The sequence below is a fragment of the Rutidosis leptorrhynchoides genome, chromosome 2 (genome assembly GCF_046630445.1).
Source record: "Rutidosis leptorrhynchoides isolate AG116_Rl617_1_P2 chromosome 2, CSIRO_AGI_Rlap_v1, whole genome shotgun sequence".
Taxonomy (NCBI): Eukaryota; Viridiplantae; Streptophyta; class Magnoliopsida; order Asterales; family Asteraceae; genus Rutidosis; species Rutidosis leptorrhynchoides.
The window spans coordinates 390811599-390883687 of NC_092334.1; the positions used below are offsets into that span (position 1 = coordinate 390811599).

At 32.5% G+C, this 72089-nt stretch overlaps 1 protein-coding gene and 1 non-coding gene across 2 annotated transcripts; one reads left to right on the forward strand and one right to left on the reverse strand.

Annotated features, from left to right (window-relative positions):
* Positions 1-36465: 36465 nt before the first annotated feature.
* LOC139889058 (uncharacterized) lies at positions 36466-37068 on the reverse strand. The gene has a single exon (XM_071872032.1). The coding sequence runs from the start codon at positions 37066-37068 to the stop codon at positions 36466-36468; it is 603 nt and encodes a 200-aa protein (XP_071728133.1).
* An 18081-nt stretch (positions 37069-55149) lies between these two features.
* LOC139895203 (small nucleolar RNA R71) lies at positions 55150-55256 on the forward strand. The gene has a single exon (XR_011775665.1). It is a non-coding gene; the product is annotated as a small nucleolar RNA R71 (small nucleolar RNA).
* Positions 55257-72089: the final 16833 nt, after the last annotated feature.

Here is a 72089-nt window from a genome sequence, read left to right on the forward strand (position 1 = left end):
CGAATTCTGGACCATTATTCGCTTGACTTGAAGTAGGATGAGAGTGGTGACAATAAGAAAATAAAGAGGGTGTATTTATAGTGGGATATCCGACAAAAGTAATCAAAAAAGATCCTCGCATTTAATCAAAGAAGATTCTAATTTCCTTATTCGCCGAAGAATCAAATCTTATAGATTTCAAAGATTTTCTTTAAATCCCTTGAATTCCGGAATTCAAACTAGACAACGTCAACAGTTAAGACGAACCTTATTTATCTAAATTCAAACGTGACTACGTCAAAATCTATGGCGAATCTTTATTTACTTCATTTCACTCTTTTGTGATAGCTTCATCCGTACTCTTTGCCAAATCGAATTGTTCTATCTATATTACCCAACAATGATAAAACTTTATTTATCAACTCATATTCGTCATAAAAACATTTTTGTTGTTAGCCATGACGACCTCACTCAAATTTCGGGACGAAATTTCTTTAACGGGTAGGTACTGTGACGACCCGGAAATTTCCTACCAAATTTAAACTTGATCTTTATATGGTTCTGACACGATAAGCAAAGTCTATAATGTTGACTCATAAAAATTTTAGAACTGTTTCACATATTCAATTGACCTTCGACTGTTCCTGACGATTCACGAACAATTGTTATTAATAAATATGTATGTATGTATGTGTGTGTGTATATATATATATATATATATATATATATATATATATATATATAAGTTCATGTAGTAAATGGAAATAATAAAAATACAATTTAATTATTTGAATTAAATATGTAAAATAATATATAAAATAATTAAGTTGTTTCTAAAATAAAGATATATATAAATAGATATGAATTATGTACATAATATTTATATGTACAATGTATATGTATTAAAATGCATAAGAATTTAATAATCAATATAAGTTAGTACATAAAAGATATTATATAGTTATATTACATAATCAATAATATGTAATACCAATATATTAAATTTAATTATAAACATAGTTGTTATAATAATATTTTTATTACCAATTTTATAGTTATTATCATTACTAACATAACTACTAAAAATTATCATTTAAAAATTATTATTATCAATATTTTTGTAACTTTTATCTTTTTCTTATTATTAGTATTATTTTGTTATTAGTATTATTAATATTAATTCTAATATTTTTATTATTAGTATTTTTAATATAAATATAATTATTAAACATTAATATTAATAAGAGACCCATACAAGAAGATATATGGAATCCGTTTTCTTTCACACTCAAACTTTTATAGTTTTGTTTTCTGTCTACAAATCATTGTACTAATTTTGCTTTCTGTTAGCCATCTAATCTACCCATCTCATCTATTATACCTTCCTATCTCTATATACATTCAGAGGAGGAAATCCCTCTGCAACTCTCATCACTATCTTCTTCTTTTTCTTGAGTTTTTCTTCTTCTCCTTCACTCTCTTCCACCACCACCACAACTCTCACCACCCTATAACCATCCTTGTCCTCATATTGTAATAATAAATATACTCCACCATATGCATGCTATATATATATATATATATATATATATATATATATACTTCACATTCTTTTGTTTGGTCACCGTATCGACATATACTATTAGTCTGTTATTAAATGGAGCAATCATCAAATAAATATATATATGTTCACAGCAAAGTTAACAATTAGATGTATTAAAGTGTCATGATGAAAAGCATTATAAAATTTGAATGGGTCGTGCATGTGTGATAATACGTGATTCATGGCCTACACATTCATACTTAAATTCTACTTAAAGTTATTAAAAGATTTATATTGCAAGCTGTAAAGAAAAGATGATGGGGGAAAATGTCCGAAGATTTCAAATGGTTAAATTAATTGTGGCTTGTTCTTCTCTTGCTATTATGGGCGACAAACACCAACCATATAACCCCACAACCATGAATTATTTTGATACATGTTAAGATAACAAACTGTGAAAATAGTGATGATGAAATAAAGTTAGTAATGGTGTTGTATATGATGGAAGATGACGTGAGGTAGGGTTGCTATTCGATCGAAACAATTAGAAGGAGTCATGTACAGAGTGGTGAATAACATTATTATTTCCTTATGCTTTCTTTTCTCATGACCGAACCCCACAACTATAGTGATGTTCCACTTACTTTTGCTTTATCATCCAAATTCACGGACCTTTGATCAAAAAGTGTTAGGCACCGCATTAATTCACTTTGGTGGGATGAGATATGAATAAATCGAGGGGTTTATTTAATGGCTAAACTATTAAGTGAGTTGATTACTCGGTTTTGAGATTGGGCTGTTATGATTCCACTTTTCGTAATTGAGCTAACTAGTTGGGCCGAGTTTATGGGTAGGCTGTATTGCTATTGGGCCATGGGCATTAGGTACTAATTAATAAGTGATATTGAATCATTTGATTATGGTGATGATTCTGTAAGGATTGAGTGACGATGGCGATGAAAATTATAGTGATAATTATGTTATATGATAGTAATGATGATGACAAGAAGAAATTTAGTTGATATAGCGAGAACTTGCGATAACGATGATATAAAATGATGGTGATGACGGCTGCGTACATGATGATGAAGAGATCATGATGAATATGGCTAAGTAAGATGATGAGATGGGTTTTAAATTTAAGAAGAAAGAAAAAGAAATATAGTCCCGGGTTATGTATTATGGGAATGGAACTAAAACAGAAATTATCGGGTTAGCGGGAGGTCACGGGTTCAAACCCGGACATGGGCATGTTTTTAAGGGCTACTTCTTTGAGGTAGTATACTTATTACTCATTATTTGTATTATCATTATTATCATTAGTAGTAAATTTATTATTATAGTTATTATTATTATTAGTATTATTATTATTATCATTATTACTTTTAACATTAAAATTATTATTTTTAACATTATTATTATTATTATTATTATTATTATCAAAAATTATATTATTATTAGAATTATTAATTAGATTATTATTAGTATCAATATTACTATTGTTATTATCATTATTACTTTCATATTAACAATATTATTATAATAAATAAATATTTTCTATATAAGAGTATATTATTTACAACTTCGTCAATACATCAAGTTATATATATTAAGATTATTTATATAAATATTTACATATAACAAATTGTTGATTTTTGATATAATATTAATCATATGTATATATAAAACTATAAAACATTAACTATATTAAATATATACAAGTTAAATATATAAGATATATAATTTAAGATATAATATATAAATTTATTCGATTACGGTTATATGTATTAATATACATATAAATGATATATGTTCGTGAATCCAAGGCCAACCCTACATTGTTCAGTTGTTCAATGCCGTCATATGTATTTTTACTACAAAATACAGTATAGTGAGTTTCATTTGCTCCCTTTTTAAATGCTTTTGCAATATATATTTTGGGACTGAGAATACATGCACTGCTTTTATAAATGTTTTACGAAATAGACACAAGTACATGAAACTACATTCTATGGTTGAATTATAAACTGAATATGCCCCTTTTTAGTCTCGTAATCTAAGAATTAGGGAACAGACACCCTAATTGACGCGAATCCTAAAGATAGATCTATTGGGCCCAACAAGCCCCATCCAAAGTACCAGATGTTTTAGTACTTCGAATTTATCATGTCCGAAGGGAGTCCCGGAATGATAGGGGATATTCTATATGCATCTTGTTAAGGTCGATTACCAGGTGTTCAATCCATATGAATGATTTTTGTCTCTATGCATGGGACGTATATTTATGAGAAATGGAAATGAAATTCTTGTGGTCTATTAAAATGATGGAAATGATTATTTATGATAAATTAATGAACTCACCAACCTTTTGGTTGACACTTTAAAGCATGTTTATTCTCAGGTACGAAAGAAATCTTCCGCTGTGCATTTGCTCATTTTAGAGATATTACTTGGAGTCATTCATGACATATTTCAAAAGACGTTGCATTCGAGTCATTGAGTTCATCAAGATTATTATTAAGTCGATTATAGTTGGATATATTATGAAATGGTATGCATGCTGTCAACTTTCGATGAAATAAAAGTTTGTCTTTTAAAAATGAATGCAATGTTTGTAAAATGTATCATATAGAGGTCAAGTACCTCGCGATGTAACCAAATGTAATGTATTCATCCAGATGGATTAGGACGGGTCTCTACAGGTGGTATCAGAGCGGTGGTCTTAGCGAACCAGGTCATGCATTAGTGTGTCTAACTGATAGTTGTTTAGATGCATTAGTGAGTCTGGACTTCGACCGTGTCTGCAGGTCAAAAGTTTTGCTTATCATTTAGTGTCAAAAATTATTTGCTTATCATCCTTAAAGTCTAGACACATCTTACTGCTTCTATGTCATAGACAGTGTATAGATAAATTCATATCTTAGCGTATCTGCTAATTTATATCTTAGCGTATCTATTACGGTAAACTTTGCCTGATATCTTCCGTAAATTTCTCCGTAATTTAGGGGATCCTGGTACTATATATATCTATGCATATTATGCATTGAGAGTACCATCCAACTATCAACTGCTGTCACTAAACTTTTCATACCAAAAATCTTTTCTGTGATCGCGTAAGATGGCCTCTACGAATCGACTAAGTTCATCTGACTCCGAAGACAGCGTGACGGGAGCGCACCAACCGATCAACTACCGTGATTACTGGAGAAAATGGGGGTGGGTTCACGACATACTCACCTTATGGAGAAGGGAAGGAGGTACTCCATATCATGAGCCGAATCTACCTCTTAACATCGGAGTACTCGACCCGCTCACTGGCGAACCTGTTCGCAACACTGTTTATACCCTCTTTGCGAGAATTTTTCGTCTTGAGACTACCATTAACGGAACTAGAGAAGATATCCTACCTCTACCTCACACTGATAACCAGCCAGGGTTAGTAGAAGAAGTCAACGAGCTTCGCGCTAGAGTAGTGGCTTTGGAAATTATGGTGCAAAAATTACCAGCTTCAGCAACATCACCGACATCAACAACGCCACCAGCATCAGCACCAATAGCACCAATACCACCAACAACACAAGCCTCAACATCCACATCCCAAGCCTCAATTTCACAATCTTTCCCACGAACATCAACATCATACGCACCATAGATACCAAGGAGTACCAACAACAATGAACGATGAAGTATTGATCCATAACTTCATTGAAGAAATATTCTACGAAGAATATGTGGTTTCTAAAAGTTTTAGAGATTATGTATTCTAGTTCTAACCGAAAATCAAATGAGCTTAATATCATATTAACTCATTAAACTCATGATTTCATCTGAAGAAAATATATATGTATATATATTTTCATAAAGATTGTAATTAAAAGATTCTCTTGTACAAACTGTTATTGGTGAAAATATTTTAACGGGTAGGTAATACCCGAGGAATATTTAGTTTCACATTAATAAGTTACACTGTACATTCTTCGAATCTGATTCAACAGTCATTTACTATCCTACTTACAACCACCGATATACGTATCCGTTCACCAAAGAACAATTATCTCCATTCAAACTCAATTTCATATTCGGAATTTGACCGATCAGAATCCAAGTCAAGATTCGACAAGTGGCATAATGAAGAAAATAATGAACAAAATAAAATTGATTAGTAACTAATTAATTAACTACGTAAAACTTTAAACCTATACTAACAAAATCCTAGCTAACTGTTCCTAGATGACTATTTCCTTATAATATATTAGTTTTGGTTGAACTATTGGACTACTATCATTGGACAATTAAAAAGTATTAAAAGAGTAGGAAATATTAATTACAACACTTTTTGACTTAAAAGATCGTAAATAAATTTCATCTACTACAGTTAAATATTTCCACAAGTTTGCCACTTGATTTCATCTTAAACCTCATTTGTATCTTGACAATTTCAACCTGCGTTCAAACCTTTCATGATTCTTGAAAACACCTCAATCGAGAGGATGAACCAACCACACTTCATCTACGGAAGGAAAGGTTTATGTTTATAGTTATGCACCCAAAAAACTCTCGGAAACTGAGTAAACGTTTAACACGTAGTTGTGCTACTTCCTTTAGTGTTATTACTACCCAAAAATAACTTGGTAATCCCTTTCAAAATAGCAAATTTTGTCACAGCTCCAGCAAGTCAACTTCGACTTTTCGTTCGAAACAACCTTATTATAACCTTGATATATATGCGTGTTTTGTTTTATTGTTACTGGGGAACCTTTTATATTCCACCATATTACCATCAGCGTTTAATCATCTAAAAACACAATTCTCCTGAAACCACCTCGGATTGATAACCGACGATTCAGATATGGCTGCATTAAATACAAAGGAAACAGTAAAATTGTAGATAGTCTAAACGGCCAAGAGTTTGATGATAAAGAATGGAGTGTTGGGAACGCTCGATAGAAAATTTGGTACTGAAAAACAGATTAAGCTAACCATGAAGGAGACCAAGGATAAATAAAGGACCAAACCCTATATTCAAAGAATCCAGGTAATTCTGGATCCGATGAAATCTTTAGAGAATATCTTGCTCCGAAGTCATGTTAAAATCTTGCGAAAAATTTTTCTTCATCAACCTTCGAACTTAGAAATTCCCAAAATATCATCATAAATATCCTCGATATTTCTGAAGATATCTTCTTGAATATTCACGTCCGAAATTATATATCTCTTCATGCTATATGTACTACATCATATTGGAAACTGTTTTAGTTTCCAATATTCGGTAAAATCTAAGTATAAATTATGAATGAATTGTGGAGAAGTGTTGGGAATTGAAGCATGGGTTAGTATAATATAATGACGCCCAACCAACGTGATTATATTACAGTAAGTCATGCTAAGTTCTAATGGATCGTGATGATTCACAGATCATAACGTCATCATGTGCCATGTTACACGACTCTTACATTCTATCTAATCTGTAAACATATTAAGAACGTATCTTCTTGATAGTTCTACCCTTTCTCGTGACTTCTGCTAATTCGACAAGTCAGATCGAGCTATCATAATTTCTTTCTTAGAACATTAGTTATGTTCCTTCGAAACTTCATATCTACGAATTCTGGACCATTATTCGCTTGACTTGAAGTAGGATGAGAGTGGTGACAATAAGAAAATAAAGAGGGTGTATTTATAGTGGGATATCCGACAAAAGTAATCAAAACAGATCCTCACATTTAATCAAAGAAGATTCTAATTTCCTTATTCGCTGAAGAATCAAATCTTATAGATTTCAAAGATTTTCTTTAAATCCCTTGAATTCCGGAATTCAAACTAGACAACGTCAACAGTTAAGACGAACCTTATTTATCTAAATTCAAACGTGACTACGTCAAAAGCTAAGGCGAATCTTTATTTACTTCATTTCACTCTTTTGTGATAGCATCATCCGTACTCTTCGCCAAATCGAATTGTTCTATCTATATTACCCAACAGTGATAAAACTTTATTTATCAACTCATATTTGTCGTAAAAACATTTTTGTTGTTAGCCATGATGACCTCACTCAAATTTCGGGACGAAATTTCTTTAACGGGTAGGTACTGTGACGACCCGGAAATTTCCTACCAAATTTAAAATTGATCTTTATATGGTTCTGACATGATAAGCAAAGTCTATAATGTTGAGTCACAAAAATTTTGGAACTGTTTCACATGTTCAATTGACCTTCGACTGTTCCTGACGATTCACGAACAATTGTTATTAATATATATATATATATATATATATATATATATATATATATATATATATATATATATATATATATATATATATATATATATATATATATATATATATATATATATATATATATATATATATATATATATATATATATATATATATATATATATAAGTTCATGTAGTAAATGGAAATAATAAAAATACAATTTAATTATTTGAATTAAATATGTAAAATAATATATAAAATAATTAAGTTGTTTCTAAAATAAAATTATATATAAATAGATATGAATTATGTACATAATATTTATATGTACAATGTATATGTATTAAAATGTATAAGAATTTAATACTCAATATAAGTTAGTACATAAAAGATATTATATAGTTATATTACATAATCAATAATATGTAATACCAATATATTAAATTTAATTATAAACATAATTGTTATAATAATATTTTTATTACCAATTGTATAGTTATTATCATTACTAACATAACTTCTAAGAATTATCATTTAAAAATTATTATTATCAATATTTTTGTTACTTTTATCTTTTTCTTATTATTAGTATTATTTTGTTATTAGTATTATTAATATTATTTCTAATATTTTTATTATTAGTATTTTTATTATAAATATAATTATTAAACATTAATATTAATAAGAGACCCATACAAGAAGATATATGGAATCTGTTTTCATTCACACTCAAACTTTTATAGTTTTGTTTTCTGTCTACAAATCATTGTACTAATTTTGCTTTCTGTTAGCCATCTAATCTACCCATCTCATCTATTATACCTTCCTATCTCTATATACATTCAGAGGAGGAAATCCCTCTGCAACTCTCATCACTATCTTCTTCTTTTTCTTGAGTTTTTCTTCTCCTCCTTCACTCTCTTCCACCACCACCACAACTCTCACCACCCTACAACCATCCTTGTCCTCATATTGTAATAATAAATATACTCCACCATATGCATGATATATATATATATATATATATATATATATATATATATACTTCACATTCTTTTGTTTGGTCACCATATCGACATATACTATTAGTCTGTTATTAAATGGAGCAATCATCAAATAAATATATTTAACAATGAAGGAAGGAGCCTTGTAGGAATAAAACATGAGAGGAGGTTTCCATGTTTACTTCGTTCATAACTCAGTTTCGAATTGAAGGAAATCACGATCGTGAATTAGATTTCTAATATCTATTTAGTTTTATTACACCTCTAGTGTTCATATCTATGATCGGGGAAATCCACTTGATCATCACCTTCATCGAGCACCATCATCCTCATATCACGATCACTTGAACTACCACTACTACTACTCGTGTTTCATTACCATGAACCAAACCCTCATCGGGAAACCCCAAGGAATACAAACCCACATGAATTTTCATCCTTCCGTTTCCTAAATTCTTGTCAAAGTACCATCATCAAACCACCTCCTTCGAATCCCATATTCAATCACCACCACTTTTACTATACGTTGATCACCCTACATAACAATCACCATCAACATTCAAGAACCACCTCATCGTTTTCTTTGTTGCGAATCCACAACACCTCTCACACTCCCTCTCCCTCTTGCAATTCACGATATCTGCTGCACCTTTTATTTTTGTTTCAACCACCGTTGTACCTCCATTAAATCAACACTCGAACCCCATTAATCACGGTAACATCGAACTATTACTGCGGCAGTTAAACTATGCTGTTTGTATTCGACAAACAACACCATCGTGAAACTCATCTTCACTTATCTTCAACAAAACCGTCACTATATTTTTTTTCTTCATTTTCTTCTTTCTAACCAGTGTAGAGAAATCCTGCTGATTAGAAATAGGGGTCGAGCTATTTAAAGTAACAACACGATTTATATATGTTCACAGAAAAGTTAACAAATTGATGTATTAAAGTTTCATGATGAAAAGCATTATAAAATTTGAATGGGTCGTGCATGTGGGACAATACGTGATACATGGCCTACACATTCACACTTAGATTCCACTTATAGTTATTTAAAGATTTATATTACAAGCTGTAAAGAAAAGATTATGGGGGAAAATGTTCGAAGATTTCAAATGATTAAATTAATTGTGGCTTGTTCTTCTCTTGCTATTATGGGCGACAAACACCAACCATATAACCCCACAACCATGAATTATTTTGATACATGTTAAGATAACAAACTGTGAAAATAGTGATGATGAAATAAAGTTAGTAATGGTGTTGTATATGATGGAAGATGACGTGAGGTAGGGTTGCTATTCGATCGAAACAATTGGAAGGAGTTATGTACAGAGTGGTGAATAACATTATTATTTCCTTATGCTTTCTTTTCTCATGACTGAACCCCACAACTATAGTGATGTTCCACTTACTTTTGCTTTATCATCCAAATTCACAGACCTTTGATCAAAAAGTGTTAGGCACCGCATTAATTCACTTTGGTGGGATGAGATATGAATAAATCGTGGGGTTTATTTAATGGCTAAACTATTAAGTGAGTTGATTACTCGATTTTGAGATTGGGCTGTTATGATTCCACTTTTCGTAATTGGGCTAACTAGTTGGGCCGAGTTTATGGGTAGGCTGTATTGCTATTGGGCCATGGGCATTAGGTACTAATTAATAAGTGATATTGAATCATTTGATTATGGTGATGATTCTGTAAGGATTGAGTGACGATGGCGATGAAAATTATAGTGATAATTATGTTATATGATAGTAATGATGATGACAAGAAGAAATTTAGTTGATATAACGAGAACTTGTGATAATGATGATATAAAATGATGGTGATGACGGGTGCGTACATGATGATGAAGAGATCACGATGAATATGGCTAAGTAAGATGATGAGATGAGTTTTAAATTTAAGAAGAAAGAAAAAGAAATATAGTCAATGCGGGTTATGTATTATGGGAATCGAACTAAAACAAAAATTATCAGGTTAGCGGGAGGTCGCGGGTTCAAACCCGGACATGGGCATGTTTTTAAGGGCTACTTCTTTCATGTAGTATACTTATTACTCATTATTAATATTATCATTATTATCATTAGTAGTAAATTTATTATTATAGTTATTATTATTATCAGTATTATTATTATTATCATTATTACTTTTAACATTAAAATTATTATTTTTAACATTATTATTATTATTATTATTATTATTATTATCAAAAATTATATTATTATTAGAATTATTAATTAGATTATTATTAGTATCAATATTACTATTGTTATTATCATTATTACTTTCATATTAACAATATTATTATAATAAATAAATATTTTCTATATAAGAGTATATTATTTACAACTAACTCAATACATCAAGTTATATATATTAAGATTATTTATATAAATAGTTACATATAACAAATTGTTTATTTTTGATATAATATTAATCATATGTATATATATAACTATAAAACATTAACTATATTAAATATATACAAGTTAAATATATAAGATATATAATTTAAGATATAATATATAAATTTATTCGATTACGGTTATATGTATTAATATACATATAAATGATATAGGTCCGTGAATCCAAGGCCAACCCTACATTGTTCAGTTGTTCAATGCCGTCATATGTATTTTTTCTAAAAAATATAGTATAGTGAGTTTCATTTGCTCCCTTTTTAAATGCTTTTGCAATATATATTTTGGGACTGAGAATACATGCGCTGCTTTTATAAATGTTTTACGAAATAGACACAAGTACATGAAACTACATTCTATGGTTGAATTATTAAACCGAATATGCCCCTTTTTAGTCTGGTAATCTAAGAATTAGGGAACAGACACCCTAATTGACGCGAATCCTAAAGATAGATCTATTGGGCCCAATAAGCCCCATCCAAAGTACCGGATGCATTAGTACATCGAATTTATCATGTTCGAAGGGAGTCTCGGAATGATAGGGGATATTCTATATGCATCTTGTTAAGGTCGGTTACCAGGTGTTCAATCCATATGAATGATTTTTGTCTCTATGCATGGGACGTATATTTATGAGAAATGAAAATGAAATTCTCGTGGTCTATTAAAATGATGGAAATGATTATTTATGATAAACTAATGAACTCACCAACCATTTGGTTGACACTTTAAAGCATGTTTATTCTCAGGTACGAAAGAAATCTTCCGCTGTGCATTTGATCATTTTAGAGATATTACTTGGAGTCATTCATGACATATTTCAAAAGATGTTGTATTCGAGTCATTGAGTTCATCAAGATTATTATTAAGTCGATCATAGTTGGATATATTATGAAATGGTATGCATGCCGTCAACTTTCGATGAAATGAAAGTTTTTCTTTTAAAAATGAATGCAATGTTTGTAAAATGTATCATATAGAGGTCAAGTACCTCGCAATGTAACCAAATGTAATGTATTCGTCCAGATAGATTAGGACGGGTCTCTACATATAATATATTGATGTATAGATGTTATATTTGATAATATATATGTACTCTAAGACATTTTTGTAATTATGTTCATCTGTGCTCGTAAATGTAACGACCCGGATTTTTCCGATCATTTTACACTTATAAGATTAATATTTACATAAATTAAACCTTACTAACATGATAAGCAATCTAAATTGTTGAGATTTATGATTTTGAAAAGTGTTTTACATAACGTTTGACCGTCCAATTTGACCGATGATATCACGAACTATATAACATACGATAATTATACGTTTGTGTATATATATGTATATATACATATTTAACATGATTTATGGATGTTTTATATCTCATTTTGTATTAATAACAATAAGTTATAAGTATATTTTGAAACTACTAACTTAAGTTTTCAAAACGATAACCATACGTAACGTTATTTGACATAAATACTTATGACCTATAATGTTTATACATATATCGTATATATAATGTATTTAATCACTTTTTAAGGACTTAAATACATAAAACAATATAAGTATATTCACAAAAGATAGCTATATTTGAATTCTCATTCCATTTTCACAAGATTTCTATACGTATATCTAGAGTATATGTACTCGTATCATACCTAGCTTCTATACGTATTTACTATTGGTATATACACATCAAATCACCACCAACCAGCCCTTGTTCATGCCTTATGTATAAGGTAACTACTTTTGTTATCTAGTATGACAATTTCACATGATTAAAAGATTTTTTCACAAAATTACAAACTTATACACCTTTTACACCACCATTTATACTTCATTCCATTTTCATTTTACTACACATTTCCTCTAGCTAAAACACACTCTTTTAAGAAAGAAAAGAATCCCTTAAACACTCCAGCAAATTTTCATCATGAACTAGCTTCAAAAACAACATTTAAACATCATAAGAAAATCCTTTCAAGAACACTTCAAAAATTCTTCCAACTATACAAGTTTACTTCCAATCTTTCATCCAATTCCATCACTCTTTTGGTTCTAGGTTTTTACTCCTCTTTTACAGCAATCTTGTCCAAGTAACTTGAGGTAGTAACTTTGTTCATAACCTTATTCGATTCATATATATATAGCTATCTTATTTTGTGGTATAAAATTTTAACAACAAAAACATAGTTTGAATGTTTTCAAACTTGTTTGCAAACTAAATAGATACTTCTAACTTAACTTTTAAAATACTTCAAGACCTGTAATATAACATAAATATATGCTAATTTAATAAGGTATAACTTGGTTTTTCAAAGAACACCTTAAAAACTGATTTTACGACGTCGGAGTGCAACCGGGGGCTGTTTTGGGTTGGATAATTAAAAACCATCTTGAACTCTGAATTGGAGGTTTATATTCTGGAAAAATGATATTTCTTATGAATATGTTAACACATAAAAATTTCATGATTTAATTCAAAGTATAAGTGTTTTTAGAAAAATGGTCATTAAATGATATTTTTGTAACAAAAATGATTAACTTCATAAGTTTCACCAAAATTTGACCTATGACCTGTGATTTCGAATAAAAACTAAGGTATTTACAGTTCATATTCTTAAAGAGGGACTCGATCCAAGGAAGTGGCAAGTTGAACCAACGAAAACGGAGTTGTAACGAAGAAACTATGACCAAAACAAAATCGGATATCCAAGACTAGTTTAGCCACGAAAATAATTGGAGAAAAATTAAATAAATCACATCTTTTTAAAATAACATGATATTTTATATATATGTACTCATAATTTAATTTTATATGGTTCAGGATCACCCGTAAACAATACGAGAAGATTAATCATAAGATCCCATGATTGTACGCAACACGTCATTTGACAACACCGGTACTTTATGTACGCAACACGTCATTTGACAACACCGGTACCGTGGGTCAAGATTAATCTCGACCAATACATATACGATGGGGGTTTTATTTATTTCATTGGGGGTTTATTAAACACCTAAAAATGAACCATTAAAATTGAATTACTAACATCGGACTGCTAACTACGGACTAAGGAATTATTAAAAGTATTAAAAGTATTATAAGTATATATATGTGACGATTGTTTTAAAAAGAAAAAGTATTGATATATTATATATGTATAGGTTCGTGATATCAATCGGAGACCAAGTCGAAATTACATATCTTCAAGACGAAAGTGAGTATATAGTCCCACTTTTAAACTCTAAATATTTCGGGATGAGAATACATGTATTTTATGTTTTACGATATGGACACAAGTAACTGAAAAATATATTCTACGTTGAGTTGTACCACTGGCATACTTCCCTGTAGCTTGGTAACTATTATTTACAACGGTATTGTAAACGCGAATCCTGTTGATAGATCTATCGGGCCTGACAACCCCAACCGGACTGGACGACCAGTATTCAACGGTTGCACAGTACTTCGTTTCGTGACTACACTTGGTACGGTGTAGTAAGATTTCATAATAAAGGGAATATGCGACGTGATTAAATGTTAAGTATGGTTACCAAGTGCTCAACCACTTAGAATATTTTTATTAAAATGTTTATATATAAAATCTTGTGTTCCATTGTTATAACGCTGCTAGCATCAAACCTATATATCTCACCAACTTTATGTTGACGTTTTAAAGCATGTTATTCTCAGGTATGAATTAAGTCTTCCGCTGTGCATTAGCTTATGTTAAGGATACTACTTGGGACCTTTTAAGCCATGATACAAAGACGTTGCATTCGAGTCATTGGAGTTCAATAGAGAATATTAATAAGTAAATGACAGATTAGGTCATTTGGATATTATGAAATGTTAGACGAAAATGTCAAATATTGATGTAATGATAGTTTGCCTTTTAAGAATAAATGCAACGTTTGTAAAATGTATCATATAGAGGTCAAGTACCTCGCAATGTTATCATATGTTATTGTATTCGTCCCTATGGATTGGGTCGGGTCGTCTCATGTGGTATCAGAGCGTTGGTCTTAGCGAACCAGGCCTTGCATTAGTGTGTCTAACTGGTAGTTGTTAGGATGCATTAGTGAGTCTGGACTTTGACCGTGTCTACATGTCAAAAGTTTTGCTTATCATATCTAGTCGAAAAAGCATCTGCTTATCATCCTTAGGAATTGCCTGCTTAGTATTCTTAAGTCTAGACACGTCTTACTGCATTTAGTGCATCGATAGTGTATAGACAAAATTCGTATCCTAGCGTATCTGTTGCTATAGACATTTCCTGACGAATTTCAAAGATTCTCCGTAATTCACGGGATTTTGAGTATTATAAATACATATGTAAATTATGTATTGAAGAATACCAAACCCAACTCCTATAATCTATTCCAAACCAAAAATTCATTTCCCCGACTATACAAGATGAACTCCGCGTCCAGTTCGAATTCCTCCGACTCCGACAGCTACGCTGATATGGATTTCCATTCGGGCTCCGAAGGCAGCGTCACTGGAATGGATCAACCAATTTCTCATCGTCTATTCTGGATGAATTGGGGATGGGTTCGTAGTATACTAAATTATTGGAGACAAGAAGAAGGTGATCCCTTTCACCCACCGAATTGCCCCATTGGCGACGAACCTGAAGCACTTACCGGCGAACCTGTTCGAGAAACCATTTTCACTCTCATTTCTCGAGTATCTCGTCACGATTATATCCTATCCCATATTTCGGATCTTGTTCATTCGCTCACTCCAACCGCCAATCATCCTGGTGTACTAGCAGAAATTAACGAACTTCGCGCTCGTGTGACGGCTTTGGAGAACACGGTGCGAAGGTTACAAACACCAGCAGCAGCACCAGCAGCATAACCAGTACCGTTAACAACATCAACCTCGCAATCTTCAGTACCAGTAGCATCATCGACGTCAACGGCATCATCAGCATCAACACCAACCGTATCATTACCACCACCAACAATCACATCCGCACCACGTACCTCAACATCATCATCTGAACTTCGAATATGATCTTTGTTCTACATATCCTTCTACACCGATTACCTCTTCTTTACGTATCGTTCTTCGTTTGACATGATGATTATGTAATCTCTAATGTTCTGGAGATTATGTAATCTAGTAATAACGATAAATCAAATGAGTTGAATATTTTATTGACTCATTAAATTCATAGTTACATCCGAAGAAAATATATATGCAAATATATTTTCATAAAGATTGTAATTAAAAATTTCTTTCGTACAAACTGTTAATGATGAAAATATTTTAACGGGTGGGTAGTACCCAAGGAATATTTAGAATTCACATTAACAAGTTACACTGTACATTCTCCGAATCTGATTCAACGATCATTTATTATCCTACTTACAATTACCGATATACGTATCCGTTCACCCCAGATTAACCATTTCCATTTAAATTTCATATTTGGATTTTTACCTATCCGAATCCAACAAGTGGCATAATGAAGAAACATTGACAAAATAAAAATTGTTAGAAACAGATGAATTAATTAATTGAAATTGTGATAGGATTACACGCTAACTGTTCCGGCTAACTGTTCCCAGCTAACTGATTAATATTTAATTTATCGCAATTTACATTCTTGCAATTTTAATTTCTGTACTTTACATACCGTCGGAACACATGTACAACAACACGTCGGATTAATTCTGAAACAACACGTTGTATAATGGGTCATGATATATATTTATTTATTTTACGCATTTTAAATAACGGGACACGTATACAAGGTTTCGACTTATCATATTGACCCATCTATATATATATTTCGGAACAACCGCAGACACTCTATATGTGAAGGTGGGAGTTGGCTATACAGGGTCGGAGTTGATTCCAAAATATATATATACTTTGAGTTGTGATCGACACCGAGATCGGTACACGGGTCACGATACGTATTAAGTAATTCGAATATTATATATTTAGTTCATATATGAATTTACTGAACCATTGGACAATCGGACTGCTAACTTTGGACAATTAAAAATGAGTTAAAATGATGATTATTACATATGAAACTAAACAATCCTTCAAGTTTGCCACTTGATTCTATTTTAAACCTCATTTGTATCTTGACGATTACAATTCGCATTCACAACTTTTCATGATTCTTGAAAACATCTCGATCGAGAAGTTGAACCAGCCGCACCTCGTCTACGGAAGAAAGATTTATGCATACAGTTATGCACCTGAAAATTTTCGAACTCGAAGTTATAGTTAAAACGTATCTGCATTGAATTCCTTATCATCCATTAGCAAAAACAATCGCGCGATTCCTTTTCAATTAACTAATTTTGTCATAGCTCCACTTCGATATCTCAGTAAGACTACTCTTATTACAATCTCGATATATATATATATATATATATATATATATATATATATATATATATATATATATATATATATATATATATATATATATATATACGTTGTTCTTTCGCCATCGTTACCGGAGAACCTTTTATATTCCATCATATTACCATCAGCGTTTAATCATCTAAAAATACAATTCTCCTTAAACCATCTTGGTTTGATAACCAATGACCCAGATCCGATAACTTTGAAAATACTGACGAAGCAGCATGTTGTAGAAGGTCTTAATGACCAAAAGTTGATGATAAAAGAAGGAAGTGTTAGGAACGCTCGATAGAAAATTGGTACTGAAAACCGGATTGAGCAAACCATGAAGGAGACTCTGAACAAGTTACAAGGACTAAACTTGTACATAAAGAATTATGACGATTCTGTAGCAAACACCTTGCTTCTGAATCTAAACCCTTACGGGTCAATCTTCATCATCATCCTTCGACATTAGAAATTCCAAGATATTATCATATCTTTCATTATAAATATCCTCAATATTTCTGAAGATATTTTCACCACTATCCTTATCTGAAATCATTTATCTCTCTGTAATATCTGCGTTACAATATAAAGGAAACTGTGTTAGTTTCTAAATCCTTCAAGTTTAAAATAGGAATGTTCTGAAGCAGTGTTGGGAACTGATGCATGGATTAGTATAATATAATGAAACTTGATCAACTTCATTATATTACAGTAAGTCATGTTAAGTTTCTAATGAAATGTGATGATTCACAGTACCGTCATCATGTGCCATGTTACACGGCTTTTACATTCTATTCAATTCCGAAACGTATTAAGAACAAATCATCTTGATAGTTCTATTTTCCTGGATATTCTGGTAATTTGACAAATCAAAATCGTGCCATTACCATTCTTAGAGCATTAGCTATGTTCATTCCGAATTTTATACCTACGAATTCCGAACTATTGATCGCTTGACTCAAGGACGGGAAGAAGAAACGAAGGGACAAAGTCCCAAAATAGAAATTGGGGTATAGATCACAGCAAATAGGAGAGAGTATTAACTATGGATGACAATGATTATGGAAAACAGAAGCAGGAGCATCGAAATATAAGGAAAGATATCAAACCCAATAACCACCCAGAAACTACAAACCGTGTATATCAATACGTATGGCAACGTAAAGACACGGGAGAATTAGAAACATTATAATTCCAAGAAAATCATAAAAGTGAATAGATTCTTCTAGCGGTAGATGAAAGAGAAGAATGAAAGATATGAAAGTTAGAAGTATAACAAAAATCAGAACGGGGTGAAGCATTTTAAAGGATACCTTAAGGTATGAATTAGAGGAGGAAGAGTAGGAGATGTGAGGTATGGAAGTAAGAAAGGGAAGGAGGTGGATTTATAGTGAAATATCCGACAAAGAAATCGAAACAGATTATCGCATTAAATCAAAGGAGATCCTATTTTCTAAATCATCGAAGAACCAAATCTTATTACATAAGATTTTCTTTAAATCCCTTAAAATCTGGAAATCAATCCTAATCTCGACATCGGTTAAAACAATTCCATATTCACTCATTTCATTCTTTTGTGATAGCTTCACTCGTGCGCTTCACATGATCGAATCGTTTTATCCAAATCTTCCAATAATGATAAAACTCTATTAATACCTCATATTCGTCATGAAAACATTCCTATTGTTATTTATGACAACCTCTACCAAATTTCGGGACGAAATTTCTTTAACGGGTGGGTACTGTAACGACCCGGATTTTTCCGATCATTTTACACTTATAAGATTAATATTTACATAAATTAAACCTTACTAACATGATAAGCAATCTAAATTGTTGAGATTTATGATTTTGAAAAGAGTTTTACATAACGTTTGACCGTCCAATTTGACCGATGATATCACGAACTATATAACATACGATAATTATACGTTTGTGTATATATATGTATATATACATATTTAACATGATTTATGGATGTTTTATATCTCATTTTGTATTAATAACAATAAGTTATAAGTATATTTTGAAACTACTAACTTAAGTTTTCAAAACGATAACCATACGTAACGTTATTTGACATAAATACTTATGACCTATAATGTTTATACATATATCGTATATATAATGTATTTAATCACTTTTTAAGGACTTAAATACATAAAACAATATAAGTATATTCACAAAAGATAGCTATATTTGAATTCTCATTCCATTTTTCACAAGATTTCTATACGTATATCTAGAGTATATGTACTCGTATCATACCTAGCTTCTATACGTATTTACTATTGGTATATACACATCAAATCACCACCAACCAGCCCTTGTTCATGCCTTATGTATAAGGTAACTACTTTTGTTATCTAGTATGACAATTTCACATGATTAAAAGATTTTTTCACAAAATTACAAACTTATACACCTTTTACACCACCATTTATACTTCATTCCATTTTCATTTTACTACACATTTCCTCTAGCTAAAACACACTCTTTTAAGAAAGAAAAGAATCCCTTAAACACTCCAGCAAATTTTCATCATGAACTAGCTTCAAAAACAACATTTAAACATCATAAGAAAATCCTTTCAAGAACACTTCAAAAATTCTTCCAACTATACAAGTTTACTTCCAATCTTTCATCCAATTCCATCACTCTTTTGGTTCTAGGTTTTTACTCCTCTTTTACAGCAATCTTGTGTCCAAGTAACTTGAGGTAGTAACTTTGTTCATAACCTTATTCGATTCATATATATATAGCTATCTTATTTTGTGGTATAAAATTTTAACAACAAAAACATAGTTTGAATGTTTTCAAACTTGTTTGCAAACTAAATAGATCCTTCTAACTTAACTTTTAAAATACTTCAAGACCTGTAATATAACATAAATATATGCTAATTTAATAAGGTATAACTTGGTTTTTCAAAGAACACCTTAAAAACTGATTTTACGACGTCGGAGTGCAACCGGGGGCTGTTTTGGGTTGGATAATTAAAAACCATCTTGAACTCTGAATTGGAGGTTTATATTCTGGAAAAATGATATTTCTTATGAATATGTTAACACATAAAAATTTCATGATTTAATTCAAAGTATAAGTGTTTTTAGAAAAATGGTCATTAAATGATATTTTTGTAACAAAAATGATTAACTTCATAAGTTTCACCAAAATTTGACCTATGACCTGTGATTTCGAATACAAACTAAGGTATTTACAGTTCATATTCTTAAAGAGGGACTCGATCCAAGGAAGTGGCAAGTTGAACCAACGAAAACGGAGTTGTAACGAAGAAACTATGACCAAAACAAAATCGGATATCCAAGACTAGTTTAGCCACGAAAATAATTGGAGAAAAATTAAATAAATCACATCTTTTTAAAATAACATGATATTTTATATATATGTACTCATAATTTAATTTTATATGGTTCAGGATCACCCGTAAACAATACGAGAAGATTAATCATAAGATCCCATGATTGTACGCAACACGTCATTTGACAACACCGGTACTTTATGTACGCAACACGTCATTTGACAACACCGGTACCGTGGGTCAAGATTAATCTCGACCAATACATATACGATGGGGGTTTTATTTATTTCATTGGGGGTTTATTAAACACCTAAAAATGAACCATTAAAATTGAATTACTAACATCGGACTGCTAACTACGGACTAAGGAATTATTAAAAGTATTAAAAGTATTATAAGTATATATATGTGACGATTGTTTTAAAAAGAAAAAGTATTGATATATTATATATGGATAGGTTCGTGATATCAATCGGAGACCAAGTCGAAATTACATATCTTCAAGACGAAAGTGAGTATATAGTCCCACTTTTAAACTCTAAATATTTCGGGATGAGAATACATGTATTTTATGTTTTACGATATGGACACAAGTAACTGAAAAATATATTCTACGTTGAGTTGTACCACTGGCATACTTCCCTGTAGCTTGGTAACTATTATTTACAGCGGTATTGTAAACGCGAATCCTGTTGATAGATCTATCGGGCCTGACAACCCCAACCGGACTGGACGACCAGTATTCAACGGTTGCACAGTACTTCGTTTCGTGACTACACTTGGTACGGTGTAGTAAGATTTCATAATAAAGGGAATATGCGACGTGATTAAATGTTAAGTATGGTTACCAAGTGCTCAACCACTTAGAATATTTTTATTAAAATGTTTATATATAAAATCTTGTGTTCCATTGTTATAACGCTGCTAGCATCAAACCTATATATCTCACCAACTTTATGTTGACGTTTTAAAGCATGTTATTCTCAGGTATGAATTAAGTCTTCCGCTGTGCATTAGCTTATGTTAAGGATACTACTTGGGACCTTTTAAGCCATGATACAAAGACGTTGCATTCGAGTCATTGGAGTTCAATAGAGAATATTAATAAGTAAATGACAGATTAGGTCATTTGGATATTATGAAATGTTAGACGAAAATGTCAAATATTGATGTAATGATAGTTTGCCTTTTAAGAATAAATGCAACGTTTGTAAAATGTATCATATAGAGGTCAAGTACCTCGCAATGTTATCATATGTTATTGTATTCGTCCCTATGGATTGGGTCGGGTCGTCTCAGTAAACTCGATAAAATCTCAATTATATAAAAAATTTGTCCCAAATCCGTCCTAATACTCGGATTTACCGACGGATTAGGGATTGTTGTATATTTATATATTTTTTAAAATTACGATCTAGATAAAAACGCATAGACACTCATCCTTTAAATACATATATATTAGTTAACATACATTTTAAAAATACTAAGTAGCGCATAAATGCAAACACACGTACGAGTATGCATATATTCACTAACATCGATTATGGAACTTATATATAAAAACACTAGATCGGATATATACATCCGACAAACGTATAATATATTGATGTGTATATGTTATATTTGATAGCATAAGTGTATTCTAGGACATTTTGGTAATTATACGCGTTCTTTCGACCTCGTAAACTCGATAAAATCTCAATTTTAAAAAAACAGTCGTCCCAAATTCGCCCTAATACTTTGATTTGCCGACGGATTAGGGACGACCATATATTTATATATTTTTAGAAATTACTATATAGACAAAAACGCATAGGCACTCATTCTTAAATACATATACATCATTTAACATACATTTTAAAATTACTAAGTAGCGCATAAATGCAAACACACGTACGTTTATGCATATATTCACTAACAACGATTATATAACGTATATTTAAAATCACTAGATTAAAGGTATATATTCGACGAACGTATAATATATTGATGTATGTATGCTATATTGATAGTATAAATGTATTCTAAGACATTTTGGTACTTATACGTCTTCTTTCGACCTCATAATCTCGATAAAATCTCAATTATAAAAAACAACCATCCCAAATTCGTCTCTAATACTCTGATTTACCGAAAAATTAGGGATGACCATATATTTACATATTTTTAAAAATTACGATCTAGACAAAAATGCATAATCACTCATTCTTAAATACATATACATTAGTTAACATACATTTTAAAATTACTTGGTAGCGCATAAATGCAAAAACACGTACGTGTATGCATACATTCACTAACAACGTTTAGAGAACTTATATATAAAAACACTAGATCGAAGGTGTACATCCGACGAACGTATAATATATTGATATATATATATATATATATATATATATATATATATATATATATATATATATATATATATATATATATATATATATATATATAATTTACGATCTAGACGAAAACGCATATACACTCATTCCTAAATGCATCTATATTAGTTAACAAATTTAAAAATACTAAGTAGCGTATCAATGCAAATACACGTACGAGTATGCATATATTTACTATCAGCGATTATGGAACTTATATATAAAAACAGTAGATCGAAGGTATGCATCTAACGAACGTATAATATATTGATGTATATGTGTTATATTTGATAGTACAAGTCTATTGTAAGACATTTTGGTACTTATACGTATTCATTTGTGCCCGTAAACTCGATAAATCTCAATTATAAAAAAATAGTCTTCCCAAATATGTTCCTTAATACTCCAATTTACTGACGGATTAGGGATGACCATATCTTTATATATTTTTATAAATTACGATGTAGACGAAAACGCATAAACACTCATTCCTAAATACATCTATATTAGTTAACAAACATTTTGAAAATACTAAGTAGCGTAAATGCAAACACACGTACGGGCAAGCATATATTCACTAACAATGATTATGGGACTTATATATAAAAACATTAGATCGAAAGTAATCATCCGACGAACGTATAATTAATATATTGATGTATAAATGTTGTATTTGATAGTATAAGTGTATTCTAAGACATTTTGTTACTTATATGTGTTCATTCTTGCTCGTAAACTCGATAAAATCTAAATTATAAAAATAGCCGTTCCAAATCCGTCCCTAATACTCCGATTTATCGACAGATTAGGGACGGTCATATATTTATATATTTTTTAAAATTACGATTTAGATTAATACACATAGATACTCATTCCTAAACACATCTATATCAATTAACCAACATTTTAAAAACTACTAAAATACGTATAAATGGAAACACATGTACGTGTTCGCAAACATCGACTTTGAAACTTGTATGTAAAAACATTATTTGAAGGTATACATCCGATAAACGTTTAATATATTGATGTATAGATGTCACCTTTTATAACATGTGTGTATTGTAAGGCATTTTAACACTTATATGTGTGCATTTGTGCTTGTAAACACGATAAAATCTCAATTAAAAAAACAGTTGTCCCAAAATCCATCCCCTAATTCGCTCATTTACCGACAGATTAAGGACGGACATACAGTTATATATATATTTTTTAAATTACGAGTTAGACGAAAACGCCCGGCCATTGTAAATCCGTCGCAAAACATTATAGTTAGGGACGTATTATGGATGGGTTTTTAGACGTAGCTAATCCGTCGATAATATGTCGCAAAATCTATATTTAGGGATATATTACTGACGAACGAGTTACTGTAGTTAATATGCCGCTAAACCTTTGCAAATGTTTGTTAACTTTTTTTTTTATGAGTTCGTAGGAAAGTCGTCGAAAATCCGTCGGTATTTAGTGACGGGTTTATAGGCCGTCGCAAATTCGTCGCTAATTCCAGATTATCTAGTAGTGACTATAGTAATTGTTGCCTCTATATGTAAACCAATGAAATGAATAAATACAAATGAAATCAAATAGCGAGTTATTGTTTTGCGGATGGGGTCGGAAAATCACACTATTACGGTACTTCAAAGTCATCCATAAAGTTGAGGCCATAATAGCAGACGATCTCTATTGACCTCATAAGAGTTCCAATCCTGAAATCAACTATTAATTCAGACCACGGAGAAAAGGAGGGGAGGTATAAGCTTAACCAAACACAGACTTTACTCCAAAGAGCCATTGCAACTTGATTGCCGAAAAGTGAGTGATCAATGGACCCCATGTTAGAGTACAGAAACAAGAATAGTCAACTTACCCTTTATGGTAAGTTGACTTTAGGATCAGAAGATAGAGAAACTTCATCATTTCCTTTTATGGAAGATCACAAGACTACAAGTTCAGCCATACTCAACGGTTATAATCGGCATATTTCCATTATTGTAGGAGTGGTTCCAAAAGTGTAATGGAGCCATACACCAAAGTAGAATTAGCTATTGTATAGAGCAAGCATATAAGCTCATTTAGCCAGCAAAATAAGTATCAATCAAGATTGTATCAATTCAAGCTCAATAATATAAACTGATCAATACAAACTCTTATAATCTGTTAATTCTTATTAATTAACATGGTATCAGAGCTAACGGTGTAGATCGAGGATCAATACAACCATTTTTTAGCTTCATTCATTTACCAGAAAAGAAAAAACTTCAAGCTGCCATGTCAAAAGATGACGGTAGCTCAAGTCATAACGATTTTAGCATACAAAGTATGAAATCTGAGCAATCAAGGGTAATTAAACACAGTTACCTTAATGCCGATCTCTGTAATTCACCACCGGTCACCATCAAAACCGACGAATTCATAGCCAATCAAGAAGGTAAAAGGCTGAAGATGACGGTGATGGCGGCAACGGTGGCAACTGGAGCAACGGCGGGAGACAACCGTGTGGCAACCGGCATCTGCACTTCAGTAATCAGCCGAAAGAACCACAATTTTATAGCTCAGAGATCAACGAGAGGTAAATCGAATTCTAATCTCTCATATCAAATACATAGAATGAATGAAAGGGTGAGAAAAATACCCTCGAACCAGATTTATAGAGCCAAATCGGCCATAGCAAAAGTGTTAAACCTAAATTCTTCTTCTCAGATATCGATTGAAGATGATGCAGGGTTAAACCCAAATTGCTCATCTCAAGGAACGATCAGAGAGAGAGGGTTTAATTCCAATTTTAGCTCCAAATATATGAAAAATAAACCCTCAAATCCTGGTTTTTTTAGAAAAATCGAATAAACAGACCATAAGAGGGAATTCAAATCCCAATTGGTCTGATCAATTGCATGAAACGGTTAAGAGGTTGAGAAAGAAACCCTCAATAACGAATTTATCTCATTGTTCTCACATAGCGGCTGAAAATTGTGTTAACCCTAGGTTCACACAAATAATGAGACAAGAAAATAATACAGGGAATACATCGATGGAATCTTGTAATAAGCTGAAAAAAATAACAGCCCATGTAAAAAAGGTTCAAACTTACAACCCATTTAGCTTATTGGATCAAGATGAGCCCTTAATTGACTTTGATAAGGCCCACAGTCAAAAACATATTATAAATAAAAATATTAATAAAGCCCAAGACTCTATTATTTGTAAAAATATAAATAACTCTCGTTTTACCAGAAAAGCTAATATGGTTTCAAATAACATCAAAAATAACCAATGGATTTTTGACTGTGGTGCTACTCACACCATGACTTTTGAAAAATTCGATTTTTGTTCGGAATCAAAACCCCGTGTTAATAAAATTCAAACGGCTAACGGAGGGATTGTACACGTTGAAGGGGGTGGGATAATTGAAGTCACTCCGACTATGAAACTATCAATTTGTTTATACATTCCGACCCTATCTCATAAACTTCTATCCGTTAGCCACGTTACGAAAGAACTGAATTGTTCGGTTTTATTACACCCTACTTTTTGTATCCTTCAAGATATCAGGACTAGGATGATTATTGGGCGGGGCACTGAACGGGGTGGGTTATACTATGTAGACGAAGTAACCCAACAAGGTTCTGTGATGCTTACACACGGAACACCCAATAGAGAGACATGGTTATGTCATAGGAGATTGGGTCACCCTTCTGCCAGATACTTACATGCTTTATTTCCTAGCCTTTTAAAATCCAATGTTAATTTAAACTGTGAGACGTGTATTTTGGCCAAAAGTCATCGAAGTACATTCAAACCTAGTAATACTAGGAAAGATGTACCTTTTGCTCTAATTCACTCTGATGTGTGGGGTCCTGCGCCGGTTATTGGGGGGAGAAATTTCCGATACTTTGTCTTGTTTATTGATGACCATTCACGGATGACCTGGGTTTATTTTTTGACTCACAAATCTGAGGTGTTTGAAAAGTTTTCCCATTTTTATAAAATGATAAAAATCCAATTTAACAAGAATATACAAATTTTGAGATCCGATAATGGGGGTGAATTTGTCAATACTTCAATGAAACAATTTTGTAAAGAAAACGGGATTATTCACCAAACTTCTTGCGCTCACACTCCCGAAAAAAATGGAGTAGCCGAACGAAAAAATCGACTACTCTTAGAAATGACAAGAGCTTTATTAATCGAATCTAAAGTTCCGAAGAGTTTTTGGCCCGAAGCTCTTTCTTCCGCAACCTATCTTATCAATCGTTTACCTACTAAAGTTTTGGGCACAAAAACCCCTAAAGATACCTTGTCCCAATTCCATAACCTCCCGACTTCATTTAGCATTGAACCTCGTATATTTGGGTGCTCGGTATTTGTCCATATTCCAAAACATGAGCGTACCAAACTTGATCCTTGTGCAGAAAAATGTGTCATGGTTGGCTATGGAATAAACCAAAAAGGATATCGGTGCTATAGTCCAAAAAGATGTCATGTCTTTACTACAATGAACTGTGACTTTGTCGAAACCGAATATTTTTATGATACCCAACTCACGAGTGAGGGGGAGAAAGAGGACAACGACACTCTCAGTTGGATAACCTGGATACCTAAACCTGGAAACATTTAAACACCAATACCAAATTCCGATCCAGAATCATCAAATCCTGATCCAGAATCATCAAATCCTGATTCAGAATCACCAAATCCTAATCCCGAATCATCAAATCCTGACCTCAAATCACCAAATCCTAATCCCGAATCACCAAATCCTTGTCCCGAATCACCTAACATTGAACCAAATGAAGTCTCCTCGAGTAATGAAGTTCAAGAGGAACAAAACAGTCAAACTCAAGATATACCACTTGATAACAATTCCACTTCTCCTGAAACCACAGAAAGATATGTTCTACCACAAAGGTCCAACAGAGGAGTACCACCAAAGAGATACTCTCCAGAAAAAGAAGCTCAAAGATCCAGATACCCAATTACTAATATTGCACACGAGAATCTATCAAATGAAGCACATAAATTCAATTCTGCTTTATACTCTGAAGAAATTTCAGCTGCAGTTGACCAAGCAATGAAATCTGACAAATGGAGAAAAGCCATGGAAGAAGAAATGGAAGCACTCAAGAAAAGTGACACATGGGAAAATGTGTCGTTCCTCAAGGAAAAAAACCAGTAGGAAATCGATGGGTGTTTATAATAAAATACAAACCAGATGGTACCATTGAAAGATACAAAGCCCGGCTGGTTGCCAAAGGATATACTCAAACTTATGGAATAGATTATTCTGAGACTTTCTCTGTGATGACCCGGGAATTTCCGACCAAATTTTAAACTTAATCAGTATTGATTTCGACACGATAAGCAAAGTCTGTAATGTTGTGTTTATATAATCAATTACCTTTTGACTGTTCCCGATGATTCACGAACCATTGTTTGTAAATATATGGATATGTGTAAATATGTGTATATATAAATATATGTATATATATATATATATATATATATATATATATATATATATATATATATATATATATATATATATATATATATATATATATATATATATATATATATATATAATAACATGAACATTAATAAACTATTAAATATATTTATTATTATAAATAAATATGTAAAATAAAATACATTGTAATAAAAACTATTATTTTATATATAATATATGTATATTACTTGTATATATATATATATATATATATATATATATATATATATATATATATATATATTGTTATATTTAATCTATTATTTAATATATATTTATTTGCATAGTAAATTTTGTTATTTAAAACTGTTTATATATATACATAGTGTATATTAAATATAATTAATTTTGAACTTAAATTGTAAATATCTATAACTTTCGGTTGACGTTTAATTATTTTTAAAATAGGTCTAATATATATATATATATATATATATATATATATATATATATATATATATATATATATATATATATATATATATATATATATATATATATATATATATATATATATATATATATATATATATGAAGTTTTAAAATAAAAAATTGGTACATAATTTGATTAAAAAGATAATAGTTTTGATAAATATTTTTTTTTTACCTTTTCAACCTAAGTTTTTGTACTCCGTACATAATAATTGGAACAGAAAATAAATAATTATAGAACCTTTTTGATCAGGTTTCATACAGCTAATGAGTGAAATAATTAAATATATTTAATCTAAGAATTTGGGATTTTTAGGAGCATTTTTATACGTTAACTGTTTAGCAATGGACACGATGTTATACTCCGTGTAAACCGTCGGCAGGCTAATAGTTTATTATGCCTGTGATCATTTGAATTATGAGTGAAAATTACTGTGTTTATTATATATCTATTTTAATACATACATATGAGTTAGAAAAACACACACCTTCCACCCATGCTTTGGCAACCATCGATTAACCACCTCACTGCCACCACCGTCGACCACCGCCTGCCACCATGTCGCCATCATCTCCTTCACAATCCCCGATATCCCATCTCTCTCTCTCTCTCTCTCTCTTCGTCTCCTTCTCACAATTTCTGTCCAAACAAATCCAATGAAACCCACTTTAGATCACTAACACTCCACACCACCGCCACCACAAAACCACCAAACCCATCACCATTAAAGACCTCCATCTCCTTCGAAGATCACATCTTGAACCACCACCTCCGTTGAACTAAACCGCCACTCTCTCTTTTATCTCTCTCTCTCTCTTCCATTCTTCTTTGTGAAACCCAAGGACATCGCTATTCGACTGTTGTTCCAGGATTACTGCTGCTCGCTGTTTTACATTTTTTTTATCCAACGATGATGATGATGGTAGTATATATGGGGTAATGGTGAGGATAACGAAGCTTGATGAAGAGGGTTATGATCAATGGGTAAGGTTGATGATGAAGATGGACGACACGTGAGCAAGATGATAGAAGATGTTGTTGATGTCGTGATGATTTGGTCCAAAAATAATAGTGATAATCGATGAAGACGTCAATGGTGATAAATGATAATGAAAGGGATTATGAGGCTTCACGTATGAATTATGGTATGATGATATATATAAACGATGATTATAAGTTTATGATAAAGATAGATAATTAGGAATAAAGATGTTACGTTTTCTGTTTAAGACGATTAATGGTAATCGTAATTTTATGACTAGCAATAATGATCATACGATTATCGAATAATTATGATTTCAATATTAGATAAAGATGATGATGTTGAAGATGATACACGATGACATGATGATGATACATAAATAAAGATGATGATGTGATACGAGGTACGTGAGTGATGATGATGGGATGAATTGCGATTGGAATGATGATGGTGAGGTTATGAACATGATTATAATGATGAGTACGATTCGATTAATGATGATGACTATAAAATGCTCGATGTAACGATGATGATGATGCGTTGGTGATAATGGTTATAATGATGAAGATGATGAAACAGAAAGTTACAGGTTAATTATATATAGGAAATAAAATAAAACAGAAAAATAGATTGGTGTAGTTGGTTTGGGGACGTGATTGTTAATCAAATGGTCCTGAGTTCGATCCTAGCAAGCAGCGTTTTTTTTTTATTTAACTAGTAACATGCTGATGAACTAGTCCATCTTTTAAATTGGGATATAGACTTGGGCCAAATTATACTACATGGATCGGGCTTCTTTAGGGTTTAAATAACTGGGCTCGTTAAAAACTTGGGCTCCTATGAAGATGGACTTCAATATATGGGTTATATATTTAGAATGGTTATATTACAGAAATTATGCAATAGAACAGTTGGTTAGGGGGTGTTTGTGTTAGCGGGAGGTTGTGAGTTCGAGCCCGGGCAGTGGCGTTTTATTTTTAGAGCTCCTTTCTTCAAAGGTTGTAATCTTTTTACGTTTATTAATATGATTATTATTATTATTATTATTATTGATAATATTAGAAATATTGTTATTATTATTATTATTACTATAAAAAAATAATACATTTTATTATTATTATCATTAATATTATTATTACTATCATTTTTATAATAATTATTATTATTATCATTGTTAATAATATGAACCAAATTATTGTAAGTATCATTATTAATAAAATCATGAGTATCATATTTATTATACCATTAGTAGTATCATTATCTTAAATTGGATTAGCAGTAAAATTATTATCTTTATAGTTAAAATTATTATCAGTATTATAACTATCATTAACAGTAAAAATTAATATTTTTATAATTATAATTATTAATATCATTATTATTATCATTAAAAAGATTATTAACATTATTATCTTATTAGTAATATTAGGTATTATAATTATCATTTTTATCACTATTAATATTATTTTGGTATTATCATAACTACTATTATTATTATTACACAAATAATATATGTACAATTAACAATATATTTAATAAATATAACATAATGAAAATTAATATTTTTATTTACCAAAATGAATATATGAAATATATATATATATATATATATATATATATATATATATATATATATATATATATTATCAATATAAAAAGGATATAACTAATAAACTTATATATATATATATATATATATATATATATATATATATATATATATATATATATATATATATATATATATATATATATATATATATATTCGATTACGAGTATATGTTTTAATACATATATGTATGATATAGGTTCGTGAATCTGAGGCCAACCCTGCATTGTTCAATGTCGTCATATGTATTTTACTACAAAATACAGTACTGTGAGTTTCATTACTCCCTTTTTAAATGCTTTTGCAATATATATTTTTGGGACTGAGAATACATGCGCTTTTATAAATGTTTTACGAAATAGACACAAGTAATCGAAACTACATTATATGGTTGAATGATCGAAGCCGAATATGCCCCTTTTGCTTGGTAACCTAAGAATTAGTAAACCGATCTACTAATTGACGCGAATCCTAAAGATAGATCTATTGGGCCTAACTAACCCAATCCAAAGTACCGGATGCTTTAGTACTTCGAATTCGTTTTTATCATGTCCGAAGGATTTCCCGGAATGATAGGGGATATTCTTATATGCATCTTGTTAATGTCGGTTACCAGGTGTTCAATCCATATGAATGATATTTTTGTCTCTATGCTATGAGAACTGAAAATGAAATCTTGTGGTCTATTAAAATTATGAAATGATTATTTATGTTAAACTAATGAACTCACCAACCTTTTAGTTGACACTTGAAAGCATGTTTATTCTCAGGTACGAAAGAAATCTTCCGCTGTGCATTTGCTCATTTTAGAGATATTACTTGGAGTCATTCATGACATATTTCAAAAGACGTTGCATTCGAGTCGTTGAGTTCATCAAGATTATTATTAAGTCAAATATAGTTGGATGTATTATGAAATGGTATGCATAATGTCAACTTTCGATGAAAAGAAAGTTTATCTTTTAAAAACGAATGCAATGTTTGTAAAATGTATCATATAGAGGTCAAATACCTCGCGATGTAATCAACTATTGTGATTCGTTTATAATCGATATGGACTTCATCAGGATGGATTAGGACGGGTTGTTATATTCTCACCAGTTGCGAAGATTGATACCATCAGGGTTCTTTTCTCAGTTGCTGCAAATGAAGAATGGCCACTTCATCAATTTGATGTGAAGAATGCCTTTCTACATGGTGAACTAAAAGAAGAAGTCTATATGGAAGCCCCTCCAGGATTCTCCGGAAACTTCAAAAATGGGGAAGCTTGTCGACTTAAGAAATCTTTATATGGGTTAAAACAACCCCACGGGCTTGGTTTGGGAGATTTACCTTATTTATGAAAAAATATGATTTTAAACAGAGTAACTCGGATCATACTCTATTTTTTAAACGAAGAGGAAAATTAATTACATGCTTAATAATTTATGTTGATGATATGATAATAACAGGAAATGATAGAGAGAAAATTCCTAACTTAAAAATGAACTTATTTAAAGAATTTGAAATGAAAGACTTGGGTAGACTTAAATATTTTTTGGGGATTGAGGTATTATGATCCCAACAGGGAATATTTATCTGTCAAAAGAAGTATGTTCTTGATTTTCTTGCAGAAACAGGTATGATTGATTGCAAACCAGCTGATACTCTATTGATTCCAAACCAAAAGTTATACATGAAAGACGAAGCTGATCTTGCTGATAAAGGGCAATACCAAAGGATGGTGGGAAAACTCATCTATCTTGCTCATACTCGACCTGATATAGCACATGCAGTTGGAGTTGTGAGTCAATTCATGCATCAACCACAGGTTCACCATATGGAAGCCGTAATGAGAATCATCAGATATTTGAAGAAAACAGCGGATCATGGAGTTGTTTTCAAAAGAAATGGGTATCTAAGAACTCAAATATATACAAATGCAAGTTGGACTGGAGAAAAAGGGGATAGAAGATCTACATCCGGATTCTTTACAGTAGTCGGAGGTAATTTGGTTGCATGGAAAAGCAAGAAACAAAAGGTTGTTTCTCTATCAAGTGCAGAATCAGAGTTTAGAGGGATAGCCAAAGGAGTTGTAGAAGCATTGTGGACCCGAAAACTTCTAACAGAGATCGGATTTCCACCAGAAGATAGCATTCAGATATTATGTGATAACGAAGCAGCCATTGCCATATCAGAAAATCCAGTTCAACATGACCGAACAAACGTATGGAAGTTGATCGACATTTTATTAGACAAAAATTAGATGATTAAATCATTTCCCTTCCATCAATCAGATCCGAAGATCAGCTAGCTGACATCCTCACCAAATCAGTCAACGGGAGATTGTTCAACGAAGTTCTTGGCAAGTTGAATATCGAAAATCTCACTATTCAACTTGAGGGAGAGTGTTAGAGTACAGAAACAAGAATAGTTAACTTACCCTTTATGGTAAGTTGACTTTAGGATCAGAAGATAGAGAAACTTCATCATTTCCTTTTATGGAAGATCACAAGACTACAAGTTCAGCCATTCTCAACGGTTATAATCAGCATATTTCCATTATTGTAGGAGTGGTTCCAAAAGTGTAATGGAGCCATACAACAAAGTAGAATTAGCTGTTGTATAGAGCAAGCATATAAGCTCATTTAGCCAGCAAAATAAGTATCAATCAAGATTGTATCAATTCAAGCTCAATAATATAAACGTAAAATTGTTATTCTTATCTAAAAACCAAAAATAAACTCCACCCAATTTTTTAACGAGCATATCTTCCTGCTCGCTTCGAGTTAAATTTTTCAACCTCCACCGTTCAACTCGAAATAATTGTACGAACATAATGCAACTTTCTATACGCGAAACGGTCGTTTTTTGAAAAAGGAAACATCTTTCGGGCTATCTTCCGTCCACAACACACCCACATCAACGCGTTTTTTATTCTATAAATACAGAACGTTACGTTAAACATGAGTATGCAACCCGAAAGGCCCAGCGCATCGCGCGGGCCATCCGAATCTTGTTATTTCTATAGGTGAATATAAACTGATCAATACAAACTCTTATAATCTGTTAATTCTTATTAATTAACACCCCACGCCAAAGTTATAAATAGGGCATTCATTAGACTTGGTCTCTAGGCCACAGATAGAAATATTAAGCCGGGTAAAAAGCATGTCTAGTCCAAGCCCGCAAGGAAAAACATTGATCTTCTGAGGAAGAACTTTTAACCAGTTAAAAATAGGGGCAACGGATAGGAGCATGTGATTATCAATGTGAAGACAAGTTAATTTAACAGAAAAGAGACCATCAAAGGAAATCTTTCACTGCCATAGATCAGGCGAGTTACCCAAATTGATCGACCCAAGATCATTGATCATGGAGAGAAGTAAACTAGCTGATTGATCGAGCCAAGATCATTGATTATGGAGAGAAGTAAACTAGCTGACTGGTGGGTGTCGAATCTAACGAAAATAATCCTACTTTAAATATATGTAGATAACACAAGTAAGTTCGATTTCACAGAGCTATTTATACTATTTATTTCATTAATGGTATGAGGTGTTTTGAGTTTTAGCAAATAAATACTAGAAACTAAAATGCTAACTAAAACTCTAATAAAAGTAAAAAAGTAAAAGCAGATCTAAAAATTAAGAAGAATATGAATATAAAGGACACAATCTAGTTAAGGGATGATCGTCAAAGGTCGCGGCAAAAAGTCGCCCTAGAATCACCCTAAAAGCACGGAGGAAAAAAAATGTATCCTCTCTATATTCAATCAATTTGTGAGTATGTTAATAGGCTTCTTCCAATACTTTATGGGGTTTTTTTTCTCTTTTATGTACCACTAGTAAAATGACCCGTGAAATCACGAGTTTGTTTAAACGAAATAATTTAATAACATGTTTTAGGTATTAGGTGAATGTAAATGCTGAAGTCATTTATTTTAATGACTTGTTTGACTAAGAAACTTGTCGTTGTTTTTACAAATATATAGAGACATGTATTTTCGCATTGCCTTTTAATTTTTTTTAGAAAATTAAAATTATAATTTAGGAGAGATTAGTATTTCATTTTATAAAAGATTTTCTATTATTTTTTTAATTAAATTTATATATAATTATGACATCATCATTATGAAAATTAAAAAGTAATTAGCTTAATGATTAAATCATAATTTTAGAGCTTCATATGACTATATAGATAGATTCCAACCAAATTATCAACATGGCCAAGAAGTACAGGGAAGTCCACATTGACCCAAATCCTTAACCTCTTCCAAATATCCTACACCACATTACATGTAAAAGATAAAAGATTTCGAAGATAAAGATCTATTAAACGGTAGAGCAATGAAATTCTAACGAATACCTGGTCTTGTCTCGAGTGTATAAGTACAGAATTAAGTGAGTTTCATGATACTCTTAAGTTGGGATAACCGCTACAGTTATACAATTTATTTCATGCACATGCATTTATGTACATGTGGGAGTATGACCCGAAATTATGATTCGGTTCCGAAATTATGATTCAGTTTTTTTTTTAAAAGCAATTGTATTAAAATGAATGGAACTGTACATTTGATTATGGGCATAGCTTTGTATAAGCCAAGCCAATACAACGAAACATACACAAGAATAAGCTACACGAAAATCATTACAAGAATACTAGGAAACACGAAAATCACTAAGAATTAAGAGATGTTAGCCAATTCAAGTTCTCGCCGTCCCCGAGACCCCGTAAAAAATCAGATTTATTAGCCACTGATGCCATGCTACCGAAAGTTTTTGCCCTTTTTGAGATCCATTCGAAACTCTTAACTTGTATTTCATTGAAGATTTCCTCACTAGATTTGGAGATGTTCTTGAAAACTTTCTCGTTTCTATTTTTCCAAATTTGATACCCGGTAATCCACCTGACCGCTTGCCACACCATATTCCTTTGGACCGTCAAGTTATTCCCGTTTTCTAAGCTAAAAATTGTAGGGAAATCAGTGAGGATAAAAGGAGTGTTTCGGCACCACCAATGACACACCCGAGACCAAACTTCATTCGCAAAAGTGCACCCAAGTAAGATATGTTCAATAGATTCCAAATCGTTGTCACAAACCAGGCACCGAACCGAATTGAGATCAACACCTCTTTTGTCGAGCTCAAGACGGACCGGAAGCCTACCCCGAATAACTCGCCAAACAAAGATACCTATAGATTTTGGGATGAGCTTATTAATCATGGTTTGTCCATGACCAACAAACTCACCCAAAATATTTTTATCAATTAAAGTCGACATAGTTTTTGTAGAGAAAATACCACTAGTATCCAGACGCTTGCCCATTACTGAATTTAACATGCCTTGTAATCTGCTCAATCATAACAGCCAATTCATCCATAGTTCTGCCACTTGGAGTTCTGACCCAATTCCATGTAAGTCTTAAACCCGTTTCGTCCCGTTGAACCCGATCACACACATTACAATTTTGCTCCATTTCTAACCTGTAAAGCCTTTGAAATATATCCTTGAAACATTGAGACCCGATCCAATTTTCCGTCCAGAATTTATTATCCGTGCCCGTACCGATCCTCTTCTCAAACGAACCTTGAAAATTGATATCCGTATGCAATATTTTTGAACCTGTCTTCACAATAGCACTCCAGAGTGTACCTCGAAAATTACACTGATTATTTGAGATAATTCCCAACCCTCCATCCCGCCCATAAATGCTTTTGACAATTTTGACCCAAAGAGCGTCATTCTCATTAAGAAAACGCCACCACCATTTGCAAATAAGTGCCACATTTTTTGCATTTAGAGACCCAATATCGAGCCCGCCCAAATCATAAGATTTTAAAATATCATCCCATTTAACCCAATGTAATTTAGAGACATCCCCAATCCCACCCCAAAAAACCTTACAGCGCAATCTTTCAAGCAATTTGATGACACACGAAGGGGCGAGAAAGATCGAAAAGAAGTACAACGGTAAGCTCGAGAGAATCGATTTGATAATAGTTAATCTCCCACCAAATGAAAGCGTTTTTGATTTCCATTCCGAAAGTCTTTTTTCAAATTTATGAGTTACCGGGAGCCAATCATTTTCTTTGTTCATCTTAGAGCCAACCGTGAGACCAAGATAATCAAATGGTAAATTACCGTGTTTACACCCGATTTTTCCAGCCATTCTTTTCAATTCTGTACCCGAAATCCCGACACCATATAAACAGCACTTTGAAATATTGATTTGCAAACCTGAAATCTTCTCGAAATTCTTAAGGATTAACATTATATATAAGATATTTCGCCGTCTCCACTTTCCAATAAACACCGTATCGTCCGCGTACTGAAGATGTGTAACAGGGATATTTTCCGTACCTACAGAAATACCCTCAAACAGACCTTCTGCAGCCGCGTTCTTAACAAGTAAATTCAACCCTTCACTTGCCAAAATAAAAAGAAATGGCGATAGTGGATCGCCCTGTCGTACCCCCTTTTCTAAGTTAAATATCTTAGTTGGTTAACCATTTACGAGCACTGAAATAGAAGCCGTCTTGAGACACGAGTGAATCCATGTAACCCATTTTGACTCGAAACCCATTAACCGAATGATGTCAAATAGAAATTGCCATTTTAATGAGTCAAAAGCCTTTGAAAAATCAGCCTTAAATATGAATGATTTTAATTTCCGCCTTTTTGAATCACTAACTGCTTCATTTAAGATAAAAACAATTACTAAACCCTAAATGCTCCAACTTTTTCGGGCAAAAAATACAGCGATAATTTCTTTACGATCTGACTTCAATATCCGATTAGAGGTTGTGTTTCATGCTTTCCCCGATCATGGGTAAGAACTCAGGTGGGACGAAAAAGGTTTCAGCGTCAGCATCTAGGGTTTTACGAAGCAGAACTGTTGGTATCGATTCAAGCGAGAATACGAATGAAAGTGATGAAGGGAAGGGGCAAGAAGTTAATCAAAAGGTTAATATCAGAGGAAAACTATATCCTTGTACGGGTCTACCTTTAATAGAAGACCTTGAGAAGGAAATACACAATAATAATCAATTAAAAACTCAAGAAGAACACCGTGATGGAAGTGTACACTCTGATTCGTCAGAGGATGAATCTAATCCAGTGCTGCAGAACGTCAAAGAAAACCCTAAGGTTGATATCCAGAATGATTCGCCACATATGAAGACTAGTTCACCTACTAATGTTCAAGAGGTTAATAAAGAACAGGAAAATAATGAGTCTGCTAGATCATATTTGCATGCTACAGTAGGCAATTGTTAGAATTGTTGTTAATTATAATTGATGTTTAGTTTTGAATGTATAAAATTAGTGGTGATATTGGTTGAACTATTATAAATGAGGGGATGTTTTGTAAGATATGTAGACTTAGTGTTTTTAAAGGAATGATTTTATTGCTTCAAATTATTTGGTACATCTACTTTGCAATACATGGTGTCTATTTATAGCCATCTTAAGTTGGCTAATGATCAAGCTAGAATCTTCTAGCTAATCTAGTGTTTTCTACATATTATCACTTACTAAATATCTATACTTAAATATCTACTATCTATAATTAATCTAGACAATTCTAGAAAAACATTACATTTTAACACTCCTCCTTAATGTTTTTCGATGTTACTCCGAGCATGTTGCGTAGGAACTCGAACTTTGATCTTGGGAGTGCTTTGGTGAATATGTCTGCAATTTGCTCTTCAGTCTTGCAGTATTTTAATTCAATCTCTTTCTTAGCGGTGACTTCTCGTAAGAAGTGATATTTGATATCAATGTGTTTTGTTCTTCCATGAAACACAGGATTCTTTGCCATTGCAATTGCAGACTTGTTGTCGCATAATATTTGAGTAGCTTCATCTTGTTTTTCGCACATGTCTTCAAGTATTCTTCTTAGCCATTTAGCTTGATTAGCTGAGTTAGCGGCTGCGATGTACTCGGCTTCGGCTGACGATTGTGCCACCGTTTCTTGTTTCTTTGATGTCCATGAGAATACACCAGATCCAAGTGTGAATGCGTATCCGGAAGTACTTCTCATGTCATCCACAGATCCGGCCCAATCACTATCAGTGTATCCATGAAGCTTCGAGTCTATAGTGGGCTTGTACCATATTCCATAGTCCATGGTACCTTGCAAGTATCTTAAAATTCTTTTAGAAGCTCCGTAATGTATTTGAGTAGGGTTTTTCATGTACCTGGATAATAGACTCGTTGCGTACATAATATCTGGTCTTGTTGCTGTCAGATAAAGTAGACTTCCGATGAGACTTCTGAATCTTGAAGCGTCTGCTTTCTCCGATCCATCTTCTTGTCTCATCTTCTCATTGGCAACTAGTGGCGTCAGCTTAAACTTTTTCAGGAGATTTTCTGTATATTTCTTTTGACAAATGAAGATGCCTTCATTTTCTTGACTGATTTCGATGCCAAGAAAATAGCGCATCAATCCAAGGTCGCTCATCTCGAACGTTTTCATCATGTCTTCCTTAAAATCTTGTAACATTCTCTCATTGTTTCCCGTATATATAAGATCATCAACATACAAGGAAATAATGAGAGTGTCAGAGTTACCTTGGGTTTTGATATAGAGTGTGGGCTCACTTTGACTCCTCCTGAATCCTGTACTTGTGAAGTAGCTGTCAATGCGGCTATACCAAGCACGTGGTGCTTGTTTAAGTCCATATAGAGCTTTCTTTAGCTTCAGGACTTGGTCTTCTTTTCCTTTCTGAATGAACCCTTGTGGTTGCTCGACGTATATTTCTTCTTCGAGAAATCCATTTAGAAAGGCTGATTTTACATCTAGTTGGTGAATCTTCCACATTCGTTGAGCTGCTAATGCCACAAGTGCTCTTATAGTGTCTAGTCGAGCTACTGGTGCAAAAGTTTCGTTGTAGTCGACTCCTTGTTGTTGTGAGTAGCCTTTAGCTACTAGCCTTGCTTTGTTTTTTGTATAGAACCGTCAGGGTTGAGCTTTGTTTTGTAAACCCATTTAACTCCAATGATTTCTTTATTTTCTGGAGGATCAACTAACTCCCATGTGTTGTTTTTCTCAATCATTCTTATTTCTTCATTCATAGCAGCCACCCACTTTTCATCTTTCGATGCAACTTCATAGCTTTCAGGTTCTATAGTTGTGAAGTTGCAAGTCTCGTACACCTCTGCTAACTTTTTAACTCTTCCAGGTGTTGACTCTGGACTTGAATCGTCTTGCGCTAATGGTATTGTTACCGACGGAGAAGTTGGCATAGCAGGGCTCGTTTCTCCGGTACTTTCATCTTGTTCAGACTGCTCCATTTGTACTGGTTGTTGAGGTGGAGTTTCTATAGATATCCGCGGCAGATATGTTTGCTTTTCAACTTTGTCTTCCTCCCAGTTCCAAGAAGCGTCTTCGTCAAACTCCACGTCTCTGCTAATCACGATGTTATTGGTCTTCAGGTTATAGACTCGGTATCCTTTTGATTGTGTGCTATAGCCCAAGAATATTCCTTTTTCTGATTTTTCTTGGAGTTTGTGACGTTTCTCCTTTGGAATATGAATGTAGCAGATAGATTCAAATACTCGTAAATGTTTTGCCGACGGTTTCCTTCCACTCCATGCCTCAATTGGAGTCTTGTTTTCAACTGCTTTCGTTGGACAACGGTTTAATATATATACAGCCGTGTATACAGCTTCAGCCCAAAAACTGTTTGGAAGGCCTTTTTCATGTATCATTGTTTTGGCCATTTCCATTACAGTTCTATTTTTGCGTTCAGAGACGCCATTTTGCTCAGGGGCATAACCAACAGTGAGTTGGCGTTTAACACCTTCATCTTCACAGAATTTATTAAATTGTGTAGAGGTGTATTCTTTTCCTCTATCACTTCTTAGTGTTTTTATATAATGGCCACTAGTCTTTTCTACGTAATTCTTGAATTTCTTGAATATCGTGAAGACTTCTGATTTTTCACGCATGAAATAAACCCACGTCTTTCTAGAATAATCATCGATGAAGAGGATAAAGTACCTGTTTTGGTTAAGAGACGGGGTCCTCATTGGTCCACAAACGTCAGTGTGCACCAGCTCTAGTATACCTTTCGCTCTCCAGGCTTTGTCACGAGGGAAAGGTTTTCGATGTTTCTTGCCCATCATACAGCTTTCACACGTGTCAGTGATTTCTTCTATGTTAGGCAAGTCTCTCATCATATTCTTCTGTTGAAGAATTTTTAGTGCGTGAAAGTTAAAGTGACCAAATCTTCGATGCCATAGCCATGATTCGTCAACTTGAACTTTCATGGCTGTGTCTCTGATATACTGCCAACGAAGCGGAAAGTTGCGGTTCTCCATTGGCACTTCAGCTATTAATTTGTAGTTGTTTTTCTTGTCACGGATAACGCATGATTTATCTTCGAAGAGTAAAGAGTATCCGTGCTCCATCATTTGGCCAACACTTAGCAAGTTACTTGCTAAGCTTGGTACTAGAAGAACGTCATTAACAGATCGAGTGCAGTTATTAGTTTGGACTGTTATAGTACCTTTTCCTTTAGTATCCACAAGTGCTCCATTCCCTAACTTAACGCGGGACTTTACGGAGGTGTTGATACTTTCAAATAACTTTTCATCTCCAGTCATGTGGTTGCTGCACCCACTGTCGATTAACCAAGTATCATCCCTCTGTTTATTTGCGACATGACAGGCATAGAATAGCTGATTTTTGTTCTCCAGTATATCTTCACTTTCTTCCGTGAAGTTAGCTCGATGATTTTGTTTTAAACGGCAATCTTTTTCTAGATGCCCAAATCTTTTGCAGTTATAGCATTGTGGCTTCCCTTTGTGAAAGCAATCTTTCTCCAAGTGGTTTGTCTTTTTGCAAATACCACATAGAGGGTAACTTCTTCTTCTATGATCGAACCCAGTTTTGGGTTTTTCTCCTCCTCTCGAGTTTTCTTGAAAATTTCTTTTCCCCTCAGTATTAGATTTTTGAGACCTTAATTTGAGTTTAGACTGAAAGGCACTTTCAAGTGAGTTTTCACTACGCCGACTCAGTCTAGCCTCATATGCTTCAAGAGAGCCAATTAATTCTGGTACAGACAGAGTCTCGATGTCTTTCGACTCTTCGATAGCAGTAATGACATGATCATATTTTTCTGTCATACTGATAAGTATTTTTTCTACGATCCTCTTATCAGTTATATTATCTCCATAGGCTCTCATTTGATTTACTATTTCTTTAATTCTAGAATAGTAATCTTTTACGGTCTCGGTGTCTTTCATATTTAAATTTTCAAAATCTCGTCTTAGAGTTAGTAGTTTAACAGATCTCACCTTGACATTTCCTTGAAATTCTTCTTGAAGGATCTTCCACGCCTCTTTGGCTGTCGTAGCTCCCATGATTCGTGGAAAAATAGACGGTGTCAAGGCTTGTTGAATATAGCCTAGAGCAGCAGCATTTCTTACAACATTTTTGTTGTATTTTTCTTGTTCTTCCCCAGGCAGAGTTTCGACTTCTTTTGGAGTTGTAAACCCGACTTCGACAATATCCCACAAGCTTTGTGCTTGAAAATATGTCTTCATTCGGATACTCCAAAAATCATAGTTGTCGCCATCAAAGATGGGGACGGGAATATTGTATGCACCAACGGTAGTCATGGTGTACTTGAATGAACGCCCAAATCTGGCTCTTGATACCACTTGTTAGAATTGTTGTTAATTATAATTGATGTTTAGTTTTGAATGTATCAAATTAGTGGTGATATTGGTTGAACTATTATAAATGAGGGGATGTTTTGTAGGATATGTAGACTTAGTGTTTTTAAAGGAATGATTTTATTGCTTCAAATTTTTTGGTACATCTACTTTGCAATACATGGTGTCTATTTATAGCCATCTTAAGTTGGCTAATGATCAAGCTAGAATCTTCTAGCTAATCTAGTGTTTTCTACATATTATCACTTACTAAATATCTATACTTAAATATCTACTATCTATAATTAATCTAGACAATTCTAGAAAAACATTACATTTTAACAGCAATGATGTCAAAAGAAAAGTCAATTTTCGACTAATTGAACAAGATCCATGCATGGAAGAGTATGATGTTGAAATCCCTCTACAGGCTGTTAAGGAAGCAAGTGAAAGATATATGAACACCCTATATGGCTACTTCATTGGAAAACGTGTAGCATTCCCGGTAGTTCAAAACTATGCCCTAAATGCTTGGAAGAAATATGGAATAGAGAAGGTAATGATGAACTCGAAGGGGTTTTTCTTTTTTAAATTTTCTTCGGATCAGGGTCTCGTAGGGGTACTTGAAAATGGGCCATGGATGATTAGAACCATTCCGATCATATTGAACAAATGGACACCAAATATTTCACTCACAAAGGACGATCTCACAAAAGTACCAGTATGGGTCAAACTGTATGATGTGCCACTAGCTGGTTTTACGGAGGACAGATTAAGTATCATTGCATCGAAAATTGGTAAGCCTATGTTTCTAGACTCTTATACCAGTACAATGTGTACGGAATCATGGGGTAGTCCGAACTATGCAAGAGCCATGATAGAGATTTCGGCTGAAAAAGATCTAAAAGAAAGCTTAAAGGTAGCGACACCTAGACTAGATGGAACGGGTAAAACACTTGACGATGTGCGCATTGAGTATGAGTGGAAACCACCTAGGTGTTCGGGATGCAAAATTTTTGGCCATGTTGATTCTCAATGCCCTAAGTTGATACCTGTGGCCACGGTACAAAAGAAAATCACTTTGGAAGATGGTTACCAAAGAGTTGTTAAGAAACATAGCAAGGGTCTAGGAAAACAAGTAGTAAAAGATGGATATGTAATGGGTACAGCAAAGCCAAAGTTCTACTATAGGCCTAAGACATCTGAGAAAAATGAAGGAAAAAAGGATTCAAATGTAGATCCAAGCAATACAAAAAAGGTTGCAAATGATATTCCTGTCCAGGTCCAGAATTCATTCACTGCTCTATATAAAGATGATGATAATAACTCTCTAAAGCTTATAGATGAGGAAAGTGACATGGAATCAGAAGATGGAGAGACTGCACGTTTTGTAGTATCAAATACTGAGGGGGCAAGCACTCCCGGTTTAAAGGGTTTACAATGATAAGTTTTGCTTCCTGGAACATAAGGGGTTTGAATCGTATCCCCAAACAAAACGGGGTAAAAGAGGTAGTTACGGCTAATAAATTGAGTATTTGTGCTATTTTAGAATCACATGTAAATCTTAATCGTTTAACTCAAGTATGTAATGCTGTTTTTCCTATGTGGCAATGGACATCAAATGGTAATATTTGTAATCGAGGTACTCGTATTATCATCGGATGGAATCCAAATGAGATTAATGTTATGTTAGTGGCAGCATCTGATCAAGTGATGCATTGTTTTGTTCGTCACATAAACACGGGTACAGAATGCTTTATCTCATTTGTTTATGCGGCAAATCATTATGCTCAAAGGAGAGTGCTATGGAGAGAATTATGTATGCATGAGGGTTGTGTGGATCAAAAGTCATGGGTAATAATGGGAGACTTCAATGCTTCGCTTAACATTGACGATACCATTGTTGGATCCTCTAAATCAACAATTGCAATGCGGGAGTTTCAGGAGTGTGTACGTGAAATTAATGTGGAGGATATTAATTACTCGGGTTTTCGATTTACTTGGAATCAAAAACCTAACTCAAACATGGGTGTTCTAAAGAAGATTGACAGAATCTTGGTTAATGAATGGTTCCTGAATGCTTATCCAAATGCATACGCTATATTCCAACCATACAGAAACTCGGATCACTGCCCGGCTATAGTGAAGATTCCAACAACTCATGAAAGTAAGCCAAAATCATTCAAATTTTGTAACTTTATTGTGCATAAAGAACAATTCTTGGACATTGTTAAAGATTGTTGGGATAAGAAGATAGAGGGCCATCTCATGTATTCTGTGGTTCAACGCCTTAAAAACTTAAAAAAGCCATGTCGTAAGCTAGCTTGGGAAAAAGGTGATGTCCATAAACAAGTTATTAAACTCCGTAACGAGCTTGATGCGACTCAGTTAATGGTTGATAAAAATCCGCATAATCCTAGCCTACGTGATGTTGTAAGCAAAGCATTAAAGGATTTTAATGAGGTGGTGTTGGATGAGGAGAGGTTATTGAAGCAAAAGGCGAAAGTTGAGTGGCTCCGTGTTGGAGATAGTAACTCTAGTTACTTCCACCGTCTTGTTAAAGGGAGAATTAATCGTAACAAAATCCAAGCTATTACTAATAATAATGGTGATCTGTTACAAGGAAGTAATGTGCCTCATGCTTTTGTTGAACATTATAGTAATTTTCTTGGTACATCAGATCATTGTCATCAATTAAATGACCCAGGAAACTTGTTTACAAATCGGATTACACAAGAAGAAGCTTCACTTATGATTCGGCCTGTTTCTAGTTTAGAAATAAAGAACGCAATGTTTGATATCGGGGATAATAAATCTCCAGGCCCGGATGGATATTCCTCGGCTTTTTTCAAAAGTGCATGGAATATTATTGGTGATGATGTTACGAGTGCGATTCAACAATTTTTCTCTAACTGTCAGATGTTGAACGAATTGAACCACACGGTTCTGGCTTTGATCCCGAAAACTCAAGCCCCTAATGGAGTTAACGATTTCCGTCCTATCTCTTGTTGCAATACTCTTTATAAGTGTATTAGCAAAATTATATCGAATCGTATAAGTGGGTGCCTGGACAAACTAGTGAGTGTCAATCAATCGGCATTCATTCCGGGGAGAAGGATTTCGGACAGTATTCTTATCACGCAAGAACTTATGAAAAATTATCATTTAAATCGAGGAAAGCCTAGATGTGCATTTAAGGTGGATATCCAAAAAGCTTATGATACAGTTGATTGGAAATTCTTGGAGAATATTCTTATACAATTTGGTTTTCACGAGATAATGGTGAAGTGGATTATGAAGTGTGTGACTACTACGTCATTTTCTATTTCAATAAATGGTGAGGTGCACGGTTTCTTTAAAGGTGGTAGAGGTCTAAGACAAGGGGACCCCATGTCTCCATATCTATTCACGTTGGTTATGGAGGTGTTATCGCTTATGCTCATTCGTAAAGTTAATAATTCGGAGGACTTCAAATTTCATCCTAAATGTGAAGAACAGAAAATTCTGAATGTATGCTTTGCAGATGATCTATTTTTATTTTCGAATGCAGATGTTGCTTCGGTCCAGGTTATAAGCGATGCCTTAGAGGAATTCAAGGATTGTTCGGGATTAAAGCCAAGTTTGCCGAAATCAACAGCCTTTTTTGGCAATGTACCACAACACATTAAAGATCAGATTCTAAGCATTTTGCCATTCGATGAAGGTGTTCTACCAGTTCGGTATCTTAGTCTTCCATTGGTTTCATCCAGACTTATGTACCGTGATTGTAAAGTGCTAGTGGATAAAGGGTGTCAGAAAGTGGAGGATTGGAGGAATAAATACTTGTCGTTTTCTGGGCGAGTACAACTAATAATTTCGGTTCTTTCTTCGATGCAGGTTTATTGGGCCTCGGTTTTCATCTTACCCGATGCAACAATAAAAGAGATGGAGAAGATTATGTGTGGTTTTTTATGGTGTCAAGGTGACTTGAAAAGAGGTAAGGCGAAAGTAAAATGGGATGATGTTTGCATGCCTAAGAACGAAGGAGGGCTAGGAATCAAGCGCTTGAAGTACTGGAATGTGGCGCTAATTGCTACCCAAGTGTGGAATATTTTGACCCATAAACAATCTTTGTGGGTCAGGTGGATCTACACATATCGTCTTGCAAATAAACATTTTTGGGAGGTTGATTGTTCGGGTGATGCTAGTTGGTGTTGGCGGAAAATTCTTAAATGTAGAGACTTGCTTCGTGATCACTTTAGTACTAAAATTGGTAACGGGTGTACTGCCTACGCATGGCATGATTCATGGTGCGACAAAGGACCTTTGATAAAGCACATTTCTAGCCGTGATATTCATGGTGCATGTTTCAATTTAAAATCAAAAGTAGTGGATCTTGTGGACAACCAAGAGTGGAAATGGCCTGTTTTTTGGGAAAGGAAGTATCCAGATATATATTCTTTACACCCACCTCTTTTAAATGATGAAAATGACAAATTGTTCTGGAAGAGTTATGAAGGAGAGCTTACAACTTTTAAGGTTAATATTGCATGGGAAACTATACGTCCCAGAGCTACAATTATCCCATGGTTTAAGGTTGTTTGGTTTTCGCATTGCATCCCTCGACATGCTTTTTTGATGTGGCTTTTGATGGGCGAGCGTTTAAAAACGCAAGACAAGTTAAAACCGTGGGAAATTCATGTTTCAATGCCACGGATTTGCCAACTGTGCAAGGTAACACAAGATAGTCATGATCACCTTTTCTTTGAATGTGGTTATGCTTTTCAGGTTTGGTCGAAAATTTGTTTATTGGTTGAGCTTCCAAGTCAAGCGAGTAAATGGAAAGATATAGTCAGCTCCATCTCCCCTTATGCACATAGAAAAATAAGTAGTGTGGTGGTGTTCGAAATAGTTTTTGCGGCTACTGTGTACTATGTTTGGCAAGAACAAAATGCTCGTATATTTGGTAGGAAGGTGCGGACAGAAGATCAGCTAGTGGAAGTCATTCTCTCAATTTCAAGGCTAAAGATTATGTCTTTACGGTTTAAAACTCCCGGCAAGTTAGATATATGAAGGACCTATGGAAAGTGTCTTGATGTTTTTCTTTTTTGCTTTTCTTGTTGCACACAAACAGGTCGTTGTAAGTTTGTGTTGTGTGGGTTGTGGTCTTGGTAATCCTTGTTCTAAGGATTGGCCGTGTTTTGTATCTCTCTCATATTAATATATTTTGCCGGGTAAAACCCTTTACCCAAAAAAAAAAAAAAAAAAAAAACTGCTTCATTTAAGATTAAAACCCCATCTATAATTGACTTGTTTTTTAAAAAAGCTATTTGTTCACCTCCGACAAGATCCGGTACAACTTCTCGAAGATGATTGGAAAGAAGTTTTGAAATGATCTTGTAGTAACTCCCGATTAGGCTTATTGGTCTATAATCGCGCAACCCCGTCGAATCTGACTTTTTCGTGATACGATACAATTTACACAAGTTTTATTTATTTATATAGATGGAATATACTTAAACCTTGCTACAACACTTATAGGCAGTGTACCTAATCGTAGAGTAGTGTAGTGTTTAGTAATTATGGTTCGTTCCACAGGGAGCTAGCTGAGTTTAACGCTATATTTTTAACAACTATATTTATATAAAATATATATAATTATATATAGTAATATTATTATAAAAGGGAGTTTTTACCGTTTAATGACCGGTTTGTCGATTTTAAATATTAAGCGTAAAGATAAATGACAATAATTAAAGTGTGTAAAATAAATAACAATATTAAAATGACAATAAATAAAATGACAGTAAATAAAAATACGATGAAATATAAAATAGAACAATTATGCTTATTTAAACTTCCGTAACCATGATGTTTGACGTTTTGATTTTAATTTATTACTCTGAGTTAATTGTCCTTTTATCCTGGATTATTTGAAACATATCTGGTTTTTGTCCATAATAGTCCATCGGTCATAAATATAAAGTGTGAGTGTCATCGTCAAATTACTCTTATACCTGAAGTCAAATATTCCAACTAATTAAAGATTTAAACTGTGATGCAGTTATCACTTCTGTCAACAATTATACCAGTTATCACTGTATGTAATCCACCCCTGTTTTGATTAGATATGAATATTAATTTACCCACTTTATCAGTTTGAATAATCAATTACCCAATTCGAATAATTAATTAAATGATTATAATAGATTCCGTATGAATGTCACTAAATAGGACAACCATAATCATTTTTAATTATTAAGTTAATTAATTTGAAGATAGGTTCGACAGACTCCAATGAGTTGTCACTCAATTAAACAATACCTCCCATCTATTAATAGTCCATATTCAAATGCCCACAAGTGTCGGTCTTTTGTTCAAACATTAATTATGGTACAAAATCCAATAACCCCGTCTTTAATATTTAGTCTAACTTCACGATTACTTCGGCTCAAATAAGCATAATAATAACTTAGTTACGAAACATTAATTTAAAAAGGAAGAACATAGCTTACAGTGATTATTTATCGCGTAGCGTTACACGGACAGAGTTCCGACTTTAAAACCCTTAAAACATTTCTTACAGTAACCCAATTATTATTAACTTAATTAAAATTAATATTATAATTATAAATATATATATTATGTTTACATAGAGAAAGAAAGAAGAAAAGGTGTACATAATTCGCTGAAAACGTCGCCTTTTATAGCACTTGGCCAGGTTCTGACCTCCATGCGATCGCATGGATTTTGTGCCTTCTGGCCGTGCGATCGCATGGCCCTCTGATCCAGTTCATATGATTTTGTTTTCTAGTTTGCCGACGTTTTATTTAAATATATATAATATATATAATTTATATTAATTATATATATATTATATTATATTCTTGTGCATAGTTGACTTGTAATTTTAGCTCCGTTGACTCGCGTGTTGATGCTCGGTTCATGTCTCGATTCCAGATTTTCGAACGTCCTTTCGTACGCGTAGATATCGTGTACTTTGCGTTCCGCGGCTCGTACTCTTGTCATTTTTAAACGTTTCTTATCAATAAATGGAACCACTTGAATTATATCTTGTTCATTTGAGCTTTTTGGTCATTTGCGTCTTTAAATAGTTGTTTTTTTCTTTTGTCTTCGCATTTATTTATTTAAACGGATGTTACATAAAAATATAACAATTGCAACTAAAAGCTTTATATATTGGAAGTATATTGTGCCTAAATATATGTTCATTTGGAGCACTATCAAATATCCCCACACTTGAGCGTTGCTTGTCCTCAAGCAATACAGAACTTGAAATTAAATCACACTTCACTCGAATCACTTTTTTTATTCTCATACTTTATACATCAGTGATTTTGATACGGCGGTATAAACAATGATAGTAACGATGTGGTTTACAGTCCCACATGACTATTAAAAATTTAGATCCTTTAAGGAAATTGGATCTTTATGAAAACATTTGATCTTTTGAAAATTCATTCTAGCTTTTACCCTAGATAAGTTTTCCGGAATAACCCATCACCGGTGTTTGCAAAATGTTTTTGTGGGTTTCAGATTTGAAAATTTTAGCTCAAAACTTATGGTTTTGTGTCACCCACTTGCTAACCTTGTATTAGGAAAGCACACGTCCAGTTTACTTGCTACGTATATTACCTTTCGGTAAACTACCGTCAGGTTGTAAAGGAAAGCGATGAACAAGAAACTGTTAAGGCAATGTCTAATGACATGCAGATGTTCATGGTCCACAACGTGTTGGATACAATTACTATCCTTTGTCGGAGAAATAGTAAAGATCACCCTATAATTTTTCGGTCTGGAACAAGGTCCTGTCTTCGACCATGCTATGCAACCACCGTTCTTACGGTTGACACCCAATTTGGTTCAGGTAACCTAATGAATTTCAGGTGAATTCTTAGAATTTTACGTTCAATGGTAATGAACGCATTGAAAATGGTTTTTCAGAAAACAAATCGATTTTAATTTGATCAAAATATTTTCTCGTTCAAGCTCGAGTTTAGATATCATCGAATTCCATGAGTTTGTAATTCTCAATCTTTAAAGTCAATCTCCAGGATTGAGTAATATCAGGCTTAAATGCTGATTTTTAATCTTTAAGGAGATTATCCTTTCTGGGGGGTCTGATTCATTAGTCTTATCAAGCTAATTTGCACGGCGCCCTCCCTATTTTACGAGACAGATCCTCTCATGGTTAGGATAAGTCTAACCACTTGGCGACCCTGTTTGATGTTGAGGTCCGTGGATTTCCAGCTGATTTTCGAGAAAACTATTCAAGGTTTTTCGTAGACTCTACAACTGGTCTGGATGACAACTTCTTGACCTAAATCAAGAAGCGCATTTCTTTTTCGGAAGACTTTACTTCCTTTTAATGATGGAATTGATTCTTCGTGTAGATCCATCTTTCTTTCAAATATATTACAGTAAATCGGGTAAAACTGATTAGTTTAGTCCAAAGGAAAAGTACCTGCAATAATCTTGTACAAAATATGTGATATATGTTTTAAAGAACTTGGTAAATTCTTTCCATACTTAGCTTTTATTTTTCTTTGCCTTTTTATTCTCCTTTATTCCATTTTAAATGTATTCAAGCATTTTTGGGTTGTTTCTCAATTTATGTTCTCTCCGAGGTAACAATAATTTTGGTATTATCACCTAGTTTTATCGTTCATAAATATGTATAAACATGATTTTGAATTCATTTAGTTGAAAATTTTTCAAATTTTCACAAAATTTGGCAATTAAACTAAGTGTAAACCCGAGAGAATTTATAACCCTCCTCCACACTTAAGATCATGCAATGCCCTCATTTGCATGAAATCAGACTATAAATATAAATTCATGAGGGTGATTAGTGTAGAAAAGTGATTAAAAATACCAGTTTGTAATTACTAAGCTCGTCGAATGATAGATGGCGCGCCTCATCATTCATTCCTTTTGTTGTAATTTCACATATGTTTTGCGTCTTATCGTCAAAATTAGTAGTTTTTGCTGAACTTAATGTCAGTCTTTGAAAGTGTGTTGTTTTACCTTGTTTTACATAAGATAGACTACAAACATATATACATATATATATATATATATATATATATATATATATATATATATATATATATATATATATATATGTATATGTATATATATATATATGTATATATATATATGTATATGTATATATATATATATGTATATATATATATATATGTATATATATATATATATATGTATATATATATTAAAACCTTTATTTATTAAAACAATTTAAATAAATAATTTTTAAAAATTTTGTTTCTTTTTACTTTAGGCAGAGGTAGTTTCGATACGTTTACCCAGTCCATTCCTCGACAAAATTTAAAATTTGTCGTTTTAAATCGATTGTTTTAAAAACAAAGATTTTCGGGTTTTTTAATTTATTTGGCATACTTTAGATCATTAAAAATAATGATAACAAAATTTTTCGCCCCGTCTTTGGGTAAAGCAATTTCGATTCTATGATCTAGTCTTTAACTCACGACGAATTTTAGAAATCATTTTTTTTAAACTTAATGAAATAAAGAAAATTTTTGTTTTGAAATTCACACAAAACATAAATTTAAAAAACGTATTAATTTCATACAAAACCTACAAAACAAAAAAAAATCAGAATGGGGGTAGAAAACTAGTTCTTTAGTGTCTGCTAGTGAAAAAGACCAATCGGATTCCATTCTCGGAACTACACGAGAACAGAACAACTAACTCTAGACAGCATTTTTTCTTAGAACATTTGAATCTCCCCAGACTTAGGTAGCTGTGATGTCGAATTTGTGATTAACTTCATTGTCAATTTCTCTTGGACCATAATCAACTTACATATCTGTGACTTTTGCTTTAAGCCATTGGTCGGATTCCTGTATAATATCCACAAATTCAACTAGTTTTTGCCTTTTATTTAGGCGATAGATTGGATACTAACCGGTTACATAACTTAAAGTTCCCCTTGGTTCTAGCATCGCGAATCCGTTTAATAAGTTTCCTCATTGAACTATTAATAACGGGGTCGTTTAATTTCGTATCAACAACATGGTTCTTTGTTATCAGGTCATCATTAGGTGTTACTTCATTTTCCCCACACTTAGGCGTTTTACTATTGTTAAGCACTACCGTTGGAGTTGGTAAGACAACATGGTTCTTACCAATTGTTTTTGTTGGTTCAACGGTTTTGGTTGGTGGAGATTTAGTCTTTCGATTCACAAAGGTGATCGATTTTTCATCATTACTAAGTGTCATTCTACCTTTTCTTACATCAAATAATGCCCCGGTGGACTCTAGGAATGGTCGACCTAAAATTAGAGGAATGTTTGAGTCCTCTTCTATGTCAATGACAATAAATTCGACTAAAAAGGTTAAATTACTCACTTGAACGGGTAGGTTGTCAGCAATTCCAATTGGGTGCCTAATGGTTTGATCAAAGAGTCGAACACTCATCTCTGTTGGACTTAACTCACCTACTCTAATCTCTTATATAATGAAAGAGGCATTACACTCACACTTGCACCTAAATCTGCTAGTGCATCATACATAACACAATCACTAAGTAGACAAGGAACAATAAATTCACCCGGATCGTGGAGGTTTTTGGTGGAACTGTCTTCGACGGGTTTATCTTTACGGTTTTTGTTTCTTGCACTTTCTTATTCTTCTTCTTCTTTCCAGAGGTATCACAAACTTTGTTACCTATCACTTGCTCATACTCAACTCCTTTTCTTGGAAACGGGATGGGTGGTCTGTAGGGTACCACCACTGGCTTTACATACTCGGGTGGTGGTGGTGTTGTAACTTCTTCATCGTTACTCACATCTAAAACCTTCCCATCTTCTGGTGCTGATTTTTCAGAATTCGTTGATACCATATTAACATTCTCATTCCAAGGATTTACTTCAGTATCACTCGGTAGCTTTCCTTATTCCCTCTCACTCATCATGCTAGCAAGAGTACCTACGTGTTTTTCTAGATTCAAAATGGAAGCTTGTTGAGTTCTTAATGACTGATCAAACCTCTCATTTGTTTGGGTTTGAGATGTAATAAATTGTGTTTGAGATTCCATTAGCTTTGCCATCATTTCTTCTAGATTTGACTTTTTCTCTTCGGTTTGTTGTGGTGGTTTATACAAGCTAGGTCTTTGTTTATTGAAAGTGTTGTTTTGAGTTGGTTGGTTATTCAGACCTAGTTGGTTATACGAGCTATTATTGGGTCCATTTGGATTGTAAAGAATGTTTTGATTTCGATTAAAGTTTGGCCTTGGCGGTTGATAATTATTTTGATAATTATTTCCCGGCCTTTGGTTCATGTAGAAAACATTCTCACGTTGTTCCATCGTTTGTTCGATGTGACAATCTTTTATTAAGTGTGGTCCACCGCATTGCTCACAACTGATTCATATTGTGTGAAATCTTTAGTCATCTTTTCCATTCATCTTTCAAAACATCTATTTTTGCGGAAATGGAATCAAGGTCATGGCTAGAATCAGCTCTAGCCGCTTTAGATGATCTAACGATGTCTTTTTCTTAATGCCACTCATGTGAGTGGGAGGCTGTGTTATCAATAATTTTGTAAGCTTCAGTTACGGTTTTCTTCATAATGGAACCACCAGCTGCTATGTCGATGTCTTTTCGTGTAGTAATGTCACATCCTTGATAGAATATTTGTACTATTTGATAAGTGTCTAAACCATGTTGAGGACATCCTCTCAACAACTTTCCAAATCTTGTCCACGCTTCATATAGAGTTTCATTTGGCTTTTGTGTGAACGTAACAATTTCTCCTTGAAGTCTCACGGCTTTAGATGCCGGAAAGAATTGTTTAAGAAATTTTTCAACTAAAACATCCCATGTATCAATCGCCCCTTCAGGTAACGATTCTAACCAATCTTTGGCTTCTCCCTTTAAAGTCCAGGGAAACAACATGAGATAGATCTGTTCATCCTCAACTTCTCTGATTTTGAATAGAGTACAGATCCTATTAAAGGTTCGAAGATGTTCGTTTGAATCTTATTTTGGCGTACCACTATATTGACATTGATTAGTTACCATGTGTAGGATTTGTTCTTTGATTTCATAATCTGGCGCATTAATGTCTAGCTTAATAATGACGTGACCTTGGCCAGTGCATGTGGCTCTCATTCGGTCTTCCATACTTAGAGGTTCCGTTACTTCCATAATTGAATTTATTGAATACGAATCACTAGAGGATTCTGATTTAACGGTTTGTGGTTCAGGAGGAATAATTAGCGGTTCAAGATCTTGGAATTGTCCTTGAATATCCTCCGGGTTCTCGATAGTGAAATCGGGTTCAAAAAATGGATTATCGGAAATTTGAATTGGAGTACTTGTTCGACTAGATGATAATTCTAAAGAAAAATCAACAGCGGCAATATTAGCTAGATGTCTTGATCGAGTTACAGGTGGTGAACGTATGAAAGGTGGTGAACGTTTTGCTCGGTGCATTCACTGAATATCCTATTAGTTATAAAAATAAAAATTATATAAGTTATCAAATTAATAGACTTTTCTGCTTTTGCCCACGTTTCGAATAGCTAAAAGATGCAGCAGGGAGCCAGGATCCTTTAAGTCAGAAAATTCACAACTCAGCCACTAACAAATTCAACTATTACTACGAAGCAGAAAATTTTGGATGTCTATCAATTTAACTGCTTAAAATAATTTTTCCATCGAAGTTTAAAGAAAATAAAGAAAATTCTATGTCCTAAAAACTAGAGCGTTGAAATGAGAAAGAAGAAGAGTGCGTCGAAAAATGTCGAAAAATAAAAATAAGAAAGAAAAATGTCGAAGCTTAAAAGCCTAAAAACTAAAAATTAAAACTTGCGTCTAAAGGTATTAAAGCTTAAAAGGAATTCTAAACGGAAAACGGCAATTACTTAATTAGGCATTAAAATCTATTTAAAACTAAAGCGATAAGTGATGTCGTAAAATTCTAAAGCGCCTAAGTCTTAATCTAAAGAAAAAGCACTTAAAGGGTTTTACGGCAAAGCCTAAAAATTTAGAAATATTAAAATAAATACGGCAAAATACTAAACTTAAAACTATATAGCGAACGATAAATATTACGAAATAAACGATAAAAATATAAATTATAACTAAAATGATAAAAATACAAATTTTATAAAGATATTATTTTTATATTATTATTTTATAAAAGTATTTAATTTATATAATTAGTATATATATTAAAACTTAATATTACAACGTATAAATTAAAACTAGAAATATAAACTAATTAAATAATTAAACCCTAATAATAATTATTAAAAATTTAAAACCCTAACAGCTAATTAATGGCGTACTAGGTTGGCCTGTCAGACAAGCTCATGCGACCGCATGAGATTTAGTCATCAGGGTCATGCGATCGCATGGCCCATGATTCCAGAAATCCTTCCGGGCTTTTAACAGGCTTCGGCCCAAATTTAATTTATATATTTATTTGATTTTTAATTTTTTATAAAATAATAAAAATAAACTTATAAAAAAACTAAAAATAAAATAAAAATACTTTTTAATTTTATATATTTTAAATAAAATCTTAAAAATATTTATATATATATATATATATATATATATATATATATATATATATATATATATTTTAATAATTTTTTTAACACTTATACAAAATATTTTTACGAAATAAGAAATAATATATATATATATTTTTTAAAATATAGTTTTACTAAAATATAGCGTAAAAATATAGCGTTTCGCCGGTTCCCCGGCAGCAGCGCCAAAAACTTGATGTGTGCAGCGGTGTATACGAAATACTATTGTTTTTATTACGAAATACGATACAATTTACACAAGTTTTATTTATTTATATAGATGGGATATACTTAAACCATACTACAACACTTATAGGAAGTGTACCTAATCGTAGAGTATTGTAGTTTTTAGTAAGTCCGGTTCGTTCTACAGGGAGCTAGCTGAGTTTAACGCTATATTTTTAACAACTATATTTATATAAAATATATATAATTATATATAGTAATATTATTATAAAAGGGGGTTTTTACCGTTTAATGACCGGTTTGTCGATTTTAAATATTAAGCGTAAAGATAAATGACAATAATTAAAGTGTGTAAAATAAATAACAATATTAAAATGATAATAAATAAAATGACAGTAAATAAAAATACGATGAGATATAAAATAGAACAATTATGCTTATTTAAACTTCTGTAACCATGATGTTTGACGTTTTGATTCTAATTTATTACTCTGGGTTAATTGTCCATTTGTCCTGGATTATTTGAAACCTATCTGGTTTTTGTCCAAAACAGTCAATCGGTCATAAATATAAAGTGCGAGTGTCCTCGTCAAATTACCCTTATACCCGAAGTCAAATATTCCAACTAATTAAAGATTTAAACTGTGACGCGGTTATCACTTCTGTCAACAATTACACCAGTTATCGCTGTATGTAATCCACCCCTATTTTGATTAGATATGAATATTAATTTACCCACTTGATCAGTTTGAATAATCAATTACCCAACCCGAATAATTAATTAAATGATTATAATAGATTTCGTATGAATGTCACTAAATAGGACAACCATAATCATTTTTAATTATTAAGTTAATTAATTTAAAGATAGGTTCGACAGACTCCAATGAGTTGTCACTCAATTAGACAGTACCTCCCATCTATTAATAGTCCATAGTCAAATGCCCACAAGTTTCGGTCTTTTGTTCAAACATTAATTATGGTACAAAATCCAATAACCCCGTCTTTAATATTTAGTCTGACATCACCATTACTTCGGCTCAAATAAGCATAATAATAACTTAGTTACGATACATTAATTTAAAAAGGAAGAACATAGCTTACAGTGATTATTTATCGCGTAGCGTTACACGGACAGAGTTCCGACTTTAAAACCCGTAAAACATTTCTTACAGTAACCCAATTATTATTAACTTAATATTAAAATTAATATTAAAATTATAAGTATATATATTATGTTTACATAGAGAAAGAAATAAGAAAAGGTGTACATAATTCGCTAAAAACGTCGCCTTTTATAGCACTTGGCCAGGTTCTGACCTCCATGCTATCGCATGGATTTTGTGCCTTCTGGCCATGCGATCGCATGGCCCTCTGATCCAGCTCATATGCTTTTATTTTCTAGTTTTCCGATGTTTTATTTAAATATATATTTAATATATATAATTTATATTAATTATATATATATTATATTATATTCTTGTGCATAGTTGACTTGTAATTTTAGCTCCGTTGACTCGCGCGTTGATGCTCGGTTCATGTCTCGGTTCTGGATTTTCGAACGTCCTTTCGTACGCGTAGATATCGTGTACTTTGCGTTCCGCGGCTCGTACTCTTGTCATTTTTAGACGTTTCTTATCAATAAATGGAACCACTTGAATTATATCTTGTTCATTTGAGCTTTTTGGTCATTTGCGTCTTTAAATCGTCGTTTTCTTCTTTTGTCTTCGCACTTATTTATTTAAATGAATATTACATAAAAATAGAACAATTGCAACTAAAAGCTTTACATATTGGAAGGATATTGTGCCTAAATATATGTTCATTTGGAGCACTATCAATTGCATTCACCAAGTCGTCTTTAATGACACCCCAAAATTTCTTAAAAAATTTGAAGGGAAAATCATCCGACCCCGACGCTTTCGAGTTATCGCAACCTGAGATGGCTTCCCAAATTTCCTTTTCACTAAAAATATGTTCCAGCCGACTTGCTTGTTCAGGTGACATCTTAAAGTGCACAGAATTTAAATTAAAATTAGAGACTTGATTGAGTTCCGCAAACATACCTTTATAAAAATGGTGTATCTCAGATTTGATCGCTTCCGAATCCTCCTCCAAGATGCTAGGATATTATTTTTACAGTTTCTCCTTTTGATAAACGAATGAAAAAATTTTGAGTTTTCCTCCCCATCCGATGCCCATTTAAACCGGGATTTCTGCCTCATCATATTTAATTTGTGAGCTTCCTTTTTAAACCAAAGACCCCGACTATCCACCCATTGTGTTCTTTTAGCTTCTGATAAATCATCCAATTCCGCTTTTAGCTCCAAACTAGCGGCCACTTTTTTACATTCTTCGATTTCCGAATCTAATTTCCCAAAACAAGTCTTGCTCCAATTCTTAAGAAAAACACGAACATATTTTAGTTTTTTACAAAACTTTAAGTCTGCCCTATTACCTGTTACTGGAGTAATCCAAGTTTTGCGGATGATGTTTTCTGCTTCAGGATGGTCCAGCCATTCATCAAAAAAAATTATGGGTTTTGGCCCGAAATCAACCCATTTATTTTTCATTAAAAGAGGACAATGGTCAGTATCCTTCCTGTCGAGGGCTGTTACAAAAATGTCACCCCATCTATTTAAAAACTATTCGGTAACCAAGAAACGATCCAATCTGCTTAACTTCATAGTTTTCTTGCAAATCCTTGTTAAAATGTTGCCTGCTAAAGGTACTTCAATAAGTTTTGAATTGTTAATGAACTCGTTGAACACAGCCGCCCTTCTCGTATCAAACACACAATTTCGTCTTTCAGATTGATTTCTGACCTCATTAAAGTCACCACAAAAAACCCAATCTTCGTTGTCAAAATTCAACAAATTCTCTAGCATTTCCCAGAAAAACTTTTTCTTGGCGTCTTGGTGAGGTCCATAAACATTGACTATGATTGTGTCATTATGTTTATCTCGCCAATGACCTTTTATAGCCAAGAAAAACTCGCCTTCTACCGTCTCACTTACATAAAAAATAGACGGATTCCATATTAATAATAAACCACCTGATCTACCTTGAACCGGTTTCTGAATAAAATTAAAGTTTGAGTTACCCCAAATCTGCTCGACCCAATTTTCGTTTACCTCTACACACTTTGATTCCTGAATAGCTACAATTTCAGGATTTTCATTAACCCTAACCCTTCTAAACCAATCGACCTTTCAATTTTGTTTGAAACCCCGAACATTAATTGACAATATCTTCATATTTAAACAATAAGATAACAAAATAGAAACGCGACAGAAACTTACTGTGACGCCCCGTACTAAATCAACATGTACGGACCATCAACAATAGGATCATTACAAGTTCAAACACTATATGCGTTTTCAAAACAAGTTGCATTCATGATAAAAGGTGACGTCATAACTAACGTCGAATGTTTTACATCAAAAGTATGCTTCTATGAATAGAAGCAAAGATAATAGTGCGTGACCCTTAGGTCGTTACAAATCATTATTTCAAAAGTATTAAAGTTTGTATGCAAGATAAAGTGTTTCATGTGGTGACATCTCTAGTAAAGTACAGCGGAAGTCTACGAGGCATGACTAGTACAACAGCGGAAGCAAGCAACCTTAAGCACCTGAGAAAAACATGCTTAAAAATGTCAACACAAAGGTTGGTGAGCTATAGTTTAAGTATAACAGTAATGTAAGGTAGGCCACGAGATTTCAGTGCTACAAAGAGCGTTTCAAAACAGTATGATAAAGTATATGTTTAACCATAGGCACTTGGTAACTAACTTAACATTTATAACCCCCTGAAAGTACACTTGGCGAGTGCGTATATTTACGAAGTATTAAACACTCATTAAATGCTAGCGCGACTAGCCCGAGTGGGGATGTCAAACCCTATGGATCCATATCTAAGATTCGCGTTCACCGGTTCAAAAACCGATGACTAAACGTTACCGAGCTATGGGGAAAGTTTATGCCGTTATATAACCCACACATATATAAAGTTTAAGTACTCGTGCCTAGTATGTAAAATGTAAAAAGCGCATGTATTCTCAGTTCCCAAAATAGTTAAAGTAAAAAGGGATGATATAACTCACAGTGGTAAAGTAGTAGTAAAGTTATGTGGGGAGTAAGCAAGTATGTAGGTCCGGAAAGTCCTCAACCTAAGTCAAATATTACTAAGTCAGTAAATCGTCCCAATAGGTTTAAAAGTATGTAAATTAGGTCTTAAAGGTCATCATCAATCATCATCAAACAAAAGGTGTAAAGTAAGTTTCGTTCATGAAAAGAGTTTAAAACAAAAGCTGAATTCGATCAGTCACCACGGCCACTATACCTACTGAAATAAGGTGAGACCAGTGTCCATGGCTCCGTATATGAGTCCTTTAGTTGTGGTAAAAATTCCAGAAGCAAACTCGCCTTCGTTTGACCGTGGCGACGGTCTAAGTGCGAGTAGGTCAGAATTTTCAGCACAACGTTAAAAGGACATAGTGACGTTCGGAGGGCCATAGATCCTAAACCGTAACTCAGATTAAGATGAGTCTTAAATGAAAAGTCATATACACAAACTGAAAAAACTGAAAATCAACATTACAGCAGCCCAGCAGGTCTGATCAGTTACAGAAAATAGAAGATAAAGTGCTCCGGTGGGTTCTTGGTGCTTGATGTTCATCACGGTTCTCATCCTTGATGCTTGTAGCTTCAAGTGTACAACTCATTGATGGGTTTACATCATATTTACCAAGTTTTGACCATCATAACACTAGTGTAAGTCTAAGATATATATCACAACTCAATTAAGAGTTGCATGTAGTTTGATGAACCAATGTTACATCAAAGTCTTAGATTTGTCACATACATGAATTATAAAAGTAATATTGAACTACAAACTTGAAAGTAAACTAATTAATTAAGATCTTAAGTTGTAGAACATAGTTCTTAGTTAGATCTTGTAGATCCAAGACCCAAAAGTCTAGATCTAAAGTTATTAAGTTAAATCCTAAGTAATAACACTTGAATCTTTACTTTAATGAAACCATAAGCTATAAAACTTAGATTTTCATCTTGTAAAGTATATGTAAGCTTTCAAGCTTTTGTTTATGACAAAATAAGTAGACCATAAGCTATAGAACTTAGATCTATCACAAGTATATGAAGTTATAACTAGAAAGTTATACTTCCATGTTCTTGAACTTATAAAGTTAGCTTTTAGTTTCAAGAAGTATGAGATCAAGATTAACTTGTAATACTTGACCATTTAACATAAATCACGAATTCAAACATGAACAAAATGAAGAAATAAATGAAATCTACAAGTAAATAAGTTCATGGTTGTTCATACTTTTAAAGATTCAAGCCAAGGTCTTGATCTTTAAGGAAATAAACTTTTAAGTTTACAACAAGAACTTCAAGTATGATTATTACAACTCATGAACTTTAAGTCTTTAAAACATTAAGTGTAGAACATAAACTAGAAAGTTTAGGCTCTTGTATGTTCTTGTATTTACAAGATGAAATGAAGAACAAACTAAAGAGTTTGATTCTTTTTAACTAGTAAGTAACAACAACTAAGAACAAGTAACAAAACAACAACAAAGAATGATGATGTTGAGTGTGTTTGGTTTCGGTTTTCATGAGGAAAAAGAAAGAAAAGAAACCTTGTTACTTACAAGAATGGAGAGAAAAGATGAGAGGAAAATGCAAGTATTTGTGTGTGTGTGTGTGTAAAAGTGAAATGAACTAGTGAATACAAGTGAGTAAGTAATACAAAAAAAAAAAAGTTTTGAATCCCTCCTTAACCCCATCTAGGCCGACGGTTTTACAAGGGGAAAGGGGAAGGGAAAAGCCCACTAGTTCTTTGCATGTATTTGGCTCAAATTGGTAATAAAGTAAGCTTGCATGGGAACTAGGTGTAATTGATACAAGTAACTAGATTCCATAAGCACTAATTAATCTAGTTAAGTTCAAATGTAATACTTACATGAAAGATGGGCTAATTAGTCCATTAAGGTTGTAGGGTGGGCTTCTTAGTCCATTAACATTAATAAAAGCCCAAGTTCAATTAATTAACAAATAAATCCAACAAAGCCCAAGTAATTAACTAGTAACCTTAGTTAATTAAAAATGATTAGTAAAACTTAATCATGAATGTAAATAATATCCGGAATATTATTCGTGAAAAGTTCATGTGTCACCAAGACAATTCGGGGCATGCAAAGTCAAGTACGGTAGCAAGTAAATGTATAAAAAATAAATTCATTAAACACAAGCATTAATAATTAATATTATTAATTAAACGTTGGAAAATCCCGGGTCGTTACATTACCCACCTGTTAAAGAAAATTTCTTCCCGAAATTTTAAGCTGAGGTAGATGGAGGAGTCGGGAAAAGGTGAGGATACTTCTGCATCATTTGGTCCTCTCGTTCCCAAGTAAACTCAGGTCCTCGTTTGGCATTTCATCGTACTCGGACGATCGGAATCTTGTTGCGTTTCAAAGTGTTGACCTCACGGTCCATAATTAAACCTTATTTGTTTCGTCTCCTTTTTCTTCTCCACAGAACCATAATCGACCAAACCAATTTGGTTAATCAGAACACGAATACAGAAAAAGGTTTTAGGATATTTAAACAAACAGAAATCATTTCGTAGTGTTTGAAATCAACAGAGAAAAAATTTAAATTAAACCGAGGTCTTCAGTTTGAAAAAAAAAACATGAAGAACAACTCAAACATTGATTCAACGATTAAGACCATTTCAGACCACGATTTATAAATGAAATAAGTTCTAAATCAACCCTATAAACTTTCTGAATCCTTAAATGGATCTGAAACATCAAAACAGAAGTGAATTTCGCGAAAAACAAATTTGTTAACTTTTGAAAACGTAAGTTTGACTCCAAAATTCATACACGATAGGAAAAATTGGCTCTTGAGACTTTGCAGATAGTTGAAACGAAACATTTATGACTTAACTGCATTTAAAGATTTTAAATTTTGTTAAGGAATCGGGTTTTTAAAGAATGAGAGCAAGAACAGGGACCGACGGCTTTTTCTTGTATTTTTCTGTTTGATTTCTTTTCTTGACTCTCTTGAATTGTAGTCTAGGTTCTTACAGAATATAAATAAGATTAAAATAACCATAATATTCGATTTAATTTGTTGGGTAGCTGGTAATGTCGACAGATTGTACAAGATGAAACAGGAGATGAAGAAAAATAATAACAAATATGATTCTGTAAATCCCTTCGTATGATTCAAAGTCTATATCATCAGATAATTAATTTACATGTGATAAGGATGTCTAACAGAATACGTACAAGCTGTATATATATGTGTATAATCGTATATTTTTATAACTAGCTGTATATTTATATATAATTATGTATTTATGTATATTTAAATTTTATACAATCATTTATGTATATCTGTTTATACATATTCCTCTAGATATATAACTGAATTTTATACATATTTTTGTATATATATATATTTATATATCTATATTTATATATCTATATTTTTATATCTATATATGTTGACTATATATATATATATATATATATATATATATATATATATATATATATATATATATATATATATATATATATATATATATATATATATATATATATTAATTTATATAAGTAAATATATTAATATTAATTATATAACATCAATATTAATTTAAATAATTAATAATAAAATTGATAATAATAATAATAATAATAGAAATGATAGTAATAGTAATATTAATAATATTAATTTTACTTTTACATATCAAATTTTACATTTTCATATATATATATTTTATATAGTATTATTAATTATTCAAATATTCATGTTAATGTTTATAATAAAACTATTGTAAATAATATTAACACAACAATTATATTCAACTTGTAATTATATTAAAATTTATAAATTTTTCCCTAGTTACCAATAATATAATATATATCCCTATTTATTTTAATTATTTATAATTTACAACATATATAATATTACTTATGTTCAGTATTATATATATATATATATATATATATATATATATATATATATATATATATATATATATATAGAAACTTATTTATTTTTCTATTTTTATTTTTACATTATTAATTCCAATTTATGGGAGTGCATTTTATTAATTTAAAATAATATATATATATATATGTACTTATATTTATAGTTATATCTATATATTTAATTACAAATCATTGTTCGTGAAACGTCGGGTAATAGTCAAAGGTCAATTGATTATATGAACATAGTTCCAACATTTTCGAGACTCACCATTACAGACTTTGCTTGTCGTGTCAAAACCATATAAGATTCAAGTTTAAATTTGGTCGGAAATTCCCGGGTCATCACAGTACCTACCGTTAAAGAAATTTCGTCCCGAAATTTGAGTGAGGTGTGTCATGGCTAACAATAAAAATGTTTTCATGACCAATATGAGTTGATAATTAGAGGTTTATCATCATTGAATAATAATGATAAAATAATTTGATTATTCTAAGAATACGAATGAAGCTATCACAAAAGAGTGATTTGAAGAAAATAAGATTTTCTTTAGCTTTTGACGTAAATAGGGTTGAATTCCGAAATTCAAGGGATTTATAGAAAATCTTCGAAATCGAAAAGATTTGATTCTTCGATGAGTAAGGAAATTAAGATCTCTATAATTAAATACCGTGATCAGCCTCGATTACTCTGTCTGATACTTCCATTATAAATCAAACTCTTCCATTCCAATATTCTCACCATTCATATACTTTCTTTCTTAGTTCATACATTCAAAAGATTGTGAAATGCTTAATCCCGTTCTAATCCTTGATATTTTCCTAATTATCATTTCTGTCATCCTTCTTTTCAATCTTCCTCCAGAAAAATCTGTTTACTTCTACTACTACCTTGGGGGGGATACTATTCTTAATTCTACCGTGTCTTTATATTGCTATTCGTATTAATATCCACGGTTTGAAACCTCCGTGTTATTATTGGGCTTTATATTTTCTCTTATATTTTGGAGTACCTGTTTCCGTCTTCTATAATCATTGTCATTCATAGTTAATGCTTTCTCTTATTTGCTGCGATTTATACACCCTTTCTATTTCGGAGCTTCATGCTTTAGTTTTCTTTTCGCAAATAACGGTCCAGAATTCATAGGTGTGGAGTTTCGAATGAGTTTAGAGTTCTAAACAAGAAATAACGTAATAGCACGATTTGATTTGTTAAATTACCAGAATAACTGAGAATAGAACTATCAAGAATATATTTTCTTGATATGTTCAAAAGTTAATCAGAATGAAAGAGTTATGTAACATGACACATGATGACATTATAATCTGCGAATCATCATATTCCATTTAGAAACTCAGCATGACTTACTGTAATATAATCACGTTGATCAAGTGTCATTATATTATACTAACTCATGCATCAGTTCCCAACATTACTTCAATAACATTCATATTTTAAGCTCGAAAGTTCACAGAATATAGAAACTAACAGTTTCTATATGATGTAACACTGATAGCACTAAGAGATTAATGATTTCAGATAAGAATAGTTATGAAAATATCTTCAGAAATATGGAGGATATTTATAATGAAAGATACGATAATATCTTTGAATATCTAAGATCAGAGGATGATGGAGACTATTGTCCGCAAGGGTTTAGAGTAAGGAGCAAGATATTCGCTAAAGACTTCAGCAGGCATTGAATTATTTGGCTTTAAAATCAAACTTATTCTTTGTGATTTGTCCACGGTTTCCTTCATAGTTTCGCATAATTCACTTTTTGGTACTAAATTTTCTATTGAGTGTTTCCAATACTCCATTCTTTATCATCAACTTTTAACTGTTGAGGTCATTTACAGTTTTTGTTGCTTCAATCAACTTTTCAAAATTCAGAGCATTAATTTGCAGACTGGGTGCTCTTTCGAATTTCAGAATGAAAGATCATAGTTCTAAGAGATAAATGTTATATGTATACATATAACTGTTGATGTAGAAACATTGCGAGATTTAAAATAATGATTTGCTGATTCCCGATAAGGCAATTCTTGTTACAAAACGAGAATGAGTATATAATAGGGTATTTATGAATAAATATAGTGATTTATCGAAGTGACTTACGCCAAAGAGTAGTGAAGTTGCTGATATGTTTACTGTTAATGTGGTGGGATATAAACAGTTCCCCGGTAACGAAGGCGAAAAGACAACGTATGTATCAAGGTTATAATAAAGTTGTTTCGAACGAAAAGTCGAAGTTGACTTGCTGGAGCTGTGACAAAATTTGCTACTTTGAAAGGAATTACCAAGTTATTTTGGGTAATAATAATACTAAAGGAATTAGCACAGATACTTGTTAAACGTTTACTCAGGTTCCGAGTGTTTTCAAGTGCATAACTATATGCATCAATCTCTTCTTACGTAGATGAAGTGCGGTTGGTTCATCCTTTCGATTGATGTGTTTTCAAGAATTACGAAAGGTTTGGACGTAGATTGTAATCGTCAAGATACAAATGAGGTTTTAGGGTGAAATCAAGTGGCAAACTTAAAAATTTGTTTAGTTTCATATGTTATAATCAATATTTTAATTCATTTTAATTATCCAATGTTGGTAGTCCTCGATTGATAGTCCTCAGTTAGCAATTCAACAATTCATATATAATTTAATATATAATATTTGAATTAATTAATACGTATCGTGACCCGTGTACATGTCTCAGGCTCGATCACAACTCAAAGTATATATATTATTATAGAATCAACCTCAACCCTGTATAGAGAACTCGATCATTACTGCATATAGAGTGTCTATAGTTATTCCAAATAATATATATATATGCGTCGATATGACATGTCAAAACCTTGTATACGTGTCTCGATATTTAAAGTGCGTAAAATAAATACAGAAATTAAATGACAATAAATAAAATTACGAGAATGTAAATTGCGAGAATGTAAATTGCGATAATTAAATTGCGATAAATAAATTGTAATCAGTTAGCTAGGAACAATTAGCTAGGAACAGTTAGCGTGGATTCTTAACACAATTTCTCATAGTTAATTAGTCTGTTTCTAACAAATTTTATTTTGTCACATGTTTTCTTCATTATGCCACTTGTTGGATTCTGATAGGTCAAAATCCGAATATGAAATTGAATAAAAATAGTTATTTTACGGTGAACTGATACGTATATCGGTGGTTGTAAGTAGGATAGTAAATGACTGTTGAATCAGATTCGAAGAATGTACAGTATATCTTATTAATGTGAAATCTAAATATTCCTCGGGTATTACCTACCCGTTAAAATATTTTCACCATTAACAGTTTGTACAAAAGAATTTTTAATTACAATCTTTATGAAAATATATATACATATATATTTTCTTCAGATGTAATTATGGATTTAATGAATCGATATGATATTAAACTTATTTAATTTTTGGTTTGAGCTAAGATAAATAATCTCTAAAACTTTTAGAAACCACATATTCTTCGTAGAATATTTCTTCAATGAAGTTATGATTTAATACTTCATCGTTCATTGTTGTTGGTACTCCTTGGTATCCATGGTGCGTATGACGTTGATGTTCGTGTAACAGATTGTGAAGTTGAGGTTTGCGATGCGGTTGTTTTTGGTGGTGGTAATGGTACTGTTGGCGTTGGTGGTGGTACTGGTTATGCTACTGGTGCTGCTACTGGTGTTTGTAACCTTCGCACCATATTCTCTAAAGCCACTACCCAAACGCGAAGCTCGTTGACTTCTTCTATTACACCGGAGTGATTTTCGGTTCGGACTAGCTGATAAATATAATCTAGAATTTGGTATAGTATATAATCATGGCGAGATACTCTGGAAATGAGAGAAAAGATGGTGTTTCGAACAGGTTCACCGGTAAGTGCTTCAGGTTCTTCGCCAATAGGGCAATGTGGCGGATGGAAAAGATCACCTTCTTCTTGTCTCCAATGATTGAGGAGGCTACGAACCCATCCCCAATTCATCCAGAATAGATGATGACTGATTGGTTGATCCATTCCGGTCACACTGCTTTCGGAGATTGAGTGGGATTCCATTTCGGAATCCGAGTGACTTGAACTAATGACGAATTCCATTTCGTACGATTGAATAAAGAATTTTTAGATATGAAATGATTTTCTGGCTAACGGATGGTATTCTAATTACATAAAATATCCATATATATAGAACAAAAGGTTTCGTAGATTACGGAGGAATTTACGAGATATGTCAGGCAAAGTTTACAGTAATAGATACGATAAGATATGATTTAGCAGGTACGCTAAGATATGAATTTTGTCTATACACTATTCATCCAATCAATGCAGCAAGACGTGTCTAGACTAAGAATGATTAGCAGATAATTTTCGACACCAAATGATAAGCAAAACTTTTTGACATGCAGACCAGGTTCAAGTCCAGACTTATTAATATAACCTAACAACTACTAAGTCGAAGTACAGACTCACTAATGCATCCTAACAACTCCTAGTTAGACACACTAATGCAAGACCTGGTTCGCTAAGACCACCGCTCTGATACCAACTGAAGCGACCCGTCCTAATCCATCCGGACTAAGTCCATATCAATTATAAACGATTCACAACAGTTGATTACATCGCGAGGTACTTGACCTCTATATGATACATTTTACAAATATTACATTCGTTTTTGAAAAGACAATCTTTCATTACATCGAAAGTTCACAACATGCATACCATTTCGTAATATATCTTACTATAATTGACTTAATAATAATCTTGATGAATGCAACGACTTTTAAAATATGTCATGAATGACTCCAAGTAATATCTCTAAGATGAGCAAATGCACAGCGGAAGATTTCTTTCGTACCTGAGAATAAACATGCTTTAAAGTGTCAACCAAAAGGTTGGTGAGTTCATTAGTTTAACATAGGTAATCATTTCATAATTTTAATAGACCACAAGATTTCATATTTCCATTTCTCATAAACATACGTCCCATGCATAGAGACAAAAATATCATTCATATGGATTGAACACCTGGTAACCGACATTCACAATATGCATATAAGAATATCCCCATCATTCCGGGATCCTCCTTCGGACATGATATAAATTTTGAAGTACTAAAGCATCCGGTACTTTGGATGGGGCTTGTTGGGCCCGATAGATCTATCTTTAGGATTCGCGTCAATTAGTAGATCGGTTTACTAATTCTTAGGTTACCAAGCAAAAAGGGGCATATTCGGCTTCGATCATTCAACCATATAATGTAGTTTCGATTACTTGTGTCTATTTCGTAAAACATTTATAAAAATTGCGCATGTATTCTCAGCCCAAAAAAAAAATATAAAGGGTAAAAAGGCAAATGAAACTCACCTAATGTATTTTGTAGTAAAAATACATATGGCTATATTGAACAATGCAGGGTTGGCCCCGAATTCAAGAACCTATATCAAGTATATATATTAACACGTATAATATTAATCGACTAAGTTTATAATGTATTAATATTAACTCTTACATATATAATCATATTATTATCTATATTGTGTAAGATATTTATATATTATGTATCACTTAATAAAAATAATATTTTGTTTAAAAATACAAAACTATGTAATATTAGTATAGGTACGTAATAAATATATTTTATATAAATAATATTTGTTGTAATCATAATAATAATATTAATAATAATGATAGTGTTGATGAAAATAAAATGATAATTTTTGTAAGTATGATAATTTTACTAATAATGATATTTTTTTAACAATAAGGATACTTTTAATAATAATAATAATCATAATTATGTTAATAGTGCTAAAATGATACAATTTATAGTAATCTTACATATAAAAATATATTATTGATAAATAATGTTCCTAATACATATAGTTATAGTTACGATATTGGTAATAATTATATTACTAATTATGTCAATAATAATGATAATAGTAGTAGTAGTAATCCTAAATATTAATACTTTGTAATAATAATAATATTAGTAATAATAGTAATAATGATAATAATTTTAATATTAATGATGATATTTACAATAATCATAATATTTATAATAATCTAAATAATAATAATGTTAATGATAGAAGTAATTATAATAGTAATAATTACTACTACTTAATTATAACAATAAAAATCATATTTATATATTAACAAATAATCATCTTAAATAATTAGTCTTAACTATATTAACAATAAAATAAATAACAATATTAATAATAAAAATAACAATACTTAATAATAATAAAAATATCAAATTATACCTTAGAAGTATTAAAAATAAATAAGCTGTCCGGGAGGGGACTCGAACCCACGACCACTCGAAACCCAACACCACACCAAACCGTTGGACTGTTGTCCAATTCCTGGAATTATACCCGTTTTTAATTTAATTAAACCTTATTTGTTTCGTCTCCTTTTTCTTCTCCACAGAACCATAATCGACCAAACCAATTTGGTTAATCAGAACACGAATACAGAAAAAGGTTTTAGGATATTTAAACAAACAGAAATTGTTTCGTAGTGTTTGAAATCAACAGAGAAAAAAATTTAAATTAAACCGAGGTCTGCAGTTTGAAAAAAAAACACGAAGAACAACTCAAACATTGATTCAACGATTAAGACCATTTCAGACCACAATTTATAAATGAAATAAGTTCTAAATCAACCCTATAAACTTTCTGAATCCTTAATTGGATCTGAAACATCAAAACAGAAGTGAATTTCGCGAAAAACAAATTCGTTGACTTTTGAAAACGTAAGTTTGACTCCAAAATTCATACACGGTAGGAAAAATTGGCTCTTGAGACTTTGCAGATAGTTGAAA

Excerpts from the sequence above, each read along its gene's own strand:
- LOC139889058 (XM_071872032.1), bottom strand. The coding sequence starts at position 37,068 with ATGTCGACTTTAATTGATAAAAATATTTTGGGTGAGTTTGTTGGTCAT.